We start from the raw sequence: 72089 nt of genomic DNA, 5'->3' as shown, positions 1-72089 counted from the left end.
TAATAGAGACAGGATAGCACTGTGATCCAGAGTGTGGCTTGAATCCTGGCTCCTCCACCTTCTGGCCGTGTTGACATGGGCACTTTGCCTCAGCGATCTGTCCCTCAGGTTCTTAATCAGTAAAGTGGGGACAATGATAGAACCCACATCATAGGATTAGTATAAGGATTGAATCACTTCACATTTGAAAGCATTTAGAAGTATTTCTGGTACTTTAGAAAGCAAAATATGATTTTGGAATTTGGAAGATGTTTGAGCTAGAGATATAAACATGGGAGTCTTTGGCATATTAATAGTATTTGTTTTAGCTTGGGTTCCCCTAGAAGCAGACCCCAACAAGGATGTGAGTGTAAATACTTTGTTTGGGAGGAGATTCCAATAAATACTGATGGAGAAATGGGGAATTGAGACAGGAAAAGGAAGGATGTCAATAAACGGCGCATTATGAAGTAAACTCTTGCAGGTAACAGAAGTTTAGTCCCACTGTGGGACTCTGGGAGAGAGTGTACAAGAGGCCTTAAAGTTATCCTAACTAAGGGACCAGAAAGCTAGGATAATTATCCATCAAATCTCATCCATCTTTGGTCAACGCCTGCTTTGGGAGCTTAACTGTTCAGCAGTTCCAGCTTCTCTGCAAGAGAGTCCAGAGCTCCCTGGGCCAAGAAAAGGCCCCAAGACAGAGAATCAGAAGTGCCCCCAGTAATCAGCCTTCTGTGTGCTGAGGTGAGTCTTGAGGGACTATGAGTGGGGCACCCAAGCATGAGGTATCTGATGTCATCCTAGGAGTGAGTGAAGTTAGAGAGAAGGTGGGGTCTGGTCACCAAGTGCTATAGCACTCCAACATTTGGAGGTCAAGAAGATTAGATGGATCCAGGAAAAGAAACTGAGGAGAGGCCAGTGAAAAAAAAGAGAGAGTAGAGTTCTGGACTCCAAGTTGAGAGGAAGAATCCAAGCAGGAGGAAGAATCAACCATGTCAAATGTTGCAGAAAGGTCAAATAAGGTAAGGATCGAAGATTGACCATTGGATTTAGATACCTGGAGGCCACTGTTGACCTTGACAGGAGCAGTTTTAGAGAGGTGGTTCAGGATAGGGAGTGAGTTCCAAAGAGAAGTAAAATTGGAAGCAGCCTATAGAGACAACTCTTTCAAATAGTTTGTTGTAGGGAAATAAAACAGTAGCTGTAGGAAATGTGCAGGTTGAGAGAGAGAGAGAGAGAGAGAAAGACATTAAATTTTATTGAGACAGTAATCCTGAATTCCAAGAATTTTGAGAATATGTTAAAAGCAAAGTGAGATAAAAGAGATTTATGGGAAAGCAAAGCAGAAGTTGCTTTACTCAATCCATTTTGAAGGTGTTTCTTTGCCAAAACTGAATAGGGGGCTAGCAGAAACTCGTTTACCCTCCATAAATATTGGGAGCTGGGTTTTCTCTTTGAGTCTCTTGATTCTGGTGGACCCTGTAGCCACTGACTAGCTAAGTAATCAGAACCCAACATGACCTTTAACTGTAAGAGTGGTAAATTATCTGTTCCAGTTTAAAAGAGGCTGAGTATGTTACAATCACAGGGAATGGTCTGGAAAAACACAATGACATGTTCATGGGGCTAGGAAGACTGAGACTACTTGTAGTCCCTGAAACGTTGGGGGTAATCTCCTTTAAGTTCCCTTTAGAAAAATATGGCTCCTCTTCCAGAAACCACATATCCTGATAGTCTGAAATATCTGTAGTTATTTTTAGTCCATTGTTCCATTTCCATGAAAGTGTTTACAAAATTAGCCAGGCATTGTGGCGTGCAGTAGTCCCAGCTACTGGGTAGGCTGAGGCAAGAGGATCACTTGTGCCTAGGAGTTCGTGGTTGCAGTGAGTTCTGATTACACCACCACTCTGATTACTCTCACTCTGTCCAGCCTGGGTGACAGAGTGAGACCATGTTCCAGGGGAAAAAAAAGAAAGAAAGAGTTTGCAAATATTTTGTTTCCCAGGAAGCCATAATACCCTTATGATTCGGTCAGCCTGATTCTGCAGTCCTGAAATCTCGACTGCAGCAGGTCTGTGCTGAGAAGGCTATGCTTAAAGAGGGCAGCCTCCCAGATCCCTGTATGCCCTGATTCCTGACTTGTCTCATCTGGAATAAAAAGAAATAACAACCAACACTGCACTTTGATGCTTTTATTCATTTGCTGCTTTTATTCATCTGTTCTCCACCTCAAGTGCCCTCACCCCACTTAGGGAGTCCTGGCTCATCCTTCAAGACTTCCCCAAATGCCTTCTGCCCTGTGAAGTCCTCCTTGAAACTGAAGAAGCAATTATTTTTCCTTCTACGTTGCCACAGAACTCTGCACCTCTATTAAAGGACTTATTAAATTCTATTACAACTTAGTTTTTATGTAACTGTCTTCCCTGAAACACTCCAGAGGAGGCATCATGACTTATTCATGTCTGAATCACCAGCACTTAATCTAGAACCTGGCTCAATAGTTTTCATATAAATTAAGAAAAGCAATACCTTAGAAAATCTCTAGTAGCCAAATTCAAAGTTTCTCTAAAGTGTACAACTGCTATGATTTAACTTCCTCTATTTTGAATTTCAAGCCACTAGAATTTGGAACAGGAACAAAATAGTGCAGAAATTATTGTGTACTATGTGATCAGAGTTCAGTGCAGAATTATGGAGGTATGTAAGTGTTTGTAGCTTTGGCATTGTGGTCAGGGGAAACATCTTTCCTGCAGAGGAAAAGGGCAGTGTCATCCCTGGGACCACAAGCTTCTTGAACATGTGGAAGGTGGGTTCTTCCTATTTTGGATTTGAGCTCAGCAAAGGCTTTCCTGAATTAATCACTGAAGAAGCACACGGCGCCATATTTCCTTCATCTGGTCACTGCAGAAAGCGGAAATGTTTATACCAGATGATGTTCAATATGATGTCATCATTTCATGGTTTATCCAAATTCCTTCTTTCATCATGTTTTGCTTGGAGTTACACCTGGAGTTTTATGTATCTGCGAATACTCAGAATGAATTCTCAGTTGTGGAAGAAAAAATAGACTGTGCTCTAAGCTTATGTGTAAATATGCTTTGCAGAAAGGATGAAACATTTCAATGAATAAAAGCTGAGGGCAAGAAGAAGGCTTGACTAAGTAAGTGGTGTATGTTCCCATGGGAACATGCAGCTGCTGCCAACAAATGCATGGGGAAAGGCTATAGAGTCTTTCTATGATTCAGGCTAAAATTAAACTTGTAAAGGAGTCGAAACACACATGAATCATCCCCTCTTGTTCACTGTGATCATTACTATCTCCAAGTCAAAAGCTAGCCAAGAGTCACAATGAAGACTAGCCTGTTGTGACAACTGAAGTTGTTTGCACTAAATAATATCTCCACCAAGGAATTCCAACAGCTTCTAACATTTACCACGTAACAATTTAGATTCCTTGGCCTATTAAGACGCTCATAATCTGGCACCATGATCTCTATCCCATCTAATTTCTGACCACTTTCCTATATGGGCCACAGTGGTCTCACTATTCCCTAAACATTCTTGTTCATTCTTAACTCCAAAACATTTCTCATACACTTTCTTTGTCTTCTAGCACTGTTTCCATCTTCTTCATCTATTCAAACCAATCTATTCTTAAATTCCAGTCCTAGGATTATCTGATCTGTGAGGTTTGTCATGATTGCAAATCATACTAGTTTCTTCCTGCTCTGGATTTCTGTACTGTCCCTCAAGAGCTGGAGGTGCAAGCTAAAGCTTCTATTGAAATCAGCTATCATTATGGACACTCTGGTTCACACACTGTGCTAGCAGCATAATGGACATTTCCTATTGTTCTGCTCCCTGTTTTCTTTGCTATTCCTTTGTTTTAAACCATTTAAAATAGTTTTTTTTCCTTCCCCCCGATGATCAATATAACTAAGGGCTTTTTGTTCCTCTTCAATCCTATATAAGGAAAACATTTTCCTCCCCTTCTTAGGATAGGAAAGAATTGGTGGATACTAAGCTTGGTAGAATCTGTTGGAATCTTCAACTTTAACCCCTTCCAAATTGAGGGGCCCGAATAAACCTTAGTTAAAGCACAAATTAGTTACTAATTAGGGAAATCCTGTACAGATAAGGGAGTATCAGTTTTGGACCATTTGGCCACTTTTTTGGATATCCAGATTGTAGAATTACCAACAGCCATATTCATTGGTATGTACTGAGTCTCAGCCAGGATTCAGAATGAGAGTAATTCTTTTGGGATCTGAATCTTGCAGGAAAATAAAAACAGATAAAGCTTGATTCAGGTCTCAAAGTCTGGCAATGCCAGTTTAACCATGAACAGATAATGAACTCTTCATAATAGCATTTGATTGATAGCTAAAACCCCAAAATACCTTTATTTCTAGGGCAATACTATTTCTACATTTTTTTTAAAAAGTTTCTGAATGCCAAGACATTTAGCTTGATTTTATTTATTTATTTATTTATTTATTTATTTATTTATTTCAACAGGTTTTTGGAAAACAGGTGGTGTTTGATTACATGGAAAAGTTATTTAGTGATGATTTCTGAGATTTTGGTGCACCCATCACCTGAGCAGTGTACACTGTAAAGTCACTCTTGCTCACTTATGAAGAATGAGAAGAAAAACTTTGAAACAAAAATTTTCCTGCCTTTAATTGAACAAATTACAGCCCACTCTTGAATGACTTTTCTGTAGCTGACTCACTGTGGTAGAGTACTTTCAAAAATACTCACTGCTTCCCCCTTTTACCTCCACAAGGGAAATATCTTTCCCCAAATCCTTGACTTTGGGTTTGGCCGCATTACTTGCCTTGGCAGATGTGACACAAATAGGGGGTTGAAATGTGCTTGAGTGGTTGGGCCTGGCCTCTTTCATCCCTATCATTGCCACGAGAAGAGTATGTCTTGACTAGCCACTGGTCCAAGGCAGGCGAAGAAGATGAAGCAGAGCCACCCAGCTGACCTGCAGCTCTGTGAGATTAAATGATTGCTATTTTAAGATATTGAGTTTTGGGGTGGCTTGTGACACAGAATTTTTGTGGCAATAGCTGGTACACATCCCAATAGTTCCACAAACGGTCATATCTTCCCAAGTTCTGTTTCTGACCCCAGAAAATATCATTCTTGACCCCCAAAAATGCAAATATGGTATTTTCCTATGGGCTTCTAATGCAAATGGCATAGCGTGTTTCAGAAAAATGTTCCTATTTAATTAGCTCCATTGTTTTTATTCCTGACATCACGCTTCCCTCTAAGTACTTCAAGTGCACAGAGGGCAATGTGAGTCTGTGTGCTCAGGTACTTATTTAATTTCAGGCTTAGGGGAGTCTGTGATCCCTAAGTCTGACCTGTCTCATGGACTATGAAGAACTTGAAGGCAGGAGGCTCTATCGGCCAGGGGCTCAGCAGAAGAGACAGCACACTCAGCTTTGTTTGTAGAGGCTTTTTCGTAAAGGAAATATTTAGAGGTGTGGTTGGGTTTAGAGGAACTAGCAAGGCATGTTGAGGTGCCCAGACACTAGGAACAGCAGGGAGTTCTGATGAATCCCAGGCCTGAGCAGCAGGGGGAGAAACTGCTGGTTTTGGAAACTGGCTAAGAGTTAGAGTCAAGATGGGCTGCCCAACGATAGCTGTAGTTTGGGTGATGAGGCCATTGATAGAACCACCGTGAAGCAGATGGTGAGTGGGACTAAATGGTGAGGAGAGAAATATTGAAAATAAATATTCCAACATCTCTCTCCTCCCACTGGCCAGAGGGCAAGGGAACCTGGGTAACACAGTACCTAGGGGCCAGGCTCCCAGGACAAAGAACATAACAGAACACAGAATAAATCTTCAACAAATCAAAGAATAACCAGAACAGATGTTAATGAACACTTGTCCCAGTTTTCTCAGGAAAGAATGCATGGGGAAAGGGATAGCAAGAAATGTGTTATGTTTACAAGGAAATTGGCTACAGAGAGTTTACAAAGTCTTCAATTTTGGATTGGGTAGCAAAAAGATGGAGAATTAGATGACCTGTGGCTGGGCCAGTAGATATCTTTGCATTGCATATGTCGACCTCAAGCATTTCTCTAAAAGTATCATGAGACAAAACTGTAGCACTAGATGGCATCAGTGAAATTAACATTAAAGTACCTGGAAGATAATTATTTTGAGGAGGGCTATGAGATCAAGCTTCTGGCCTTAATCTCTGGGTTTGACAATGGGATTTTAGAAGAAATATTTAAATGGATAGGGAAGTAAAAGGTATATTGGTGCCAGCAGATTCCTGAGCTATAGAATTCTGACACTATTTCAATTTCTTTATAATCTTCTGATTCTTCACCTATGAAAATATTATATGAAACTATTTACCAAATTTATCAACCCATGACACATCCACAAACTCAAACTTGCCTGAATACTTAATTGTTGTGTTAATGTTTTTGAAGGAGAGTAGAGAGGGCAGGGGATACTGGAGACTCCTTGGTCTACATGTCCATACATGCATATCCACATACCAGCATTAGCCATCTCTCTTTCTTCAGCAAAATTACTCTTGCTTTCCATTTCTGTTGCCCAAAATGGGCAAAGGTGAGTGAGTAAAACCAAAACACCAATACATTGAGGATGTCTTTTATTATATACAGAAGTATCCTACTATGTTAGAAAACAATATTATACTAATTTTCTTTGAGAAACCAAGTAGCTGACTATTCATCTGAATTCAAATATAGGTGAGACACACTTTTTTACCCTTTAATACAATTTTCACATCATACTTTCTCTTCAGATTTTATGGTTGGCCCGGTTTCCCTTTGAATGAGAGCCTTATAAGCATTTTGTACCTCTTAGCATCAAACTCAATGAATAATTAAGACTTGGGCTATTTGTATTGCCCAAATAGGAAATGGGGGAGGGTAAAGGAAGAGAACCCACCCCTCTCCATCCGAAGGTTCCAGGGGGCTACAAAGAGGTAATGGTTGATGTTGATTCTAGAAAACTGGTTCTCATGAAGTTTTCAAGCAGATGTCCTTATCTATTAACTTCACTGAAAGGATTCCTTTTGATAAGTGAAGACGAAAAGGCACCATTGAATACCAATTACAAAAAAAAAATCTACAAGCACAATATTTTGCTTCAAATAAAATATATTTGTGTGGTTGCTGTGTTTTTATTGATAGTCAATATATGTAAATATTTAGCTAAATTATGAAAATTCAAGAAAGATCACAGCTATTGGAAGTAGTAGGCTAACTAAAAGCCTCTACCGTATTGCTTGAACAGAAACAGACCAAAGGCAGATTATGTCTGAAGATGTATTGATTATTTATATCTCCTCAAAGGAATAATAAGTTCTTTAACAGGGCAATATGAGCAACATTCATGTACTTATGAGAAACGTGTAACTAAATACTTCATTGCTTAACTAAGCATTTATTGGATGCCTATCAGTGATTAGAATGAATGATTAGAAGTCTTGACCAAGGGGGTTCCAGTTAATTAATTACCTGAATTTGTCTTCCCATATCTCACTTTCTAGGAAGAAAATAATGTGACAAAAAGAAAATGGTTACAAAGTAATGAACATTTTATTTCCCAGTCTAATCTTTTTCATCCTATATTTATACCCAGAGCACTGTGTGGTATGTTGAGCATCAAGTATCTTGGCTTCTGTTGAGATGAATATTTTGTATTGATCAAGGCTTCACACTTTACAAAACACTTTCAAATACTTATTTCCTTTGACTTCTAAGTCTTACTGCACCATTGTGTAGATGGAAAAATTGAGTCTGAAGTGGTGATTTCCCCAGTGTTATACTACTTCATGTCCACTAGAATAGCTAAAATCTAAGACTGACAATATCAAGTATGGGTAAGGATGCAGAACAATTAAAACTCACATATATTGCTGATGGAAGTATAAAATGATATAACCACTTTGACAAAAAGCTTGGCAGTTTCTTATAAAGTTAAACACATCTTCTGATCCAGCAATTGCGGTTGTAGGTAATTATCCAAGATAAGTGAAAATACATGTTCACAGAAAGACTTGTACAAGAATGTTCATAGCAGCTCTATTCACTGTAGTCAAAAATTGAAAACAACCCAAATGTCCATCAACAGGAGGATGGGTAAACAAGTTGTAGTATGTTAGCACTTAGCAATAAAAATGAATGAATTACTGTACTGATACATCCAATAACGTGAATAAAACATAATGCTGAGAAAAGAAGCTGCATACAGGAGAGGATATATTGTATGTTTCCACTTATATGAAGTTCTAGAACAGGTAAAGCTAACCTAAGCTGAAAAAAATCAGTGGTGCCTTTGAAGCTTTGGGGGATTGCTCCCAAGGGAGGACTTTTTTCTTATGAGATGGAAATCTGGTGAGGGTATAGACACACAGCTCAAATTGTTTAATTAATACTTGTGCATCTCAATGTATGTATATTTTACCTTAAAAACTGTAAAAACAATAACAATCAGATGGAGGAATTGGGAGTGGAGGTTAAGATAAAAGAAGCGAGGTAGAACATTGATACTACAAGTTGAGTGATGAGTGATGTCCCTTATACTCTTCTGTTTACCTACACTTGAAATTTTCCACAAAAAAGAAGTTTTAAAAAAGACAATAAGGAAAAACGATCAAAAAGCTTTCAGGGAACTGAAAATAGTTCAGTATGGCTGGAGCAGAGAGTGTGTTTTCCACTCTTTCATTTCACAGGAATCTTCCCAGACAGTGGTAGACTGAAAACACCAAATGTCTTAGTCACATCTGATTCTACAGCATGGATGGGTACAATGACTAGCTAACACAAATGAATAATTGTGGTGGAAAAAAACAGATGTTTGTATCTCAAGTGTAAACATAACTTACCAAATATTATTACTTGAAGTACTTGGCAACAATTGGAAAAAGAATTTAAACATGAGCCATGTAGCTACCACGGAATATGGACATGTTTAATGGTAGGGGCTCAGACCAGTATAATCCCCTTCCACAACTTGGTAATGCTCCTGACATTGCAATAAGTAAACTCCACCACACCCAGTCAGCAACTAATTAAACAACTATAAATGTCTTATAAATAAAAAATTATGTATCTGAAAATACATGGGAAATACACTCAATAAATCATCTGATTCATCACTTCTCATCACTTCTTATTTTAATACAGATTATTGCAATGCTGTGGGTATTTCAATAAGAAATCAACATTAAGTTTTCTTCATCTGAATGCAATGCATGTGTGTGTGTGTGTGTGTGTGTATGTGTGTGTGTGAAGTTCGGGCTCTGTGTAGATTTAGAATGAATTACAGATTTCTATTTTAGGAAGAGAACTTAAAAGTTCCCTTTAATTTTACAAATGAGGGAACTGAAACCAAAAGAAATGAAGTGACTTGTCCAAAGTAAAAAGGTGTAAGACCACAGATCAGATCTGATTTCTTCAAATTGAAATAGACTGTTTACAGTGTGCCTGAATCTGAAATGTTTTCCATGAGCTGCGTCCATATTGAATAAATCAAGAAAAGTTTATCCTGGCAATTCACAGAACACTATTCAAATACAGAATTGTTTAAAAGGCTTCTAGTGCACTAGTGGAAATATTCTTTTGCCCCATGGAGATTATAATACTGAAGCAGATAGATATCTTCAAAAGGTTGTGGAAAACAGCCAATTTACCATTTGTCTATGCTTGCTTACAGAGCATTAGAGTGGATATTGAACTACCAAGACTCTGTCCTCTACTTTCTCTCCTTGCCTAGCTCTTTACTTGGGTGCCACCACATGCTCTTTACACCACTGTGTTTCAGGCTATGGGTTACAATTCACTTATGAGTTATACAATCAACTTAATGGCCACAATTAGCATTTTAAAAATTAAATTAATTAGATTAGAAAATATGAGTAGACAACACTCATAAGGTTAGGGCAAGTTATTTCATGAAATTCCTGTTTCAGTCATATACATATGTGTGTACACAGTGTGGAAATGTAAAACATTTTTTGCTATGAATCAGTCAAGAGTAGTTGAGAGCAGATGGCTTTCATAGGTCCTTAGAGGGACTTGGACATGCTTTAACTCTGATCACCCCTTCCTCAATTTGTGTGTTCATGGTGTTCATGATTTCATTCTCATTTTTAAGTCAACACAAATGAGATGTTATTATAATAATTTATTCTCATGATATACAATGTACAATGTCTGTATTTACCTGCTTATTTGCTAATTTCTTTGCATCTATGAACTTTTTTCATGTGGTAACTTTCATAAAACACAACATTCACCATTTAATCATTTAACCACAACTCAGTGGCATTCGGTACAGTGATGTGCAACCATCACCACTATCTATTTCTAGAACATTTTTATCACCCACAAAGGAAACTTCCTATTCATTAAGCATCACTTTCCATTCCTGCCTCCCCCGCAGCATCTGGAAAGCAGTGACCTGCTATCTATCTCTACGGATTCTGGATATTCCATATAAATGGAATCATACAATATATGGCATTTTGTGTCTGGCTTCTTTAAATTAGCATAATGTTTTTGAGATTCATTCAAGTTGTAGCATGTGTCAGTTCTTCACTCCTTTTTTTGTGGCTGAATATTTCATTGTATGAATATGCCATCTATCCATTGATAGACATTTAGGCTGTTTCCAGCTTTTGGCTACAGTGAGTAGTGCTGTTATGAACATTTGTGTACAAATACTTATTTGGATATCTGTTTTCAGTTCTTTAGGGTTATATATCTAGGAGCAGGATTACTGGTTCATAAGACAATACTATGTTTATTTTTTTGAAGAATCACCAAACTGTTACAATCTATTAGTGGATTATGAAATCAAACTCTTTTCCACCGTGGCTGTACCATTTTAAATACCCAGCAGTAGTGTACAGAGGGGTGGAGCAAGATGGCCGAATAGGAACAGCTCCAGTCTCCAACTCCCAGTGCGAGCGACACAGAAGACCGGTGATTTCTGCATTTTCTACTGAGGTACTGGGGTCATCTCACTAGGGAGTGCTGGACAATCGGTGCTGGTCAGCTGCTGCAGCCTGACCACCGAGAGCTGAAGCAGGGTGAGGCATCGCCTCACCTGGGAAGCGCAAGGGGGAAGGGAATCCGTTTTCCTAGCCAGGGGAACTGAGACACACAGCACCTGGAAAATCGGGTGACTCCCACCCCAATACTGCGCTTTAAGCAAACAGGCACACCAGGAGAATATATCCCACACCTGGCCAGGAGGGTCCCACGCCCACGGATCCTCCCTCATTGCTAACACAGCAGTCTGTGATCTAACCACAAGGCAGCAGCGAGGCTGGGGGAGGGGCGCCCGCCATTGCTGAGGCTTAAGTAGGTAAACAAAGCTGCTGGGAAGCTCGAACTGGGTGGAGCTCACAGCAGCTCAAGGAAACCTGCCTGTCTCTGTAGACTCCACCTCTGGGGACACGGCACAACTAAAAAAACAACAGGGGAAGCAGCAGAGGCCTGTGCAGACGCGAACGACTCTGTCTGACAGCTTTGAAGAGAGCAGTGGATCTCCCAACACTGAGGTTGAGATCTGAGAACGGACAGACTGCCTGCTCAAGTGGGTCCCTGACCCCTGAGTAGCCTAACTGGGAGACATCCCCGACTAGGGGCAGTCTGACACCCCACACCTCACAGGGTGGAGTACACCCCTGAGAAGAAGCTTCCAAAGTAAGAATCAGACAGGTACACTCGCTGTTCAGCAATATTCTATCTTCTGCAACCTCTGCTGCTGATACCCAGGCAAACAGGGTCTGGAGTGGACCTCAAGCAATCTCCAACAGACCTACAGCTGAGGGTCTTGACTGTTAGAAGGAAAACTATCAAACAGGAAGGACACCTATACCAAAACCCCATCAGTACGTCACCATCATCAAAGACCAGAGGCAGATAAAACCACAAAGATGGGGAAAAAGCAGGGCAGAAAAGCTGGAAATTCAAAAAATAAGAGCACATCTCCCCCTGCAAAGGAGCGCAGCCCATTGCCAGCAACGGATCAAAGCTGTTCAGAGAATGACTTTGACAAGATGAGAGAAGAAGGCTTCAGTCCATCAAACTTCTCAGAGCTAAAGGAGGAATTACGTACCCAGCGCAAAGAAACTAAAAATCTTGAAAAGAGAGTGGAAGAATTGACAGCTAGACTAATTAATGCAGAGAAGGTCAAAAATGAAATGACAGAGATGAAAACCATGACACGAGAAATACGTGACAAATCCACAAGCTTCAGTAACTGACTCGATCAACTGGAAGAAAGAGTATCAGTGATTGAGGATCAAATGAATGAAATGAAGCGAGAAGAGAAACCAAAGGATAAAAGAAGAAAAAGAAATGAACAAAGCCTGCGAGAAGTATGGGATTATGTAAAAAGACCAAATCTACGTCTGATTGGGGTGCCTGAAAGTGAGGGGGAAAATGGAACCAAGTTGGAAAACACTCTTCAGGATATCATCCAGGAGAACTTCCCCAACCTAGTAGGGCAGGCCAACATTCAAATTCAGGAAATACAGAGAATGCCACAAAGATACTCCTCGAGAAGAGCAACTCCAAGACACATAATTGCCAGATTCACCAAAGTTGAAATGAAGGAAAGAATCTTAAGGGCAGCCAGAGAGAAAGGTCGGGTTACCCACAAAGGGAAGCCCATCAGACTAACAGCAGATCTCTCGGCAGAAACTCTACAAGCCAGAAGAGAGTGGGGGCCAATATTCAACGTTCTTAAAGAAAATAATTTTAAACCCAGAATTTCATATCCAGCCAAACTAAGTTTCATCAGTGAAGGAGAAATAAAATCCTTTACAGATAAGCAAATGCTTAGAGATTTTGTCACCACCAGGTCTGCCTTACAAGAGACCCTGAAGGAAGCACTAAACATGGAAAGGAACAACCGGTACCAGCCATTGCAAAAACATGCCAAAATGTAAAGACCATCGAGGCTAGGAAGAAACTGCATCAACTAACGAGCAAAATAACCAGTTAATATCATAATGGCAGGATCAAGTTCACACATAACAATATTAACCTTAAATGTAAATGGACTAAATGCTCCAATTAAAAGACACAGACTGGCAAACTGGATAAAGAGTCAAGACCCATCAGTCTGCTGTATTCAGGAGACCCATCTCACTTGCAGAGACATACATAGGCTCAAAATAAAGGGATGGAGGAAGATCTACCAAGCAAATGGAGAACAAAAAAAACAAGGGTTGCAATCCTAGTCTCTGATAAAACAGACTTTAAACCATCAAAGATCAAAAGACACAAAGAAGGCCATTACATAATGGTAAAGGGATCAATTCAACAGGAAGAGCTAACTCTCCTAAATATATATGCACCCAATACAGGAGCACCCAGATTCATAAAGCAAGTCCTTAGAGACTTACAAAGAGACTTAGACTCCCATACAATAATAATGGGAGACTTCAACACTCCACTGTCAACATTACACAGATCACCAAGACAGAAAGTTAACAAGGATATCCAGGAATTGAACTCATCTCTGCACCAAGCAGACCTAATAGACATCTATAGAACTCTCCACCCCAAATCAACAGAATATACATTCTTCTCAGCACCGCATCGCACTTATTCCAAAATTGACCACATAATTGGAAGTAAAGCACTCCTCAGCAAATGTAAAAGAACAGAAATTATAACAAACTGTCTCTCAGACCACAGTGCAATCAAACTAGAACTCAGGACTAAGAAACTCAATCAAAACCACTATACTACATGGAAACTGAACAAGCTGCTCCTGAATGACTACTGGGTACATAACGAAATGAAGGCAGAAATAAAGATGTTCTTTGAAACCAATGAGAACAAAGATACAACATACCAGAATCTCTGGGACACATTTAAAGCAGTGTGTAGAGGGAAATGTATAGCACTAAATGCCCACAAGAGAAAGCAGGAAAGATCTAAAATTGACACTCTAACATCACAATTAAAAGAACTAGAGAGGCAAGAGCAAACACATTCAAAAGCTAGCAGAAGGCAAGAAATAACTAAGATCAGAGCAGAACTGAAGGAGATAGAGACACAAAAAACCCTCCAAAAATCAATGAATCCAGGAGTTGGTTTTTTGAAAAGATCAACAAAATTGACAGACCGCTAGCAAGACTAATAAAGAAGAAAAGAGAGAGGAATCAAATAGATGCAATAAAAAATGATAAAGGGGATATCACCACCGACCCCACAGAAATACAAACTACCATCAGAGAATACTATAAACACCTCTATGCAAATCAACTAGAAAATCTAGAAGAAATGGATAATTTCCTGGACAGTTACACTCTTCCAAGACTAACCAGGAAGAAGTTGAATCCCTGAATAGACCAATAGCAGGCTCTGAAATTGAGGCAATAATAATAGCCTACCAACCAAAAAAAGTCCAGGACTAGATGGATTCACAGCTGAATTCTACCAGAGGTACAAGGAGGAGCTGGTACCGTTCCTTCTGAAACTATTCCAATCAATAGAAAAAGAGGGAATCCTCCCTAACTCATTTTATGAGGCCAACATCATCCTGATACCAAAGCCTGGCAGAGACACAACAAAAAAAGAGAATTTTAGACCAATATCCCTGATGAACATCGATGCAAAAATCCTCAATAAAATACTGGCAAAGCGGATTCAGCAGCACATCAAAAAGCTTATCCACCATGATCAAGTGGGCTTCATCCCTGGGATGCAAGGCTGGTTCAACATTTGCAAATCAATAAACGTAATCCAGCATATAAACAGAACCAAAGACAAGAACCACATGATTATCTCAATAGATGCAGAAAAGGCTTTTGACAAAATTCAACAGCCCTTCATGCTAAAAACGCTCAATAAATTGGTATTGATGGAACGTACCTCAAAATAATAAGAGCTATTTATGACAAACCCACAGCTAATATCATACTGAATGGGCAAAAACTGGAAAAATTCCCTTTGAAAACTGGCACAAGACAGGGATGCCCTCTCTCACCACTCCTATTCAACATAGTCTTGGAAGTTCTGGCTAGGGCAATCAGGCAAGAGAAAGAAATAAAGGGTATTCAGTTAGGAAAAGAAGAAGTCAAATTGTCCCTGTTTGCAGATGACATGATTGTATATTTAGAAAACCCCATCATCTCAGCCCAAAATCTCCTTAAGCTGATAAGCAACTTCAGCAAAGTCTCAGGATACAAAATTCATGTGCAAAAATCACAAGCATTCTTATACACCAGTAACAGACAAACAGAGAGCCAAATCATGAATGAACTTCCATTCACAATTGCTTCAAAGAGAATAAAATACCTAGGAATCCAACTTACAAGGGATGTAAAGGACCTCTTCAAGGAGAACTACAAACCACTGCTCAGTGAAATCAAAGAGGACACAAACAAATGGAAGAACATACCATGCTCATGGATAGGAAGAATCAATATCGTGAAAATGGCCATACTGCCCAAGGTGATTTATAGATTCAATGCCATCCCCATCAAGCTACCAATGAGTTTCTTCACAGAATTGGAAAAAACTGCTTTAAAGTTCATATGGAACCAAAAAAGAGCCCGCATTGCCAAGACAATCCTAAGTCAAAAGGACAAAGCTGGAGGCGTCACGCTACCTGACTTCAAACTATACTACAAGGCTACAGTAACCAAAACAGCATGGTACTGGTACCAAAACAGAGATATAGACCAATGGAACAGAACAGAGTCCTCAGAAATAATACCACACATCTACAGCCATCTGATCTTTGACAAACCTGAGAGAAACAAGAAATGGGGAAAGGATTCCCTATTTAATAAATGGTGCTGGGAAAATTGGCTAGCCATAAGTAGAAAGCTGAAACTGGATCCTTTCCTTACTCCTTATACGAAGATTAATTCAAGATGGATTAGAGACTTAAATGTTAGACCTAATACCATAAAAACCCTAGAAGAAAACCTAGGTAGTACCATTCAGGACATAGGCGTGGGCAAGGACTTCATGTCTAAAACACCAAAAGCAACAGCAGCAAAAGCCAAAATTGACAAATGGGATCTAATTAAACTAAAGAGCTTCTGCACAGCAAAAGAAACTACCATCAGAGTGAACAGGCAACCTACAGAATGGGAGAAAATTTTTGCAATCTACTCATCTGACAAAGGGCTAATATCCAGAATCTACAAAGAACTCAAACAAATATACAAGAAAAAAACAAACAACCCCATTAAAAAGTGGGGAAAGGATATGAACAGACATTTCTCAAAAGAAGACATTCATACAGCCAACAGACACATGAAAAAATGCTCATCATCACTGGCCATCAGAGAAATGCAAATCAAAACCACAATGAGATACCATCTCACACCAGTTAGAATGGCAATCATTAAAAAGTCAGGAAACAACAGGTGTTGGAGAGGATGTGGAGAAATAGGAACACTTTTACACTGTTGGTGGGATTGTAAACTAGTTCAACCATTATGGAAAACAGTATGGCAATTCCTCAAGGATCTAGAACTAGATGTACCATATGACCCAGCCATCCCACTACTGGGTATATACCCAAAGGATTATAAATCATGCTGCTATAAAGACACATGCACACGTATGTTTATTGCAGCACTATTCACAATAGCAAAGACTTGGAATCAACCCAAATGTCCATCTGTAACAGACTGGATTAAGAAAACGTGGCACATATACACCATGGAATACTATGCAGCCATAAAAAAGGATGAGTTTGCGTCCTTTGTAGGGACATGGATGCCGCTGGAAACCATCATTCTTAGCAAACTATCACAAGAACAGAAAACCAAACACCGCATGTTCTCGCTCATAGGTGGGAACTGAACAATGAGATCACTTGGACTCGGGAAGGGGAACATCACACACTGGGGCCTATCATGGGGAGGGGGGAGGGGGGAGGGATTGCATTGGGAGTTATACCTGATATAAATGATGAATTGATGGGTGCTGACGAGTTGATGGGTGCAGCACACCAACATGGCACAAGTATACATATGTAACAAACCTGCACGTTATGCACATGTACCCTAGAACTTAAAGTATAATAATAAAAAAATTAAAAGAAAAACAACAACAACAACAACAACAAAAAAATAAATACCCAGCAGTAGTGTACAAAGACTCCAATTTCTGCACATCCTTGCCAACATGTTATTTTCCATTTTTGAAAGATGATAGCCATTCTAGTGGGTATGAAGTGGCATCTCATTATGGTTTCAATTTGCATTTCCCTAGTCACTAACAATGCTAAACATTTTTTTCATGTGCCTGTTGGCCATTTGTGTGTCTTCTTTGCATAAATGTCCATATAAGTCCTTTGCCCATTTTTAAATCAGGTGTTTGTCTTTTTGTTGTTGAGCTGTGAAAGTTCTTTATATATTCTGGATACTAGATCCTTATCATTTCTATAATTTGCAAATAATTCTATGTTGTCTTTTTACTTCCTTGGTAATGTCCTTTGATGAATAAAAGCTTTTAAATCCAATTTACTTCTTCTTCTTTTGCTTGTGCATTTGGTGTCATATCTAAGAAATCATTGCCAAATTCAAGATTGTGAAGTCTATCCTTATGTTTTTTCCTAAGAATGTTACAATTTTAGCTCTTAAACTTAGGTCTTTGATCCATTTTGAGTTAATTTTTGTATATGGTGTAAGGTTAGAGTCCAACTGTATTCTTCTGCATGTGAATACTCTGAACTTTTTAGAATCATATTTCCTCTTTCTGAAATACATTCTTAAAAGTTTGTTTAGAAAATATTTCTTGGTAATAATTTCTATGTGTTTTTCTGGTAATGTCTTTATTACCACTGTATTCTGGCTTCCGTTGTTGTTACTGAGAAACTTGACATCATTTTTCCTCCTTTGTAAATTTTCTACCCCTTTTCTCTGCCTGCTTTTAAATAGTCTTTGGTTTTTAATAAAATATATTTGAGTGTGGCTTTCTTTTCATCTACTCTACCTTGGACTCTTGTTTCTTCTATCTGTGGATTCATGACCTTTCTTCAGTTCTGGAAAATTCTCAGGCTTTATATCTTCAAATATTGCCTTACCTCTATTGTCTCTATTCTCTCTTTTTGGAACTGCATTTACATATGTTATATTTACTCATTCTATCCTCCATGTAACATAACATTTGTCTTCTTTAATATTTATCTTTTATCTCTCTGTATTATGAGTATTTCCTTCAGATTTAATTCTCTCTTCCTGCATATATTCTGCTGGTTAATTTATTGGGTTAGTGATTTCAATAATGATATTTTTATTTCTAAATATCCTAATTCACTCTTTTTTTCAAATGTTCCTGGTACTTTAAATTAGGTCTATATTTTGATCATTTTTCAGTTTTATTCCATCTTTAATATCTTAAAACATTTGCTGATAATTGCTTTTTACTATAATAATTTCATTATCTTAAATTCTCAAGAACTTAAGTGTGTTTTTGTTTCCTCTTAACTTCTGTTCATGATATATTTGTTAATATCTTATTATACATTATATTTGATTGAATTTAATGTTTCCAAATCAGAAAGCCTTAAATTGGGAATTTGCATTTGCTTTATGGATCCAGGAGGAAGTACTGATCTGGGACTACTCTAGTGTTTTTCAAAGATATTGGCTTAATGAGAGAGTCTCATTTTCTTTGCAGAAAACCTAGTGCTTAATCTTTGAATTCCAGTGCTGGCACTGACATTTTCCCCAAGGTAATCCTAGCCTTTTCGTTTGTTTAAACTGTTCATCATTCCAGTTTTAGTTGTTTTTCATTTTCTATTTTTGGCACATGGGGATATTCCTTATTTCTTGTCAGTCAGTGTGATCTCATAGAAAGATACTTGGCCTTTGTTTCTGGTTTCTGGCACACAGTTCCCGAAACTCTTAGAATTTCCTGAGTGATAAGGGTGATAGGAGTATTTTTTGTTCTCTTGACATGACTTTTGGTGGGCTTCTAGGTAGCTTCAAGAGGGTGGCTGTTCCGGAAAAACCAGCCTTGATTAGAAGCTTGGAACATTCCACCCACCTCCCTCTAATCTCTAGGGCAGGGAAAGGAGCTGGAGAATGAATTGATTGCTGGTGGCCAATGATTTAATCAATTTTGCCTACAGATGAAACTTCCATAAGAAATCTTAAATGATGAGATTTGGAGAACTTCCAGGTTGGTGAACACATCAAGATGCTGGGGGAGTGACATGACCAGAGAAGGCATGGAAGCCTCATACCCCTGATCCCAAACATTGCCCTACAAATCTCTTTCACTTTACTGTTCCAGAGCATAGCTTTGATAATAAACCAGTGAGTTTTGTGAGCTGTTCTCACAAATCATCAAACCTGAGGAGGGGGTCATGAGAACCTCTGATTTATAGCTTGTCAGACAGAAAGATGGGAGGCCTGGGACTTACAGCTGACATTCGAAGGCTGTGTTGAGGGACAGTCCTGTAGAACTGAGCTGAAACCTGTGGGGTCTGCACTAACTCTGGGTTGTTAGTGTCAGAATTGAATTGATCACTGGACACTCAACTGGTGTCCAGAGAGCTGGAGAAGTGATATTGGAAAAGACACCATGTATTTGGCATCAGGAGGATAAATGTCTCAGTCAGCAATGTTTTAAAAATTATATTTGAAATTCGTCCAGGCTTTAGTCATGTTATAGTGGGAGAGTCATTCTATCTAGTCTATCATACTCCTGGCAGTAAATGGAATAGAATGCTTTTCTCTATATCCGCTGAAGGTTTTGACTTTGGAAGAAAAAAGAGGAAGTGAGATGTAAATAATAAACCAGGGAGAGGTCTTGGGTAATAGGGTTTGGTTTCTTGAACCATGATTATACCATGCCTCTTTTTCTGAAGGCTACAAAGATAGCAAAATATATGGAGAAAAGTTAGCTGTAAAAGAGGCTAGAAGGGCTTGACACCTAAAGAGTAAAAGAGAGAAACTGTTCCCTTGTAGTTAACTACTTAAAATAAGTTTTATTTTCATAAAATAATAAACTTCTTGAGAATAAGAACAGTATCTCTTTCATATTGCTTATTCAACAAAGAATAAACACCTATGTACTTTCTGGGATCCAAAGCTACTATGATAAAATGATTGTCAAAGGTCATGTAGACTTATCCTGAGGTCACACAGCCAGTGTAATAGATCATAGGAGCAGACTAAAGTCTCCTGACTCCAGACCATGCTTGTGTATTATACTACACTACACCTCTGAATTGAGTCAATAAAAATTATTTAAGTATATGGCATTGCATGCCACAAAGAAGGAGAAAAAAAATACTCTCTTTGGATTCAATTGTTTTCTTCTTTACTGATTACTTCATACATAACCTTGTTTGTTGAAAGAAGCACATATTCTCTATGAATATACATCCTCAATTGTATGTTTAAAAAATAACTCATACCGCAAGGACACAGTCATTGTGTATGTATACAGCTCAACTTCCTCAGTTGCCAAGGATGAATACTGCTCAGGAGTAAACATGAAACACAGATCTAGCTAGAGGCCATGAAAGAGCTGATTTGTACATCAAAGTCATGGTGTCTAAGAGCTATAAATGGTAAATATGTGATGAAAGAGGTTAAGAGAAAAAAGAGAGGCGTACATGTATGAGGTGAATCAGGCTGGGGTCTGAAATTCTAAAAGGTGGATATGTTTTGCTGATTTAGGGGTAGTTTTAAAGCAGTCAAGACACCTTGCACACTATCTCTGGATTTATCCACCTCCCTTCAGAGTGGGCCTGAGTAGAACTGGATTAGAGTTTCTTTAGTGGTTTGTTTAGTGAAGGTTGTCACATGGTTGAGGGTTTGCTTGTAGCACTGTGGACTCCCATTTGGTCATCAAGTGTCACACCTGTTTTTTACAGGATAACCTGTACAGCACGTCCTCACTTCCTCCAGTAACAGAGGTGAGCTATGGAGGCAGGGTGTATTGGATAGATGCAGCTAGGCTGGGTACAGCAGGGAGCAGTGAAGGGCAGGTGCATAGGTGTGTGTGTGTGTGTGTGTGTGTGAAGAGCTAGAGATGAAAGTGACACAACGATAACTCTGGATACCCAAGAATGGGCACAGGGCTCTGTTCCACAGCTCCCAGCTGTGAACTGTAGTACAGATCTGCTAGCAAGAGACTACAACCACTTTGCTACTTCAATAGCTTTCTCTAATGTGTGGGTTTGCAGTTAAGATCTTATAGCTCTCGGCCGGGCGCGGTGGCTCAAGCCTGTAATCCCAGCACTTTGGGAGGCCGAGACGGGTGGATCACGAGGTCAGGAGATCGAGACCATCCTGGCTAACACGGTGAAACCCCGTCTCTACTAAAAATACAAAAAAACTAGCCGGGCGAGGTGGCGGGCGCCTGTAGTCCCAGCTACTCGGGAGGCTGAGGCAGGAGAATGGCGTAAACCCGGGAGGCGGAGCTTGCAGTGAGCTGAGATCCGGCCACTGCACTCCAGTCCGGGAGACAGAGCCAGACTCCGCCTCAAAAAAAAAAAAAAAAAAAAAAAAGATCTTATAGCTCTCTTTGACTATAGATGGATGCAGCAAGGAATGATAAAAGATGAGGTAGATACATAGAGAAAAGTAGTGGATGTGGGGAGACCAGTCAGGAGGTTACTGCAGTCAATAAGAAAGTATGGCAACCTGAATAGCAAAAGGGTTATAAGTGCAACGAAAACAGATATTTTAAAATTGTGAGAAAATACAACATAAAATTTTGGTGCCATAAACTTGAAAATCTAGATGAAATGGCTGATTATACAGAAAACACAAATTACCAAAATTGATTCAAGAAGAGATAAGAAACAGAAATAGACCAGCTAGGAGCAGAGGTCAGGGAAAGGGTGAGGTGGTGAAAAGCGTATGAAAAAATCTACCCTATAAACATCTCCAAGCTTGAATGACTATGCAAAAAACCCTATCAAACATTCAGAGTGTAGATCATTTCAATATTATCCAAATTATGTCAAAGCATCAAAACCACGGAACTTTGCATTTCATCTCACAAGGTTAGAATAACCTAACAGTCATTGAAAATTTTAACAGTCATTGAAAAAATTACAGACCAGGCTCTCAAATAAAAATAGATTAAAAATCCTAAATAAAATATATAACAATTGAATCTAACAGTATATGTAGAAAATATACTGTGCCCAAGTAGATTTTTATTTCAGAAATTAAAGGATAGCTAAATATTAAATATTCTATAGTTATACTATATAGTGTAAATACTATTCATTTACATACTATAAAAGAATCAATTAATGAATTTAATTAATAGAATAGAAGATAAAGCAAGCAAAAGATAGAGTCAGTAATTAGTTAAGTTGGAGGCTAGAAGTAGCCAGTTTGGGGTCTGGTGAAAATACAGGGAAGATTATTATTCCAAGTGAAGAAGAGGGACGATGAGACAATTGAAGTACCACGAGATGTTAAGATCTCTAAGGAGAGCTCAGTTGTCCAATAGACATTTGGGGTGGATGCTGAGTGTGGGCTTTTGGCCACAGACATCTCTCAGGAGGCAATCTGTCCATCACTCACTTGGTGACCATGGGCCATTTACTTCAAATCTCTGTGACCCTAGATTCTCACCTAAAAATATGAGGCTAATTTAATGATGTAGTATATCTTTCAGGGTTGTCGTGAGGATTAAACGAGATAATGAAAACCAAGTAGTTAGCACAGAACCTAGCACATAATAAAGAATGGTAGCTGCTATCTTCATTATTAATGTATTTTTTAAAACTGAGACCGGATTGACAACCCCTTCATAGGTGCTTTCTTCTCTGACCACCAGAGAGCAGACCAACATTACCCTTCCAGAATGAGAAACTACCTCAGGTTCTGCAGCCTGAGAGTTCAGAATATTTGGGGTAAGCTGCTCTTCTACAAATTTTGTCAGAAGAGCAAACTAACCTTCGTGAAAGGCAGAGCAAAATGTCTGCTTTCTTCTTTATATTTTAGTTGAGAGAGGAGCAGGATGTAAGTTAAATAGTCACTGAATATGAAATTACATGTAAATATTGAGATACACCATATCTGGCATTAGGAATCAAGATGATAACTTGATATCTCACTTTTCTTTTTGCTTTACATTGTAGGACACTTTTTGAAGTGCTATTATATACATATAATAGATATAAATATTCAATTTTATCTTCTCAGTAACAGTGTGAACTATACAGGCCAAAGCACATTGTTCCGATTTAACTGGTGTGAAAACTGAGGCTTATTAGAGTTTAGTGGTTCATCTAAAGACACACATATATTTGGTGTCACAATCTGAACTTCACCGGATCTGAAGACAACAGCACGTACAGGAGTGCTCTTTTGGTTCTCTTTCCCTCCTTCTCTCCCTTCCTGTGTCCTTCCTGCCCTTCTTTTCTTGCTTTCCTCTTTTTATTGTCTTTCCCTTCCCCTAGCTCCCGCCTACTTTTTCTTCACTTCCTTCTTAATTATGCAATATTCCACACATATATGTGATCTAAATAAAATGAATGTGATTAACCCACCATTCAGCTAAGAAATATTACCAGTATCTCTGAAACCCAACTGCATGCCGTACCCAACCTATAACCTGGATTTTGTGATAATTTTCCTTTTCTTTCTAGTTTTATCACCTTATCACGTATGTATCCCTACAAATACATACATTGTTTATTTGCATATTGTTGGACTTAATGTACATGAAATCATTCTCTTTTTTTGCTCAAAATTATGTATCTGAAATTTATCCATGTTGATGTGCATAGCTGTGGTTCATTCATTTTCACAGCTTACAGTACTCCATTTTATTCATCTGTTCTCTTACTATTGGGGCTTTTGGGTGATTTTCAGTTTTGTGCTATCATAAACAAAGCTGTATATGACTCTTGCTGTACATACGCAAAAGTTTCTCCAAGGTATTTGCCTAGGAATGAAATTACTGGTTCATGAAGTGTACTTACCTACAACTTTACTAGCTAATGCCAAATTGTTTTCCAAATTAGTTTTACCAATTCCTATAAGCTCATTACTTTGCATTCTCACCAACATGAAATTGTCAGAAATTTTAGCCAATTTCACACCTAATGCTCAGATTTTGGTTTTCAAACACCATTCTGCAATAAAAGGAACCAGGTTCCTTGGAGAAATAGCTGATTCCAGGGCTAGGGCAAGTAATAAACAAGATGAGCTTGGAATATCTTGTGGTGCCAGAGAGTAAGAAAATGCTCCACGAAACAAAACAAACAAAATCACTGCAGCCAATCACAAAGGAGCTCCTAATTGCCAAACCTGGAACAATCAGAGCAGCAAAATAAATACAGTGTACCTTAGAACAACATGAGTTTGAGCTGTGAGGGTCCACGTATACATGAATTTCCTTTTACCTCTGCCATCCCGAGACGGCAAGACTAACGCCTCCTCTTCCTCATCCTCCTCAGCCTACTCAGTGTGAAGTCGATGATGATGAAGACCTTTATGATGATCCCTTTCCACTTAATCAATAGTAAATATATTTTCTCTTCCTTATAATTTTCTTAATAACATTTTCTTTTCTCTATTTTAAGAATATAGTATATCACACATATACAAAATATGTGTTAATTGACAATGTCTTCTGGAAGGCTTCTGGCCAACAGTAGGCTGGACGTAGTTAAAATTTTTGGGAGCCAAAAGTTATAAGTGGATTTTTTTTTTACTGCATGGGGGTCAGTGGCCCTAATTCCCATGTTTTTCAAGAGTCAACTGTATAGTATTGGATTATAAGCCATAAAATACAATAAGTTTCCATGAATTCATACTGATATAAATAAATAAATAAATTGGGGAAATGGGACAGCTCTTCCTTGTGATAGAATTTGAATAAATGTAAAATGAAAGAAAAACACAAAAAGTCATCACTAAATACCACCATAATAAATCTTGCAGACATCCTCCATCAAGAGATGCTAAAATTAGTGGGTGAAAGTTTGAGGAGAAACAAAGTTTGAATCATTTCAAAATATCTTCCCTAAAACATTGATGACAAAGAGAAAGACAGTAATTTTACCAGGGAGAAACTTGACAGAAAGCAACTTAATCAAGTGATCGAAGTCACTACTCAAGATATCAACATCATGAGCCCTGTGATATGATGCAGTGAGGATATAGCATCATTTCATAGTAGTCTCACACAACATGCATAACTAGAGTTCAATCACAAGAACACATTAGACAAACTCAAAATTGAGGGACATTTGACCAAATAATGTCTATTCTTCATAAATATCAAGGCCATGAAATATAAGAAAAGATAAGGCCAGGCATTGACTTCTGTCTAGCTATGAAAGTCCAAGGTGGCAACTTCTTCCAATAGAAAGCTGTTTCATTTACATTAAAAATGTGTTTAGTGTAGCCACCTTCATCAATGATCTTAGCTAGACCTCCTCGCTAAGTTGCTGAAGCTTCTACATGAGCACTTGCTGTTTCACTTTGCATTTTAAAGACACCTTCTTTCCTTAAACCTCATGAATCAACCTCTGTTAGCTTCCAACTTTTTTCTCTTTAGTTTGAAGCTTCAAACTTTTCTTCTGCAGCTTCCTCACTTTTCTCAGCCTTTATAAAATTGGAGAGAGTTACAGCCTTGCTCTGGATTAGGCTTTGGCTTAAGGGAATGTTGTGGCTGGTTTGATCTTCTATCCAGACCACTAAAACCTCCATTATCAGCAATAACGCTGTTTCACTTTCTTATCATCTGTGTGTTCACCAGAGTTTAATTTCCTTTAAGAGCTTTTGCTTTGCATTCACAACTTGGCTGTTTGGTGCAAAAGCTCTAGCTTTCAGCCTCTCTCGACTTTCAACATACCTTCCTCACTAAGCTTAATCATTTCTAGCTTTCGATTTCAAGTGAGAGACTTGTGATTTCCTTTAACTGGAACACTTACAGGTCACTGTAGGACTATTAATTGGCCTAATTCCAATGTTGCTGTGTCTCAGAGAATAAGAAGGCCTGAGGAAATGCGGAGAGATGGGGGAATGGTTGATCAGTCAAGCAGTCAGAACACACACATTTATCAGTTAACTTTGATGTAGTATATGGGTATAGTTCATTGTACACCAAAGCAATACAATAGTAACATCAAAGATAACTCATCACAGATCGCCATAACATATATAATAATGAAAAAGTTTGAAATATCCTGAGAAGTATCAAAATGTGGAAGAGATACAAAGTGAGCAAATGCTGTTGGAAAAAAAATGGCACCAATGGACTTGTTTGACAAAGGGCTGCTACAAACCTTCAATTTGTGAAAAATGTAGTATCTGCAGCATGAAGTAAAGTGAAGAGTAATGAAATGGGGTATCTGTAGAGATATTAAACTGAATTAAGTATTTCCACTTGGTTCAATGACAGTAACTTACAAGAGTGGTTGATCAGAGTTTGCTGGGAGATAATTGCTGGGCACCAAGTCACTTTTTAATAATAGTTTCAAAATTTACAGTGATTGGAATAGTGAGTTTATATTTGGTGGTGCATGAAAAAACAAGGAGATACATCATAAAAACCTTGAAAATAATAGAATCGTTATCTTTTATAGCTTATAAAATGGTGGGCTGAGCTTCTGAGTCTACAAAATGGAGGGAAATCTTGCACATAGTGAGTTCACCAAGGCTAGTGTCACCTCAGTGGTTTTCCAGTCCTCATTGCCCACATTTTCTTTTAAACTTCTTTGGGTCCTAGGAAGGTGCCCCCTTGGACAACAATTAAGAAGAGTCCAGACCACATTTCTATCATTCAGGCCTGCTTTCACTTCCCTTTCAAGGCTACATTCATTTCTTTTATCTGTATCTGTAGCGATAGACGGTATTTTCTTTTTTTTTTTTTAGATAGAGTCTCGCTCTATGGCCCCAGCTGGAGTGTAGTGATGTGATGTCAGCTCACTGCAACCTCCGCCTCCCGGGTTCAAGCTATTCTCCTGCCTCAGCCTTCCGAATAACTCGGATTACAGGTGAATGTCACCATGCCCGGCTAATTTTTTTTTTTTTCATTAGAGACAGGGTTTCACCATGTTGGCCAGGCTGGTCTTGAACTCCTGACCTCGTGATCAAGCCACCTCAGGCTCCCAAAGTGCTGGGATTACAGGAATGAGCCACCACATCCCGCTGATAGATGGTATGTTTTAAGCAACGAGTGAGGGTATTTGAGTTGAAAAAAAAAAGTGTCTCTCTTCAAAGAAAGAATGGATAGAATATTTCAAAAATTAGCCAGTCTTGGGAAATCAGCAGAGTAGTTACTGTGCTCCAATACCACCTCTTTCTGTAAATGACACATAGAGGGTATAACACAGGATTTAGTCTAGGGGTGGGGCCAGGCAAGGAAGTCTACACTGCTAGTTGGGAGGAATCTTCACCTTAACTAATTCTCCATAGTCACAGAATTCCTTTCATACCACTCCCTCTAATTTCTATTATCAGAGTCTTTATACCTATGTCAACATATTTCTTTAAAAATGTGGTCCCAGCAAGGTCCACTTTAGAAGAATGAACTCAAAGAGGGTGCTTTCCCTGCTCCTCTGACCCCACCAGGTTTCCAGCACTTCGTCTCCTGTATCTTCAGTTGCTCCACTGTTTCTTCCACGCCAGTTTCCAGTGGAAAGACTGTGTCTAATGTCCTTGAGTTCTTCTTCTGTTGCTGGTTGAGATATGCCATTGCCCCAGGCAGCAATGGCAGCAGTTCAGGATCTCCAACCTCTTTCAAAACAGGAAGCCCCATCCCTTAAGCAACCACCTTCTAGTATAGTACATGCTAGACTGTGCTACCTGGGAGGAGTGGAAATAGCATCCTCTACAGCAGCCTCTGGTCTCAGAGCACATCAGGGCTTTGGCTCTGTGTTTCTATTCTGTTTTTGGTTCACAGAAATGTTTATATTGTTTTCGAACCCTAGAATATATTTTAGGCATTTTCTTTTTATGTTATTTAATACTGCTGAACGTTTACTGTGGAAAACCTACTACGCAATTCTGACTGGAATTCTGTGCATATTTAAACATTGCTCAGAATTCACCTCTTCCATCAAGTATCTAAACTTATTACATCCCTGCACTTAAGCACTCCCTTTCCACCCCAAAATACTCTGAGCCCTTAATCATTCTACTTGCGCTTGTATTTGTTGGACTGTAACTCTTGAGTTAGTCTTTCCCCTACTGGACCACGCTCCTTGAGGACAAGGAGGATGTTTAATTTATTTACATATCTCTTGTACTTGGCACTGTGACTTGTTTATAGTAGGCACTAAAAATATTAATTCATTTCCTTCAAAATTCCTAACACAAGTTCTTAAACATTAGGAGGAATTCAATGAATAATTGGTTACTTATTGATTTGCTGGTTGAGACCAGATCCTGTACACTTCTGAAGATTTTACTTATTATTCTTCCTCATCCTTTTTCTCTCCTTTGTCTCCCATTTTTAGAGAGGGCAGAGACACAGCAAAGCATAAGGAAATAGATGAGTTTAGGAAAAGAGAAAAATACGTATATATGCTATATTTACCTTTTTTCAGAAGAAAAGAAATGAAAGCATTTTCCGTAATATTTTGTTAGAGGTTGGTTTATTCTTGTTTTACCTAATATAGCTGGGTTAGGAGCTAAGAACACAGGTCCTTTCCTGCTGTGCATAAAAACAATTATCTACAGAAGGGAAACTCTAGCAATATATCAATGTCAGGCCTTTATATACTTGTTGGTATTCTGATGGTGAAGACATGTATGTCATTTGGCATTGCAGTTCTTTCTTTGTTTCGGCTGTGATAGAGTGATCCAGGACCCTAACAATCTGAACATCATCTTACTTCTAATCATCAAGCTTTGAAGCCTTTGCCATTACTCACTTTATAAATCGTAACTTAGTAAACAGAACATCACATGAGAGTGATTTTTCTTCCCTATCTGATTTTTACAGCCTCTGGTTGCAGACAGCAATTTACCTATTCCTCTTATCTGATACCTCACAGAGTGACAACATCAGAAACTAGTTAGGACACTCACCTGGCAGAGACTGGAATTTAGTGGTTGGTACTGACGATGATATAAACAAGAAATGAATTATTTACTCTCTTTATTCCTCATTTCAAAAGTTACTAATAAAGGAAGCCAGTCAAGCTATTTCTTGCATTGATTTTATAAGGATTCTGTGAGTACTTAAATGGGAAACATAAAGAACTTTATCTCACTCCTGTTGGAATCATAGATCTTTAGGAAAAAAGTTGCCTCTCTCTAGACATAAAATAACAACTAGAAGTTGCTATGGAAACAGCAGCTCTCAAAGCCATTAGAGAACATTTTTAAAAAGGGTGACCCTTAGAATCTCAGGTAGCCTCCAAAATGCTTACACCCAAAGAAAAAGTATTTTACATAGAAGGGCTTAGTTTAGAAGCTTAAGATGATTTCATCTTTAAATAGCTTGCCTTTTATTCTCTGTTGTGATTTTCATATTGTTTTAGATTTCGTAAAAATTTTTTCCCTCTGTATTTTTCAGACCCCTTAGGCTTCATGTCATCTCAGCTGACTAGCATCTGTGGCCTGGCACTTGTTTTGACTAAGTAATCATATGCCTTTCTCTACCTAGTGCAGCCCCTGTAACCTTATCTGCTAGGACCAGCCTTTCACTGCCCTAGGAAGGCCTCCCAGTTGCATGTTACATTTGTTTTTCTCTGGAAGAAAACAAGAGAAAACAATCAAGAAGGTTGATTTTACCCTATACATAAGAAACTTCGATTCTCATTCTGTGCCTTAACTGCTTTTGTACTTAAGCAATTCTTTCGTCTACTTTGAGCCTCTATTTTCTCAACTATAAAATAAGGGAGTTGAGCTATATGATTTCTGTTTCTTTCAGAGCTAACATTTTCAGTCCACACATAAAATTTAACATTATTCTTGTAAGTTTATATATACATATCACATTTTATTGTAAACTCCTAGGGTCTAAAGGCATAAACATTTTTAAAAAGACATGTACTTATTTATTTGTGTGAATCTATACGTAAGTACTATTTAGCCAAAAAAAAAAAAAAAAAAAGACAGGAAATTTAATCTATTCCTTTTCTGATGCATTCATTTATTAATATATATTAATTAAGCACCTAATGCCAGACATTGTGGACAAGTGGTAAACCAAAGCAACAGGGCCCATATGCTTAGGGAGCTTGAAGACCAATGGAGAGACAGATCATATACAGTGTAAGTACATTTGTGTAAAGTTCTATAAAGAAGTGCATGGTGCCTTGAAAACATGTAATTAACCTAGGAGATATAATCCAGGTAGGATCAAGTTTTTCTAGGGAAACGACCACTCAATTGTCAAAGATGAATAGGAATCATTAAACTAAGGGGCAGGGAGTTGGGAGGGGAGGAAGAAGAGAGGGAGGGGAAGGATATAGCATTCTAGGTAGGGAAAACACATGTGTGAAGGCCAAATGATCATAAGGAGAAGGAAGGGTCGCTATAAAGAGCAATGGGAAGCCACTGTTCTAAGCTAGGGAGTGGTAGGGGGTGACCTGTGACACAATCACTAAGGTATTCTACCATATCACCCACCCCTGGCTGCCTAGAAGACAGTAAAAGCAGATTCAGAAAGACTTGTTAGGAGCCTACTGAGAAAATGCTGGCAAGAGGTGATGGTAGCTTGGGTTAAGGTGTTGGTAGGGTGTAGGGGTGTGGTGTGCGTGAATAGGATGAGGAGGATGGAAAAAATATTTAAAACATATACCTTGATTGATACTGATTTTGATTACATTGTGTAAAGAGGCTTTAATGAGACATTCTAGAAATTACACTTTCACGTAAGTGTCACTGCCTTCTATGTGTTATATTATGAGGTTACACACCCATTTCAATGATCCTTCATGGGTGTCAACAATTCTAGAATTTACGTCAGAAGCAGTGTATAAACCATATGAGAAAAATAGGCTTATTGCTATATAGAAAATATTTCATAAATCCCCAAAGCTAAGGAAACAAATGTGTGTGTAATGTTCTTAAGTTGATGCAGGGTTTATAAAGACTTCTTTTTATGAGTTTGACCTTCCAACATATACGGTGAGGTCACTTATTTAAGAAAATAAGCAAGTATGTAGGGGAAAAGCTATGTTATCTGAGTCTTCATCAAAGAATGAGGATATGGTCTTTTACCCAAGAGCTAGCTAACTGGGGAAGCCCATAGGCAGAAGAAACTCCTGGACAGTCAGGAGGGGTTTTTTAATCTTTATTTTTAGGGAGCAGATAAATACATCTTAGATGACTGACAACAAATGCTCCAAAGAAAAGAAGAATGAAGTTATCTCCATAAGTTTTTAGGAGCAGTGCATGGTGGGAAGAGCTTAGAACCAAGGCTAGGTGTCAAACCCCAGTTGTGTAACTAGCTGTGCAGTCTTAGGCAAATTATCTCTCCCAGTCTTACTTTCGTCATCTGAAAGTGGGGACATATATGCCAGGAGTTTTGTGAGGATTTGCTGATGGAGCTCTGATAGTTTGGCTGTGTCCCCACCCAAATCTCATCCTGAATTATATCCCCCATAATTCCCACTGTTGTAGGAGGGACCTGGTGGGAGATCATTGAATTATGGCAGCAGTTTCCCCCATACCGTTCTCATGGTAGTGAATACGTTCATGAGATCTGATAGTTTCATAAGGAGAAACCTCTTTCATTTGATTCTCATTCTCTCTTTGCCTGCCGCCATCCATGTAAGACGTGACTTGCTCCTCCTTGCTTTCCATCATGATTGTGAGGCTTCTCCAGTCACATGGAACTGAAAATCCAATTAAACCTCTTTCTTTTGTAAATTGTCTTTATCAGCAGCGTGAAAATGGACTAATACAAACTCTGATTTCCATCCACCATTCCCTCCATATCACCTCCCCACCTTGGCTCCTCAGCTAAACACCTTTTCTTCAGGTTAAAGAATAGAAAACCCTGTGGAGACAGAGGGTAAGAGGAAACCCTTCAGTAGTTATCAGGCTACTGTCTTCACCTTTCTTAGCTCTGTAATATCAGAGTATAGAGAAAAGAATTCCTGGCCACTTTATCAGTCTCCATGAAGAAAGGCTGGAGCCAGCAGGCATTGCCATTGGTTCAGTAGACATTCCCAGAGCACCATCATTTAGAGAAAGCAGCAGCTCATTTAAATCACTGAATCTTTTTAAGAAACTGAAACAAGTTCAATGCCCAAGAGTAGAAAATTGGTTGGACTGTGAGACATACCACCTGGATGAACATTCATGTAATGGAATTATACACTGAAGAAAAATATTAAATGACAGTGTTTGTATGTTCATAACAAATTAAGTAAAAAAGATTGCCACAAAACAGTATATATATAAGATTCCAGTTTTTTTTAAGTAATTGGTTTATGGGAAGAAATAGGATACACAAAAATGTTAAAAATAAATTCTGGAGGGTAGGATTATAGGCATTTTAAGTTTTTTTCTTTTCTAAACCTTACACGATAAACATTTTAAAACATAAATTTATAATTAATAAATGTAAGCTTTAAGAAAAAACTCTACAGGGCACAATTTGTGTTTACCACAATATAAGCAACGAGCATTTAAAGAAACATGGGTTTTTACTTAGTGGAGTAGAGAATTTGTAAAAGAGGAAAGCACCTCTTGATTCCTCATGTTTCTATGTTTTTCCCCTACCCTTGTCCCAGATCTGAAAGTAGTGGGGAAAAAAATCAACCTGGCTCTTTTCCTATGCCAAGGTGCTTACTCAATGTTTAGTCTTACTGTAAGGGAATTTCACATAGTTCAGGCTTCCCAATACCAGAGGTTCCTGGCTCTGCTACTAGGTCTGTACCCTCTCTGGCATTCACTTCCTGCCCATTACCTCTCTGGGTAGCCACAAGATAGCTGGGGAAATCCCAATCTCATGTCCTCTGCAAGAGTCCAGGTCTCCACTTGAGTGGAGAGTAGGAAAAAGAGGCAAGCGCAATGCCAAGACTTTACTAAGTTATTTGAATAAGAATACTTGTAAGTAGTCAAAATGCTTTACATTTATCATTACCATAATTGCAAAGGATAACAACTACCATTTATGAGATGCTTTCCATGTGCCAGGCACACACCACATTATCCCATTTAATTTTCACATTGGCGATTTGGGTATTATCTCTATTTAACAGATAAAGACACTGAGGCTGAGGTCAAGCAATTTGCCTAGGCTATTCTGCATTTTGCTAGCCTAGCGGAACCATTGGCTCCCTCCTTCCGGCAGACTCTAGAGTTAAATATGATTGTGAGGCTTCCCCAGCCACATGGAACTATAAGTCCAATTAAGCCCCTAAGTTCCCAGCGCTGGAAGGTGGCAGACACAAGGTGCTTCAAAGCTATTCCAAAACTGCCTCCATGATTCTTCACCCTACTCTGTGAGGAAGATGAGGATTCTAAGTTTTAACTTTTGAGAGAAAAGGGCAGACTTTAAGGTCCCTTCTGAGAGGCCTGGATGGCTGATCCATAAGAGCCTTTCCAGTTTTTAGTTTCAGAAAAGGGAGTCTTGTACTTAGGAGGTCAATGATGGGGACCACACATAAGTTTATTATACTAGATTACGAGTGGTAAATTTTAATCTGACCCTGAAGTAAGTAGGGTACAGTTGGAGACTAAATACTGGCAGCAAATAACCAACTCATGGTGTGTCCTGATCATGTGAAGAGAAGGAGACACTCCTGTACATGGGATATAGAACTAGCTAACTCTGGAGTTTGCTGGAAGGAGGGAGCCAATGGTTCTGCTAGGCTAGTAAAAGGGAGAATAGTCTAGGTCCATGGATGATGTTTTGATGCATAGTGGACCAATTCAGCCATATATGGAAAAGGCTACAGGCTCTGTGCACATAACTGTGAAATTATTTTGACCAGGTATGTATGCTATCAATAAAATAATAGTTTATTCAGGTCACAAGGAAGACAATTTTCTACTAAAACTCAAAGTATCATATGGGTTAATATTGACTTTTTGATATACACTTCTAACAGGAAGACAAAGAGACAACATAGCTATAATAATTTATTGCTTTTCATTTCTTGTTTGGATAAAAGTAAGACTACATCAAAAGTTGTTTGATGACACTGAATTATTTTCACAGTATCTATATCACTTGTTATATCAGAATTGAAGTCCTCATGGTTGGTCTTCAATGGAAGTGAATCTTAAAATTAATCTTAATTTAAAAAAATACATTGCTTTTGGGGCAAAGAGGAGGCAGCAGGACGAGGAAGCATTTTCCCAGAATTAAATGAATTAGCACCTTGGGTCCTAGCCCAAGGTTTGTCCCCAATCAAGTAATTCCGAGCATGTCACTTAAGCTTCAGTTTCTTTATCTGTACAACAAGGAGCTAGAGTTTAATTTCCAAAGCCCTGTCAAGTACTAAGTTTGCACAAGTCTAATATTCTTTGGAGTTCATCTTTGCCTTAAATGGATTTATGATCATTTTTGTGAACAACGACCTCATTATTTAAAAATTCATAAGGGAGACAGCTCATCGAATAGAGCAGGACACAGGGTTCAGGATATGATACTGTAACATAATTAAGTATGGAGAACAATACTGCCATAGGGCAAAAGTAACTCCTGAAATTCTGTTAGCCTCTGTGCACATTTGTCTTACAAAGAACATGCTTGCTCCTGATGAAAATTTGCTTTTTAATTCCTTCTAGACAGAATCACTGATACAATTGCTTCCATCTTATATCAAAATGAGTTATTCATAAGCCACATACTCTTGCGAATGATTCTAAAAGGCAAGTGATATTAAGGTTTTATGTGACAAGTTAGCATTCCATGGGTATCCATAACAACAGTAAACTTAAATCCAGTGAGTAGGCGCCCTTAAGTCCAGACTAAGTATCCCTAAATGCCAAATGCTACAAGACTGCCACTTGGGAATGACTGTTTTTAGCCTCCAGAGTATGGATGGTGGGCACTCGAGTAGGAGCTTTATTACACTGTAGAAGAAAAGCTTTCTCCTTACTTTGTCCTCATCTGATATTGAGAAAAGAGCAAGAGGGCAAATGTATAAGATTTGGAAACTGCCTCTTCCAGCTGTTCTGGCCTGAACTCTAGTTAATCTTGTGCAAGTTAAATTCTAACTATCACTAGATGGGACCTATCACCTGCTGGGACCTGTCAAGCCTTGGATTAGTGCCGTCCCGGAAGTAAAGTTCTGTTCTTTGATATCCCAGGAGGAACTGTCACGCTCTAAGATCGGTAAATGAGATACAGAACTGGCTACAATTAGATCTTAATAAGTTCAATACAGAGTGTGTCACAGAATTTCAAATGTTGAAAGATTATCTTTTCAAATGTATGTATAATTATTCTGAGGACTTGCTTGCCTGTCACAAACCTAATGCATTTGTTATGGGGATGAAACAGGAAAAACTCACAGGAGGACACGAACCACTACGCAGGATAGCTTCTAAGTTAAGAAGGGAATCTCCCAAGTGGTCCGGCAAACATAATATTCCTTATCTTTCCCGCCCACCCGAAAGTTCTAACACATATGCTTCAAAACCTCGTTGGTAGTTCAAGCCTGCTTAGAAGCTTTTAAGGCCTCGTGCCAGACTTCCGGTGTTTTCATAGATTTCTCTTGTTCAGTTATTGTCGCCTCCGAATTTGTCATTCTCTCATTCCACTCCAGCCTCCCTTCCTCTGTGCAATAAGCTTTTAGGGAATTCCATTCATGACTTTTCTTCCCCACCTAAAATACTGTCAGCAAACTGCCTAACGGAAATCCCTATAAAAGCGGTAAGAGAAAGTAAGGATACGTTACTGCCTATAAATCGAGCACTTCAAAGGCATTTGTTTTAATCACCACATAAGACTTTCACCTACGAGAATTTGTGCGAAAGGAGATTCTTCTGGGAGGATAGCCCGGCTTCGTCTTCAGGTTTCAATCCCTAAATTTCCCATAAGTAAAAGAAACATCACTTCCTCTCTTCCAAGAGTCCGCTGACACCTGTCTTCACCCGCAGGCGTTTCTCCTAACACTTTAAACGCTTTCTAGAACCTCAAACCGCCAAGTCAATCCCCGGACCCAAGGTTTTGCACCAGCGACGCTGCAGGGTTTGCTGTTCTACTTCCCTAGGCACAAGCCCGCCCGTCGGCGTCGAAGCCAACTCCTTACTGGTTCAGGTATGTGCTCGTCTCTGTAGCGAACCAATCAGAACCCCACTTCTTACTCCTGGGATTTGGTAAACGGAAGAGACCTCTCCGGTCCCGGGAGTAGGCAGGGACCGTGGAAGAGTGACAGTTCGACTTTCCAATAGGCAGAGCCCTAGGACCTGCCCACGTCTGGTTCGGGGGTTAGAAAAGAGCGTCGATGCCGGCGGCAGTGATGAGTCCTAGGAGGCGCTGGCTGTTCGGTGGCTCGGAGGAGCGGCTGCTGCTGCTGCTGGTAGCCCCTTTGCAGGTGAGTGGTTTTGTTTTAGAAAATGTTGCGAATGTTTCCATTTTTTAAGTGATGTGATGTTTTATTTTTGGGTGCAGGGAAGGCCAGTTTCTTTACTTTCTCTGGTTTAGTCGTTGGTGGGAGTCTGGTGCCCACTCCAGCCCTCAAGCTGGGACCCTCACTTATCGCCCTGGTCCCTTTCCCTTGTCCCTTTCTCAGAATGAGCCTCGCAGGCAGTCACAGTTCTGTTAACTGAGAGGAGGAGCCCGCTTTGGTAGTGCTGTCCTTATGGCAAGAATAGATAGAAGTTGGAGGGAAGAAAACCCTATCCTGGACATTTGAGGCACTGTGTGGCAGAGCCCTTTCAATAGGAAGATCCCCTGGAAGGAAGCAGGGTGATGCCGCTGTATTTGGGCTTTGGTAGACCTGGCCCTATCATTTTGTGTGGCAGACAGAAAAACTCGAATGCGGTGAAAAGAGAAGGAGGTGAATATATGCAGTGTTTTCATGTAGGAATCTGGAGCCAAATCACAAGTTCTTAGAACCACTAGAAATAAAAACAAGTGTATTTTCCTCTTTTCTAAGGGACAGGGGCTGGTATTACACTAGAGAAGGTCAATGAAATGCGTAATTGCAGTTAAGTTCACCGTTAAGCTTTAAAGAATAGTTGGTTATTAGCTAACTTATTATAACTCTCATTCCCCTACTGCCTCCCTTCCAAATTACGGAAGATCTTTAGCTTGTGAGTGGTACTATGTTAGCTGACTAAATGCAGACTCCTTCCAAGGAGGGGAAAAAATCAAAAGCTAAGTTTCACCTGTAGGTACTAAAGTTTTTTTTATAGTGAAAGCAGAACTCATGTCAATTTCTCTTTTATTTTGTATTTTTATTTTTTGAAACGGAGTCTCGCTCTGTCGCCCAGGCTGGAGTGACTGCAGTGGCTCGATTTCGGCTCACTGCAACCTCCGCCTCTTGGGTTCAAGCGATTCTCCTGCCTCAGCCTCCCAAGTAGCTGGGATTAACAAGCATAGGCCACCACGCCCGGCTAATTTTTGTATTTTTAGTAGAGACCGGGTTTCACCATGTTGGCCAGGCTGGTCTCGAACTCCTGACCTCAGGTAATCTGCCCGCCTTGGCCTCCCAAAGTGCTGGGATTACAGGCATGAGCCACTGCGCCTGGCTTTGCCTGCCTGCCTGCCTGCCTGCCTTCCTTCCTTCCTTCCTTCCTTCCTTCCTTCCTTCCTTCCCTCCCTCCCTCCCTCTCTCTTTTCTTTCTTTTCTTGCTTTCTTGCTCTCTTGCTTTCTTTCGTTTTGAGACGGAGTTTCGCTCCTGTTGCCCACGCTGGAGTGCAATGGCGCGATCTCGGTTCACCGCAACCTCCGCCTCCCCCATTCAATCCATTCTCCTGCCTCAGCCTCCCGAGTAGCAGGGATTACAGGCATGCGCCAACACGCCGGGCTAATTTTATATTTTTAGTAGAGACAGGGTTTCACCATGTTGGCCAGCCTGGTCTCAAACTCCTGACCTCAGGTAATCTGCCCGCCTCGGCTTCCCAAAGTGTTAGGATTACAGGCGTGAGCCACCACGCCCGGCCTTCTTTTTTTTTTTAAACTGCCTCCCATAAGTCCAGGGAATAGCACTTTCTTAGCCATCTTTGTATTCCGGTAGCACCTCATATACCGCAGATGCTCCGCAGTTGGTGGTGAACTTTAGAGAAGCATGATTCCAACAGTGTCATAGTGGAAGGAGCTCTGAGTTAGAAATCAAGAACATTGGCTTTAGTCCTGAAGCTGTTACTATTTGTATGATCTTAAACAAATCATTTCAACTGTGACTCTTAATTTTTGCATTTTTTTTTTTTTTTTTGAGACAGGGTCTTGCCCTGTTGCCCAGGCTGGAGTACAGTGGCGCGATCTCTGCTCCCTGCAACCTCCACCTCTGCCTCCTGGGCTCAAGCGATCCTACCACCTCGAATTTTGTATCTTTAGAAAGCAGATGTTGCATTAAATTATATCTGAAGTATAAACTCTGTATTAAAAGTCGTTTTAAAGTAAAAATGATTAGTACACAAGCAGAGTCTCATTGTGCCATCTAGTAGCAAGTAAAAGTTCCCAACTTCAAGGATATATTCTTGTTTTTTAATTTTTAATTTGTGTGGGTACCTAGGTGTATATATTTATGGGTTACATGAGATATTTTGACATAGGCATACAGTGCTATTACATCAGAGTAAATAGGGTAGCTGTCACCAAAAGCATTTATCCTTTGTGTTTCTAACAGTACAATTACACTCTTTTAGTTATTTGAAAATTTATAATTAAATTATTTTTTACTATAGTCACCCTGTTGTGCTAGCAAATACTAGGTCTTATTTATCTTCCTATTTTTGTCCCCATTACAAGGATATACTCTTTTGTGTTCATATTTAAACCAAACCAGATTATTGTAGAAAATTTGGAGCATACAGAAGTATAATGTGGCAGAAAAATGTCACTTAGAAGCAACCACTGTTAGTGTTTGGGTAGAGCTTTTAATCTTTCTTCCTCTTTTGCCTTCTATGGTTGGTTGAGATTAAGAGGCGTATTTAAAGTAATGATTGGTGCACCTAAATTCACCAGGCCTTCATCTTTGTGTGTCTAGTGCCTGAAGAACAGAGGTCACAAAAATGTTTGAACCGAATGGTTTCTTGAAAAATCCTTGGAATAAAATCTGATATGAAAGATGTTTATATGGGTGGCAGAACAAAAGAGGACAAGAAGTATTACTTAATAACAAAACCCTTCTGCTGAAATTTGGCCGCAAATATGAGGAAAACATACTGTGTAAAATATAAATTAAATGTTAACCACTTCATTAAAGCATTTGGATGGCAGAATATTAGTACTTGGTAAGCTTCTGAGACTGTATGTTACCATCACCTTCCATCCTACAATATTTGATTGCATTCCTCCTTCCACTACCTAATTTAAGCATTTCCCCTCTAATTCCTCCCTTCATTTTACTTTATTCCCAGTTTTTGCTTCTGCTCATATCATCGGCAAGGTAGGATTGCTTTCACAGGCCTGAGATCTGTGCCATTATTTTGAGTTAGTCAAAGTCTGCTCCATTCTACCTCTCACTTTTTGGTAGAGTGCTTTACCATAATCTCATTTAATCTTCCTAATAGCCCCCTGAGAGCTGTCGTTTCATGATCCTCATCTTTATAGATATGGAACCTGAGGTTCAAAGAATTTAAATAACTTACTTAAGATCACATCGTCAGTAAGTAGCAGAGCTGGGCTCATATCTAGGTTGTTTTTACTTTAGACTTTTAGGATTTGGTGGAAACAATTTGTGTTGATAAAAGCTACTACCCTGGGGAAGACAAAGACCAGAGATAGGAAGGAGGGGTCTGTCATGAGTGGATGTTGTCCACAATGATGATGCCATGAAGGCTGGAACATGCAACATGCCCTGAGCAAATTCACGTCTCCTTACACATGTATATCTCTTTCCTGCGAGTAGGGATCTGCCTGGTATGGCTGGTTATTCTTGTAACAAGCAATCAGTAGGAAATATTAGTAGATGTAAGACTGGTGAATGAGAGGGTTTTAGTGTCTGGAAAACGTGGGTTTAGTGTCTGGAAAAAGTGAGTGGTAACGTTTGCTCCTGGTAAAAAGGTATTCTTATAACTGCAAGTACAGATGAAAAAGTTTCTACAAAGCCTTAGGAAAAGTAATAGACCATGGAACACTTTTAGGTACAGCTGTGTTTGAACATCTAATAGTGAACTTGATATGGGGGAAGGCAGTTTGTTAAGACAGTAAAAGCCTTAAGGAACTGAGCCCCAGATTTCATTTCCCTTGAGAACTGTCCCTTTTTAATTTGTTAGAGACATGGTTCTTTTTCTCTGTCCTCAAATAATAGCCCATCTTACTATAAAGTTAGATTCCTATTGCAGTGGGGATTAAAAGTTGCTCAAAGCCACACAGTAAGGGTTTGGACCAAGGAAAACATCATTTAAGTGTCTAGGATAGCACTTGACTATTTAATATTTAAATGTGAGCTTTGAATCTAAGTGACTCTGGTTCTATTTGTCTTATTTTATATAACTTCAACATTACATTGCTGATAAAATTTCTTGCTCAAACATTGGAAATACAAGAAAAACTAGGTTTTTAAGTTGGACTTTACCCTGTAGTTTGTTCTACTTGTCCGTGAGTTGTACCACTAGGGTCTTAGGCATTATTAATTTTCAAACACGTGAGGAAGGGAGGAAGCAAAGTCCCAGGAGTGTCAGTTTGGAAGACAGGATGAGCCTCAGTTATGGGGAGTACTTATAACAGAGGAGCCTCAGTTATGGGAGAAATATAATGTGAAATTATATTTCACATAATTTCATATGTGGAATTATATAGTTTAAGGAAGGAGTAGGAAGCAGCAGCAGATGATCATGCTACATTTGTTGAAAGTACTTAGGGATCTCGAAAATATTAGAGGGGTAACCTTAGTAAATGCAGTGCCTTGCAAGTACATCATTCCCCTATCTACAGTCCCTGTCTTGCCAAAAAGAATGCTAATCTTGAGTCATAATTTTATGTTTCCATTTTATGGTGGCATTTATGGAAAGAATATTCTTTGCTTTATAGCTAACTTAGATGGAATTCCCATACATTTATAGTGAAAGGTCTTTGAAAGTTATAAGTCACCTGCAAAGTGTGTTCTTTGCATCACCGATTCGTTTATTGTCAAAGCAATTACGTAGCACCTACTCCTGAGCAAGTATACATTCACCTGAAGTGTGAGGCACTATGCGGCAATTTATGAAGATGTCTAATGGGGTCAAGTGTGTCAAAATGACACATGGTATTTTTGAAGGAGATTAACAGGATGAATCCCGTAGTTTTCCCCTATGGTTCTATCTTGAACCCATTCCTAAATAATTTAGTTAAGCAGAAGTCAAGTACTCAGACTGATTTCAATGTCCTCACTATGGCCTTCTATGAGGAATAAAAACAATTATGAATGGGATTCCATTACTCATGGTACTTGCCGTTCTGGCCAAGAATAAAATCTAGTGATTTCATAATGTTGGGATTATTCTATGACGGGATGCTTAAAGGTTAAATATGCTGCTGTCATTAGTAGATCTAAGTGTGGGATCCAGCTAGGGCAAGATCGACATATTGAGGCCTTCTGGCCTATACCTTTTTAAAGAAATTTTACGTTTTTAATTTTAAATTATGGGTGCATAATAGTTGTATATATTTATAGGTATATGTGATATTTTGGTGCAGGTATACAATATGTAATCATCAAATCAAGTTTATTGATTTACCTCATGCATTTGTCTATTACCTCATGGATTTATCTATTTTTTTTTTGTTTTGGGAACGTTCTAATTCCATTATTTTAGTTATTTTTAAAATGCAGTAAATTATTATCACCCTATTGTGCTACAGAATACTAGATCTTATTTGTTCTAACTATAGTTTTGTATCTGTTAACCATCCTCACTTTAATCTCCCTGCTCCTGTTACCGTTCCCTGCCTCTGGCAACCATAATTCTGCTATTGCGATATGTTCAATTTTCAAAATTGTTAGCGCCCACATGTGATTGAAAACATGTGAAATTAATCTTTCCATGCCTGACTTCTTTCACCTAACCTATGCTCTCCAGTTCCATCCATGTTACTGTGAATGACAGGGTTTCATTCTTTTTATGGCTGAATAATATTCCACTGTATACATGTGCCAATTTTTCTTTATCCGTTCATCTGTTGATGGGCACTTAGATTGCTTCCATATCTTGGCTATTGTGAATAGTGGTACAATAAACATAGAGTGCAGATATCTCTTCAGTATACTTATTTTCTTTCTTTTGGATGTATACCCAGTGGTGGGCTTGCTGGATCATATGTCTACTGCCTGTTTTTGAACAGCCCACAAACTGTGCATGGGTTTTACGTGTAAAATGGTTGAAATAAATTAGTATTTCATGTGTATGAAAATTATATGAAATTCTAATTTCAGTGTCCATATGTAAAGTTTTATTGAAACAGATTTATCCACTTATATATTACGTATGGTGGCTTTCAGCTGCAATGGCAGAATGATACGATTGTGCCTAATTATGGCAGAGACCAGTGTAGCCTAGAAAGCCTAAAAAATTTGCTATTTGGTGGTTTACAGAAAAAGTTGCTAATATCTGAGCTAAGCTGTAGTGTCTTTCACATTTACCTCCTTCATCTCACTTAAACAGCCATTGTCCTGGTCCAAGTCTTTATCCTGTGTTACCAGAATTATTGCAAAAACCTCTCAGCTAGTGTTCATACTCCTGGGTTTTCTGGTCTATCTCTGTATGTAAGTGCTGCCTGATCCTGCTAAAATGCATGCTAACTAGACTTTTAATGATGTCCCAATATGTATAGAAAAACAAGGCCTTTTTTGGGTCATTATTTGTTCTTATCTTTCTAGGCTAGTCTCCTCCTGCTTCCTTGTTATATCCTGTACTTAAGAGTGGCCATATAATTTTCCAAATGGGACACTTAAGTGTGAAAGGGGCCCTAGTAGTAATTATGTTGGGGAAACAGGCCTAAGACAATACTGTTCTGTAATAATGATGCATGTGCATCTTTCTCCTAACTACCCTCTCTGTCCTGACCTTGCTGAAAGAATGCTAATCTTGAACCATAACTTCAATTTTATGGAAAGAATATTTTTTGCCTATTAGGCAAATCAGGATGTGTGGTTACTCTAGCTATACTCCAGCCAGTTTGAATGGGCTCACCATTTTCCATATGTGCCTGCTCCTTTGCCTTCACTCACTGTTCCCCTAGATTGTAATTCATTTACTTTTTTCTGTAAATCTAAACCTTGCCTTTCCAAATCCAGCTTAAAAAGTACTGTGTCCACGAAGCCTTACTCAGAAATATTCACTCCCTTCCCACTTTTTACTAATGAAGTGCTTTCTCATGGTGTGAATTACTTTGAGTTTTAGACACACATACACACACACACGTACTGAAGACATAATTCTTGTTGGATTACATATTCCTCATAGGCCTAGCATTGGGCTATCCCTAAATGGAATGTACAAAATGTTTGAAGAATGAATTAATTGGTCAGGCTAGGGAGACTGAGTATTTGGGGCTTTCAATTTATGAGTCATCCATTTTAATGTGATTAAAGCAGTGAGAAAAGGGTTTCCAAGAACTGAAGACTTAGCCTCAGGTTTCAACGTGATAGTGTAGCAAAATGGTTCAGGACATAGATATAGACTTCTTGAGACTAAATTCCAGCTCTGCCATTTACAGCCTCTGTTACGTTGGGCAAGTTAACCTCTCCTCCTGTTTCTTCATCTGTAAAATGGGAGTAAACATAGTAGCCACTCCATAGAATGGCGGTTGAGGATTCACAGTGCCAGGTAACATTGAAGTAACATTCATAGGTGAGCACTCTGTGAATGTTGGCTACTGTGACTAATATGATCATCTTCATAGTACTCTCACAGGTAGGTAAGAAAATGCAGAGACCCAAGACCCAGATGTAATCATAGAAGAGCTGGAGGAAATGCTACACCAAAATCTTAGTGGGTTTTTTTTCTTGATGGAAGTAGTCTGTTTTAGAGAAGTCATGGAGAAGATGATCTCCACTTAGTAAGAAGTAACTAACCTGCAGTCTTTTGAGACACCTTTTCAGTAGAGTGGGCAAGGCACGAGTCAGGTGTCAGGAAACTAAAAAAGGAATGGCTAGAAGGGAAGGTAAATGGCCAAGAGGAAGGGGAGGGAGGATAAGATACAGAGTTGTGTAAAAGATGTTTGCTTAGTCAACTTTTTCTTCAAGCCAGATCACACTTTAAAAAGGAGGACACCCTGGGGGATAATTCAATAACCTATATGTTTTTTTTTTTTTTTTAGCATGATGTAAATTATTGATTAAAATCGGTACTTAATGTAAGTGCCAGTAACTTTTGCTATGGGATAAATGAGAAACCAGGTGCATGTTGGTGAGCTTTTATGAAAAACAAAACAAAACAAAAAAATAAAGCTTGAGGTTGAAAAGGAATCGTTTTTAATTTGGGGTGGGGAGTATATATTCTTAGTAAAGTTCCTCTTTATAAGTTGGGGTGACTATCGCCTGGCTTACTTGAGGTTTTTCTCAAGAGTACTAATAAGCCGAGCCCTCCTTCATGCTCACCTTGTTCGTTTGCATTTTATGAAATGGCTGCCTGGGTTTGGAAGGACAAGTTGGGACTGGAGATGCCCCTGTGAAGTGAAGCCAAGTAAGCTAAGATCCTCAAACCACGACTCTAATATCTCCAGTGGTGGGTTGAAGGCAGAAAACCAGGGTTTCAGTTCCAGTTTGCCATTTACTGGCCATATGTTTTTGGACAAGTCAATCAGACTCTCCATTTTTTTTTCTGTGGAGATTATGGCCATCCATGAGTATACTAAACTTATAGTACAAAAGTACAAGGTACAAAACTATAATGGAGTACAATCCAGTCATTTCTGTCTGACTTAGATTCAGTCAGCACACCTACCGAGTCGAGTGCCCCATATGTACCAAGTGATGTGCTAGGTTCTAGAGATACAGCAGTAAGACCTGCCTTGATGCCACTTACAGTCTTACAGGGTACATAGCCATTGAACAGGTAATATATCGCAAGGGATCCATCGCAGGTGCACCAAATGTGGTCAAGCAGGATGCTCTAGGAGTAGGTCAGCAGGCCTGACCTACTTCCAATGAGTGAAGAGCAAGGGAGAGAAGTCTGTCTAAAGCAGGGGTTCTCAAAACATGGTCCTTGGACCAGCCATGTCACCATCACCTGAGGACTTGCTAGAAATGCATATTCACAGTCCCACCCCAGACCTACTAAATCAGGCTCTGGAAGTGGGCTCAAGCAATCTGTTTAATGTGATTTTGATGCACATTAAAGTTTGAGAACCACTGACCTGGAGGAACTAACATTTAAGCTGAGCTCTAAAGCTGCATGATCTAGTGTGGTAGCCACTGGTCACATGTGGCTATGGAGCACTTGAAATGTGGCTGGCTCACACTGAGATGTGTTTTCATTATAAAATACACACCAGATTCCAAAGACATACTATGAAAAAAAGAATGTAAACTGCCTTATTAATAATTTTTGTGTGGATCATGTGTTAGAATTGTATTAGTTCTCATGCTGCTAATAAAACAGAGACTGGGTAATTTATAAAGGAAAGAGGTTTAATTGATTCACAGTTCAGCATGGCTGGAGAGGCCTCAGGAAGCTTACAATCATGGTGGAATGGGAAGCAAACATGTTCTTCACATGGTGGCAGCAAGGAGAAATATAAGTGAAGTGTGGGCAAAGCTTATAAAACCATCAGATCTCGTGAGAACTCACTTTCTATCATGAGAACAGCATGAAGGTAACTGCCCCCATAAGTCAATTACCTCCCACTGGGTCCCTCTCATGACACATGGGGATTATGGGAACTTCAAGACAAAATTTGGTTGAGGACACAAAGCCAAACCATGTCATTCCACCCTGGCCCCTCCCAAATCTCATGTCCTCACATTTCAAAACATAATCATGCCCTTTCCAACAGTCCCCCACAGTCTTAGCTCATTCCAGCATTAACCCAAAAGTCCAAATCCAAAGTCTCATCTGAGACAAGGCAAGCCCTCTCTGCCTATGAGCCGAGAAAATTGAAAGCAAGTTAGTTACTTCCTAGATACAATGGGGGTACAGGCATTGGGTAAATACACCTGTTACAAATGGGAGAAATTGGCCAAAACAAAGAGGGTACAGCAGGCCCCATACAAGTCCGAAATCCAATAGAGCAGTCATTATACTTTTAAAGTTCCAAAATGATCTCCTTTGACTCCATGTCTGAATGATAACTTTTGGACCTATAGGATTAAATACAAGATTACAATTTATTCCATCTATTTCTTTTTACTTTTTCATGTGGCTTGTAGAAAATTTAAAACTTCATTGTGCCTCGAATTATATCTTGATTGGACACAACTGATCTAAAGGATGACTAGAGCTTAACCTAAAGCAGGGTGGGACTGAAGTGGCAATGGAGAGAAGAGATGAAGGGTGAGTGTTCTGCATGGGGTAGAGTGTGTGCCAAACTACTGAGGCAAGAAAGAACCTGACATGCTCAAGGAAATAAAACCAAAGCCTTGCAGGTCTAACATGAAGGATTCTGAACATTTTCCTAAGACCAATAGGAAGAATTGAAGGTTTAAAATAAGATCAATTTTCAAGGAGTTTAATTGTTAGTTTGCAGTTAATAAATGAGGGCAAGAGAACTTCAACTGAATATAGCAAGACTTTCAACACTGAAGCTCCCCAACTCCCCAGGATGGTGGGGGAGGGGCAGTTTGGTCAGCAGAGGAAGCAGGACGCTGCCCATCACCTGACCCTAACCCTAGGGTATGAGGCATGAGCACCCCCTACTAGAGAGAGAAGCAGTGTCACCTGGGAAGAGGTAGTTTTCAGTTCAGTTCTTTTTCAGCACAATTGATGCTCAAAGCTGAGTGGGAGTTTGAAGATAGAGCTAGGAATTCTGCAGGGCACCAGCAAATGGTTTGGGGAGGGAGGGCTCTAAAGGTGGGTCAGGGAGAAGGAAGCCCAGAGCATTATGGGGATTAGAGGGTCTGTCCGTTGAAAGACTGTGTTGGACAATAACAGGAAAGCTGGTTAAGTGGTCCAGATGCTTGGGTTGTGTCTGCTGGGATATGGTGGCTGCATCATTTATCTGTGGCCTAGGGGAGGTTTCCCTTTAAGTCAGAGGTCATAAGCTAGCAGCTGTGATCTAGCCTGCAGAAGAAATGTTTTGTAGTCCCAGCTACTTGGGAGGCTGAGGCAGGAGAATGGCGTGAACCCGGGAGGCGGAGCTTGCAGTGAGCTGAGATCCGGCCACAGCACTCCAGCCTGGGCGGCGGAGCGAGACTCCCGTCTCAAAAAAAAAAAAAAAAAAAAAAGAAATGTTTTGTTTCACTCACATTTTACAAATGTACATTAGTTGCTAATATTTAAATCAGATATCAGATAAAAATACGTTTTCTTTTTTTTTTTTTTAATTGGAAGATCTAGAAACCTCAATTGCTCAGTATCACAGGGCAGTGGACTGGAGCTAAGTAATAAGTTCTCCTTTTATTTTTTACATGAATTTTTAGGAGGTTTTGAAAGGATTGTTTTAACTTTTTTAAAAAAAGACATATATTTACTTAAAGGTTCTCTGTGGTCTGACTCTGGGTCTTGCATTCACCCTAGTCTTTGGTGTCAGCAATCCCATCTTTTTTTTTTCCAGAAAAGTTCTAAGAACAGTGCTGTTGGTTCAATGAGATGAGGTTATAGGAAAGCTTTTACTGTTTACACAAGAGTTGCCTCCTTCAGAGAAGCATGCATATTCCTTGCAGTTCACGGTGCCCATCACTCCCCATAGTCCAGCTGCACTGTGCTTCACACAGCTGCCTGGCCATTGTAGGAATTTGAGTTTGCAATCCATGCCTTAAACTTTAAATCACACTGGCTACAGCGTTGTGTATTTCTTGGTAAACACTGGGTAAATCAGCTCCAGTGGATGCTGATAGAAGTTTTTATGTTTGCAAGCTAATCCTCAGCAGTTTCTTTGTAAATATGCAGCAGTTAGTTAAGTGGGAAAAGTCTGTTGGTAGTACTAGGGAGGAGAGAGGAAAGTGGCCTTTTGTTTTCCTGAGATACATATACTAATTTAGTACTTTATCATATATTCACCTGTGTAAATGTATTCCTGTGCTTCAGAGTGAGGGAAGGATGTGTATTTGCATAGTTTCTGTGTCTGCAGTACTGTTCCTCTGTTCTGGGGTGTGTGTGTGTATTTTTTCAGTAAAAAGAAAACAGAACTTTTTTTTAATGCAGTAAGCAAATACAGGAGGATAAGAGCACAAAGCTTGGTGGTGGGTGCCTGAGTGTCCATGTTGCTATTGCTACATTGTTTTGTCCCCTTGGTGTAGTTTATAATCAAAAGATGGTGGAAAGGTGCTTCTGTCTACAAAATTTGTCTAACCATGCCCTTCTTTAACTGAAGAGAGAACGGCTTCATTAGCTTATGGAGGCTTCTCACTTGACAAGATAAACTGAGAGTGAAGGTAGAGCAACAGTTGATACCTTCTTTTTTCTCCATCCCCCTCCTCTGCTACCACTAACAAAACAAAATGATAGATGGTTACAAAGGGTAGATACAGTTTTTGATAGAGCTCAGGCTTCTACTACTTGGTGGATTGGGGCTTTGTAAAGAAACAATGCAAAAATATCTTCCATTTGCAAATTAACATATACACACCCCTCCGTGTGTGTGTGTGTGTGTGTGTGTGTGTGTGTATGTGTGTGTGTGGGTGTATGTGTGTATTTATCGTTTGGTTTCTTGCAGGTGAGGGGCTCTGAAGCTTGAACTTTGTTAGACTCATGACTATTCTGCCCCTGGGCACAGGCAGTCATCTGGCAAAATACTCCCTAGATACCTTTTGTTCCCTTCTCTGTTCTGCCACCCCGATGCCCCTTCTGTGCTAAAGACAGAGACATTGGGCTCCCTCCCGGGGAATTCTCAGCTCTGTGGGATGCTCTCACCTGGGTCCTGAGCCTAGGCTCCTCTGGTTCCCCGGCACTTCCCTGCTCCACATGCATAGCAACCTGGTACTTAGCAAGGAAGGAGAATCATCATCCTAACTGCTGTAGCCTTTCAACTTCAGCCATGCACCACCTAATGATGTTTCAGTCAAGCATGGATCACGTGTATGATGGTGACCCTGTAAGATGGCAATGGAGCATATATAGACATCTGATATGTGGCACTTGACATTGGCATTGCAGATCGAGTAGGGGAAATGACTGATATTTATTAATTGTGCTGGGATACTTGGTTTTCCATATGAAAAAATATACATAAGTAAAATTATGTATACCATCTAGGTTTGTGTAAGTACATTCTATGTTGTTTGCCCGATGAAATCACCTAATGATGCATTTGCCAGAACGTATTGCCTTCATTAAGCAATACATGACAGTACTTGCATATCACCTCAATTTGATTTCTTCCCTTAAGTCCTCTGTTTGCCTTCCATTGAAATATAAAGCCTTATTTTAAAGACTGTTTTCTCTTCAGAATCTCTAGGAATTACTAAAGAAAGGTGGAAACTAGATCTAGATTCCAATCAATTTTGCCATTGATTGTTATTTTACTGTGGGTGACTCACAGTTTAAGTGGGACAGAAAATCTCCAGTTAATGGAAGTTGCCAAGAGTGGCAGAAGACCAGGCCCTAGTTCTCGTATAATCTTTACAACCCAGTGTGCAAAAACACTGGAGCAGAGATGGAGACGCCGGGCATGTGAACCAAGCATGTGTCAGTGCAGCTGTGTCCACCACAAGGAGAGAGAGGCAGACCGAGCAGCCATGTCAGCAGATTCTCCGAGGACAGAGTGGGCCCAGCAGATCTTCTGGCCAGCAGCTAAAATGTAAGGAGTTCAGCATAGCTTAAGAGTTGCTGGTCTCCCTTTACTAGATTCTCCTGCTGCTAAGATGTAGCTGGTGTGTGTAGGATATCTGGAGGGCTGGGGAGGAGGAGGCGTGGCCTCTTTATCAGTGTGGTTCCTCTCACTCCTACAGACCAGATCTGTTTGTACAGGCAGCATCCCTCAGCTGCTTGCATTTGATAGCTTATTTTGCATCTGGATTTATTCCTGCTGAAAACTATCTTCAGGCAGATGCAAGATTATTTAGGTGCATACCATATTTGGTGTTAGTGTCTCTTTAAATCATTTTTAATTTGTCTGAATGTTGAACTGATGTGTTTTGCATACCTTAGATTTTCTAGTGTGTGATGTAGCCTGTGGCATTGAAGAGCTAGTTGCCACCAGCCAGTGATACATGCCAGATATATGCAGTGGTGCATTGAAATAACATGTTTAATAACTTCTGTATTATTCTAATAATATAAGAATGTGAGACTGGTAAATACTTCTTTTTCCACCACAGGAAAACAAAGTGAAAAGGACGCCTTCAGTGTAGAGTCAGCTGCTGGGAGCTGGGAGTTCCCAGCTACTAGTCATTCTTTCAGATGTCTGTAACTCATTATATTAAGTCCTTTCTACTGTAAGCACAAATTGCCTTTGTATCTGGCAGAAACACAGCATGCCATTAGAATGAAGTGTTTTGTTATTTTATGTCATACCGTTAACATGCTATCCAAACATCAGAAAAAAGTCAACTAGATTCCCTGTAATGAATTATTAATATCTATAGAATATGCCTGTATGTGTCCCAGTGTATGAGTTATCACATTTCTGACTGTTCCAAGGGATTTCAGTTTCTTTTAGAAATTGGATGTTGTAAAACTGTTTCTATCCCTAGGTGGTCAGTTGAATGAAGAATATAACTTAGCCTTGTTCTTGTCTTTCTAGATGTATTGCTGTCCTTGAATATTAGCCCATTTGAAAACGCCTGGGAAGTTCAGCCCTCAGTATGTCCAAGTACAAACTTATTATGTTAAGACATGGAGAGGGTGCTTGGAATAAGGAGAACCGTTTTTGTAGCTGGGTGGATCAGAAACTCAACAGTGAAGGCATGGAGGAAGCTCGGAACTGTGGGAAGCAACTCAAAGCATTAAACTTTGAGTTTGATCTTGTATTCACATCTGTCCTTAATCGGTCCATTCACACAGCCTGGCTGATCCTGGAAGAGCTAGGGCAGGAATGGGTGCCCGTGGAAAGCTCCTGGCGTCTAAATGAGCGTCACTATGGGGCCTTGATCGGTCTCAACAGGGAGCAAATGGCTTTGAATCATGGTGAAGAACAAGTGAGGCTCTGGAGAAGAAGCTACAATGTAACCCCACCTCCCATTGAGGAGTCTCATCCTTACTACCACGAAATCTACAACGACCGGAGGTATAAAGTATGTGATGTGCCCTTGGATCAACTGCCACGGTCTGAAAGCTTAAAGGATGTTCTGGAAAGACTCCTTCCCTATTGGAATGAAAGGATTGCTCCTGAAGTCTTACGTGGCAAAACCATTCTGATATCTGCTCATGGAAATAGCAGTAGGGCACTCCTAAAACACCTGGAAGGTACCAGCTTTATATACCACTTATTAGAGGTTGCCAAGTGTGCTATCTGGGCCTTAATCTAGAAATTAAGCTAATGATGCCCTAGTTACACAATAGACTCTCCTTCTCCATCCTCCTTTGTCACTTCAGATTTAAGAATCATCTTGTTCTAGAAATCAGATCTCTTGTGCGTTTTCCGTTCCTGTTACCCGAAGCAGCAGTTTTCAGACTTTAGCAAGCATCAGAGTCACCTGGAGAGGTTGGTGTATCACAGACTCTGGGTCCCACCCTCCAAGTTTCGGAAGCAGTAGGTCTGGGGTGCACCCTGAGAATCTGCATTTCTTAGAAGCGTTAGGTGATGCTGATACTGCTGATTGGGGTTCCACACTTTGAGAAACACTGGTCTAAATTGCTGTAGTGAAATGAAAGGAAGCTAGGAAAGGAAGGAATTGTTGAAACGGCCTTGAAAGTAAATTTGAGTTTTTCAAGTTGAGTAAATTATCTAGACTTCAGTTTTGCTCACGTTCTTCCAACTGTAAACAATGATTGCTGTGTTTCCAGACGTAGGTTTCCTGAGCAGTTCTTTCATTTCACTCCTCTTTTCAGAGCAGATTTAGTCATTGACTGGAAGAAAGTTAGGGGGAAGGAAACTAAAAGCATAGTTGGTTTATTTATTTATCTTGACTCTCAATTTTTGGAAATCAGCAGCGCCATAATTTTAACTACTTTATGTCGTGTTCTACATGTATACTAAAACATATTGTATTGTTACCTTCTTTTTAAGTAACATGAACCAAATGAACTCTTTTGAGAATTCAGGTTCACCGGTTTTGAGCATCAGTGATTGCACTGTGACCCCTTCTGGATTTCTGACTGTTCTGCGGATTTCTCGTTTCCCTCTCTGTCTCCACTCATCCCAGATGATTGTGGTTTTTGCCTGATATGCCCTATCTGGTGTTTTCTTGCCTTTCATCACTGTCAGCAGTTAGCTTACTGGTAATAAATAGAAGACATTTCTCCACCATTCCTTTTCATTCCGCTTGAATTTTCTATAAGAGGCTGTGACAAATAAAAAGGCTGACCTTGTATGTGAAATAAGTAGAAATAGATTATTAGTTAAAAATGAAGTAATCTTTAGCATGTGATTATTTTCCCCTGATTTTTATAACATGACCAAGAACTAAATCATTACTTGTATAGCTGACATCCATTAGTCATGCAGAGACCTAAAATCTACAGACTATTAGATACTAAAATTTTATTGGCTAGACGTGGCACTTGATAAGTATGTGTGTGTGTGTGCGCGCACGCGCGTGTTTATGTGCGCGCGCACACGCACATGCGTATCTGATTTACTGAAGTATATAAAAGTTTCTGTTCGGCCGGGCGCGGTGGCTCAAGCCTGTAATCCCAGCACTTTGGGAGGCCGAGACGGGCGGATCACGAGGTCAGGAGATCGAGACCATCCTGGCTAATACGGTGAAACCCCGTCTCTACTAAAAAATACAAAAAACTAGCCGGGCGACGAGGCGGGCGCCTGTAGTCCCAGCTACTCGGGAGGCTGAGACAGGAGAATGGCGTGAACCCGGGAGGCGGAGCTTGCAGTGAGCTGAGAGCCGGCCACTGCACTCCAGCCTGGGTGGCAGAGCAAGACTCCGTCTCAAAAAAAAAAAAAAAAAAAAAAAAAAAAAAAAGTTTCTGTTCTTGTTCAGGATAATTAGATCTTTAACTTCATCATTAATGGACCATAGTATTTTATTGTTTGAAGAAGAGTTGAGGCTCCTACTAGACAACAAACTGAAATTCAGAATTTCAGAATTTCTGCCAGAGGTGTATTCTATTCAACTGTGCCAACTCCTTTTTTAGAACTGGGACTCAGATTTATTGTGGCCAGGCTTCCTTCCCTCAAGAAAATGCCACTATCTCCTTTTCTCCACCTTCTTAGCTTGGAAGTCCCCCTTTTAAAAAGTTTCCTACTGTTTAATACCACTGACTCTTCACCTATCTTCAAATTTGTTATAGATCTCTTTAAACTCATTCTACAGCCCACCCACAGCTGATTGTACACATTCCCTCCTGCTAGTGCATTGATGATTTAACTGTTTGTTACTGTTCTTTTTGAGGGAAATAGGAACGTTTAGAAACGGTGGTAAAGAAGACTATAACCATGCTGGGGGCAAAGAGAAAATTACATGTAGAGGTTGTGTTTAGACATAGCAAAACTTACTTTTCCACATTTGAGGGAGGTTTTGAAACTATTAGCAATTTATGAAATTAATTTAATCAAATGGTGTGCCTGCTTTGGAAAACAATCTGGCAGTTCCTCAGAAGGGCTAAACACGGAGTTACCATAGGATCCAGCAATCCCACACCTCTGCGTATAGCTGTAGTAGCTTCCCAGTGCTGCCGTAAGAAAGCACCTAAACTGGGTAGGTTAAAACAATAGAAATGTGTTTTCTGGGGACTGGAAGTCCCAAATCAAGGTGTGAGCAGGGCTGTGCTCTCTCCGATGAATCTAGGAGACAATTCTTCCTTGCCTCGGCTAGCTTCGGTGTTTGTTGGCAATCTTTGATGTTCTGTGGCTTGCAGCAGCATCGCTCCTTGGCATTCTCCTTGGGTGTGTGTTTCTTATCCACATTTCCCCTTTTATAAGGCCACCAATAATATTAGCCCACCCCCTCCCACCAGTGGCCTCCATTTTAATGGGATTATTCTCTGTTAAACACTGTATTTCCAAATAGGGTCACATTCTAAGGTACTGGAGGTTGGGGCTTCAGCATATCTTTTTGAGGGGATCACAGTTCAAACCATCACAATGCCCAAGAGGAACGAAAGCACATGTCCACACAACAGCTTGTACCTAAACCTGCAGAGCAGCATTATTCGTAGTAGACAAAAAATGGAACAACCCAAGTGTTCATCAACTTATAAATGGGGTCTATCTATACAATGGAATATTACTTGGCAATAAAAGGGGAGGTGATGCTGATACATGCTACCATATGGATGAACGTTGAAATAACTCTGTTATGTGAAAGAAGCCAGCCACAAGGGATCACATAATAGGATTTCATTTATATGAAATACCCAGAATAGGCAAATCTTTAGAAACAGAAGGTCGTGTGGTTGTTGCCTAGAGGGTAGGGAGGATGGAAGATTTTGTAAGTGATTTGCTGATGCGTACAGAGTTATTTGGGGTGATACAAAATACTCTAAAATTGATTGTAGTGAGGGTTGCACAACTCTGAATATGCTAAGAGCCATTGAGTTGTACACTTTGTGTGGGTGAATTGTATGTGAATTATATCTCATTAAAGCTGGAAAAATGGCCGGGCACGGTGGCTCAAGCCTGTAATCCCAGCACTTTGGGAGGCTGAGACGGGCGGATCACGAAGTCAGGAGATCGAGACCATCCTGGCTAACATGGTGAAACCCCATCTCTACTAAAAACTACAAAAAACTAGCCAGGCGTGGTGGCGGGCGCCTGTAGTCCCAGCTACTCGGGAGGGTGAGGCAGAAGAATGTGGTCAACCCGGGAGGCAGAGCTTGCAGTGAGCTGAGATCCGGCCACTGCGCTCCAGCCTGGGCGGCAGAGCGAGACTCCCTCTCAAAAAAAATAAAATAAAAATAAAAAAAATAAAGCTGGAAAAATAATCAATGGAATTGAAAGGTAAAAGGATTTGTCATTGGCCTAGAAAACTGTAGAGGAGGGCAAACATATAGAAGTGAGTACAAAGCTGAAATGCACGGCTGTAGAGTATAGAACACCGGGAAAAATGAAAGTGCAGCTTTGACCGCTGGGGCAGAAGTGGACTTACAGGGCTCACTGGGAAATAAGCAGGCATTGGTCTTCAGGCAGCTTCCAATCCTTCATCTAAAGGTCTTTTTTTATTTTTTTATTTTATTTTATTTTTTTAAGTTGGAAGTATGAAACTGAATGACCTTTAGAGATTAATGACATTTTCTTTTCTTTTCTTTTTTAGACAAAGTCTCACTGTGTTGCCCAGGCTGGAATGCAGTGGTTCGCTCTTGGCTCACTGCAGCCTTCGCCTCCTGGGTTCAAGCGATTCTCATGCCTCAGCTTTCTGAGTAGCTAGGATTATAGGTGTGTACCACCACATCTGGCTAATTTTTGTAGCTTTTTAGTAGAGATGGGGTTTCGCCATGTTGGCCAGGCTGGTCTCGAACTCCTGGCCTCAAGCAATCTACCCACCTGAGCCTCCTAAAGTGCTGGGATTATGGTATGAGCCACCGTGCACCTGGCCATTAATGACATTTTAAAGTAGCCTTACATTGTAACTCCTATCCCTATTACCATAAACAGGCTTTATAGAAAATGTTTTTATTTGGGGAATAATTGATGTAAAACAGTGGGGTTGGTGCAGAAAGAGGTAAATTGTAGGCAGTGACTTCAGTGGGAAGTATGTGAACACAGAAAAGGACATGGGCTGCCGGAGAGGGAGGTATCTATGAGAGAGGTAGAAAATAAAAATGATGGGGTTGGTGACCAAGGAGGATGGCAGATAGTTAGAGGGAAAAAATGGCAGAAAAGCCAGAACATGCAGTTAGGATAAGACCATAGCCAAGAAAACTAATAGAGTGGATGTGAGGATCCAGATTTGTCCGCAGGAAAATAGAAGGATAGTTTGTAAGCTTGACTCTCACCCATCCTGGATATAACGACTTTGTTCCTTTCTGGCCTACAGTACCCCCTGGTGGTACTCCAGTTAATACTAATGGAGTTCTTAGATGTTGCTGTAGTTCCCTACTGTGACTTCACTCCCACACCTAACATGGAAGAAACTATGTCATGTACATGAAATAGGCTGGATTGGATTTCAGGATCATTGCATAAGTTAGTTATTGTCTCTAAATGCCAATCTGCATTAATAAAGTTTCTCTTACAATGTCTATTGAAAAATAAGGTCCCAAGTATTCTATTTCACAACTGTAAAAATTAAGCATAAGTGACTTTCTCAAGATCAGAAGAAATGGTATGTCATCATATTTTTTTCACATCATTTCTGTTAATTTAGTGAATTTTAGCCCTTTCAAAATTGATTATAGATGTATTAACTTGCCAGAATAGGCATATTAGTCTCATGTTAGTCCTCTTGTATTGCATGTCTAACTTTCCAGAGCTCAAATTACAGAAGTTTGTGTGCTTCTTGGTAATTTACCAACCTAAAACAAAATATTTCATTCATTGGATTTAGATGCTAACTTTTCAAGACTCCAAAAATTAAGTGAATCTTCTCAACTGTTTAGGGAGAAATAAAGATTTTCTTTTATAGGAAGGACTACTTTGCCAGTTCATGTGTATGTGTTTATGGTGGTAAAAAACAAAAGTTACCATCTTAATCGCCAGTTTATGCTTACTATCAAGTTACATGATCATACATGCCCATTTTGTGATTAATACCTCTTGTCCGAATGTAATTATTAATAGCATCTCCTTTTACTTTCAAAAGTGCCCCAACCTGGATGATAAATTATGTGATTACCTCACTATGAAGATGTTGAGCTGGGTGTGGTGTCACGCACCTGTAGTCTCAGCTACTAGGGAAGTGGAGGCAGGAGGATTGCTTGTACCTAGGTTTAAGATCAGCCTGGACAACATAGTGAGACCCACTTTTAGAAAATAAAAACATGAAAATGAAGATGTTAGCTTTCACTACTGTTAAGAATTGAATCTAGAAATGGGCATAACCAGGGTTTATATTTCCTGTAAGCACAAAAGTTGCTAAATTTCTTTTCATTTATTATGAAAGTAAAAACACTTGTGGCTGCAGATTCATCTGATTCCAAGCCATGCTTTCTAGAGATGGTTATGTAAACTTCACCCATACAATATGGGCTCTTGCAAGGGACTGGAGTAAATTTTCCCTATTTTGTCTTTAAATTGCTTGACAAGCTAAAAATGTTTTACCTACTGGGAAGGAGTGTGGTAACTGATAGCATCAATGACAGCATACTGTCCTATCAGAAAAATACTTTCTTATTGTTTGAAAACTGTAACTATGGGGTGGGAAGAATTATGACCCCAGTTAAATAACTAATTAGAATATTGGTCTATGCTGAAATATCAAATTGCTTTAAGATCTTTCTACCAAGAGTATGCTAATATTACTCATCTCCTCTTAGGTCTGCTCTTACAGGTATCATCCGTGTACCTCAATAGTAAAGAGTGTTGGTTCTGAAGATGTTAGCTGTTTCTCAGATATTTGCTATTATGACACTATAGGCAGTCATATCCTGACTGATGCTTTCTCCATTTGTGGGAAAGAAGACAGGTGCTGTTGGAAGAAACTGAAGTCTAAAGAGACTCCAGATTCCTTGGCCACGATCATGGTAATTAGTTGGCGTCAAGAACTCTACTCAAAACTCAGTTCACTGAGGCTCCACACACAGTTATCACCTGGGCTTTACAATTTTTTTCTAAAAGGTAGCCTTTCCCTTGACCTATTCTTTGTTTGGAATACTGTGTTTTAAGAAGCTGAATCAAGAACATCCGTGGCAGGTAAACTATAAAAAGGTAATTTAATGCAACTAATCGAGTCTTACATTATTACTGCTGTTATAATATTGTGGTCTGAATGGCACACTCTGGCATAGCTATACAAGATGACCTTTCTTGAGTGCATACCGCGTGCCAAGCACAGTTTTAGACATTTTACATACACATGTTGTTTTAAATAGGAACTAGAACATGGCTCTGAACTCACTGGAAAGCTATGGTTCAATACTGCGTTTTACTTTGCTGTTTAGTATATCCAGGTCATATTTTTTATTTCGTTTGATCAGTCATTGATCACTAAGCTGTTTTGCTAAAAGAAACTGCTTTAATAAAAAGAAGCAAACTATTGATACACCCATTATCATGGCTGAACCTCAGCTGCATTGTGCTAAGTGAAAGAAATTGGGCTAAAACAGCTGTGTATTGTAGGATTCCATTTATGTGCCATTTTGGAAAATGTTTTATCGGGAAATAAAACAGATTGGTGGGGAAAGGGTAGGCTGCCAAGGGGCACAAGGCAATTTTAAGGATTTGATAGAGCTGTTTTAGATCCTGACTGTTTATTACACTATTGTATGCAGTTGTCAAAACTCATAGAACTTACAGGCTAAAAAGGGTGACTTTTGCTGTATGTAAATTGTACCTCAAAAAGCCTTGCTTTGTCCAGTGAACTCACCATTGCCTTAATTGGGACCTTATCTTTTGTTCACAAAGTAATAGACTACATTAGTCAATTAGGAGAATTCAGTGAAGGTTGCTGCATGCACCTATCTTTGCCTTTGAAAACTAACCTGGAGGGCATTTGTTATGCTTTCTCAAGGCTTCAGGAGCCACCTGGTTCTGACTTTATTTAGCACCTAAATCATGGTCATTATAGGGAACTGCCTTTTAAAGTCCTTCTTCATGAGAAGTTATGTTTAAGTTGCTGGACCATGAAGTTTTGTTTGAGAATCTTGCTAATGTTACAGGTTGAAAACTCCTCTAATAAAGTTTTTTAGTTTTTTTATCCCAGAGCTATCTCTGCTTATTATCTTCAATTTCATTAGCCTTAATTGGGCCTTCCATCGCCTCCTTTTTCTTCTTGTAACAACCTAGTCTAGGAGCGGGTCAACAAGGACCTCCTGGAGTCAACACAGATGAATGGTACACTGAGAGGCAAGTGATACTGATTCGGAACTAGATAACACTCTTCTATGAGAATTGCAAACACGGAAACCACATGTCAGTACCTAAGACAGGCTTCTTGGCTGATGGGGATGACCCTTCCCCTGTCAAATGACTTATTTATATAATATCTCTGCTCATAAATCGTATATGCTTTTGAGATTGCTTTACTTTTAATCTGATGGTAGTTAATGCTTTCAGAAGAAAGAAGTCAAAACAAGACATACAGAATATTATATAGTAAAAAAATGCCTACTTAAGGGACTGCTTTACTGGCTTTTAGAAATATAATTACCTATGATTGTGCTAATAAGTCCAGGTTAAAAAGCAGGGCCCACCTCTGACTGGTTCAGACACACTTCTCACAAAGCGCCACCATGAAAACATCTAATGTCGACCTAAGTATCTGAAAGCATCCTGTACTGTAGCGTTCCAGACAGGCGTGTGTTTCATTCTCTGTGGTTGGCATAGTCACTTCCTGTTTGTTTCCTGCTGGCAAGCATCAAAGGAAAAGCCAGGTACCAAAATGAACCACTGGATGTAGTCTGCATCTTGCCAGAGGAAATGGATTGTTTAGTCTGGGTTCAAGCACAGGACGAGGCCGTTTCGAGTTTGGAGTAAGAGTGACACACAAGACACTCATGCAAGACAGACTTGATCCCTGAAGACCTGTGTGCAGCTGCATATATAGCAAGACACAGAAGTGGTGAGATAAAATTAGACACTCAGGGAGGAACGGTCAGCTGGGACTAGCTGTGGGGACAGGGACTGATGAGTTGGTCACCTTTGGCATTTTAGTGGGATATTTTCAGAAGCAGCCAATTCAGGCCTCTCTTCTATGAGGCAAGTAGTTGCCTATTGGTGTGACTAAGCTTTCTTTTATAATAATTGATTATAGAACCCTTTATTTTTTAAACATTATAGGCTATTTTAAGTATAAAATTAAACGTAGAATGGAGTCTTCTCTCTGCCTTATTCTAAATTAGTCTGTTATTTTATTGTGTTATAATATTCAAATCACCCTAGCCCATCTTTACATATATAGTATTCAGATCTTAAATAATTAAAATTAAAAATAGGTAGATCATCTGTGAGATTCAGAATCTCTTGTTTCAGCTCGTATTGGCCATAAAGGAATACAGAACTCTTATCACAGATTGTTTGTTGGTAGGGTTTGAATTGTGACTTACCTGACCAGGAGAGGGAAGTGAGGAATGAGTGGGTCGCACCTTATTTAATGAATGAGTTGACTGGAGTTGTTTCCCCTTTTTTTTTCTAATTCCAAAGCGTATGCACTACAGAATTGGGGTTTCTTCTTTCCTTTTTGTCCTGTAGCAAATCTTTCTGTCTCTCTGACCATCTCTTCTGTTTTCTAAAATTCAAAGATTTTGAACACTTTGGAGAAAACCAAAGAACATATAAAGCCATTTAATTTGAATTGTTTATTTTATTGGCACTAGATTTCAACAGCTTTTTCTTCGAGGCTAAGATTCTTTGAATTCTCCTTTTTTTTCTTGGTAAGGTCCTGGGGAGCACAACGTTTAATCAAGGCTTCAACAGTACAAGACTAGATTTAATTTGAAAACCCAGAGAGTTAGAACTTATTCAGTTCAGGTATGCACCTAGGGTTCACTAAATCAGGTCTTGTTCTTGGTTCAAGGGTACTGTCCCTATATGGAATGAGACACAGGGTCCTTTTGTGGAGCTTTTAACCTCTTTCTGAAATTTGTCTATACTGCACCTCTGACAAAGTCCTTAGGGTGTTTTCATATATAGGCTTTATGTATTAGGATTTTTAATTAACATTTTGTTCTTTTTTTTTTTTTTTTTTGAGATGGAGTCTGTTTCTGTCACCCAGGCTGGAGTGCAGTGGCGCGATCTCGGCTCACTGGAAGCTCCGCCTCCCGGGTTCATGCCATTTTCCCACCTCAGCCTCCCAAGTAGCTGGGACTACAGGCGCCCGCCACCACGCCCAGCTAATTTTGTTTTTGTATTTTTAGTAGAGACGGCGTTTCACTGTGTTAGCCAGGATGGTCTCGATCTCATGACCTCGTGATCGCCTGCCTCTGCCTCCCAAAGTGCTGGGATTACAGACGTGAGCCACCACACCCAGCCTAACATTTTGTTCCTTATAGCCTTTCGTTACATGTAAAAAGTAGATTCACAGAATAAATACAGTTGTAGTTACTTAGTGGATCATATTACTAAATAATTTCTGGACCCTAGCAGCCAAACCATAACAGTGTTACTTATAGTTGAACAAACATTTCCTAAATCTTGCAGTGGGCAAGGCACTGTGTTCTAACAACATAGGTGATACAGAAATGGATCAAACATTGTTCCTGTTCTCAAGGAATTTATAATCCTGGTGGGGAAAGTGAGCATTTGCACAAGCGCCTCTCCCAGGAGGTGCTTTCGTAGATGTACAGTGTACATAACAGTTTGTCTTTGGTTCCTGTTCCTGCCACGGTGACTTAGGGGAGAGGGTTGGTAGGTGCAAATTGGACTTCCTGAAGTTAGTCCTCTATGCAGAAAATAAAGTTGTTGGACTTTCTCCCCAGTTTTGACCTTGAGTTACTTCCTGGACTTATTACCCCAAACTTTCATTATTTCTTCCTTAAAATATCCCATTATTTAAATTGACCGCAGTTAGCTCCGAGGTGCTTCTACATGAAGATTCAAGACTTAAAGGCAATGGCGGCCCCTTAAAGACAGGGGTAGCTGTAAAGGGAAACACCACTGAGTTCTCGCCCTGCACCTGCTCCTCCACACATTACTGTAGAATACAGTGCCTTGCCCACTGCAAGAATTTAGTAAATGTTTGTTCAACTGTAAGTAACACTGTTATGGTTTGGCTGCTAGGGTCCAGAAATTATTTAGCAATATGGTCCACTAAGTAATGACAACTGTATTTAACTCCACACCACTGCGGAGAGGGGTCGGTACAGGGTGAGAACTCAGTGGTGGTTCCCTTTACAGCCGACCCTGGAACAACACGGATTTGAAGTGCATAGGTTCACTTATACATGGGTTTTCTTCCAACAAAACTTGGATCAAAAATACCACACTTGCTAGATGTGAAACCTGTGTAGACGTAGGGCTGACTCCCAGCCTTGAGTGTGAGTGGATTTTGGTACACGTGCAGTCCTGGAACAAATCCCCTGCTTGAAATGAGACGACCATGCAACTGTAGAAAAATCTGAGCCAGTTATCAAGGGATGTGATATCTAGCCACTCATTTTTAACTTTCCTATAATGTTCCAGTGAATGAGTTTATAATAGGATATTATATAATATAGTACTAATTCAGTTTGGTTTAATATAGTTCAGATGCATTATTCTGGCCTTAGGAGCTCTGCCTGCTTAACTTTCTTAGGATGTTGAATGTAACTTATGCCAAAATTGAGTAATGAGTAATGGCTTCACTGTGGTTTTACCTAATCTGCTGTTTTAAAATTTTAGTCACTTAAGTCTCATTGACTGATTATTAACCAGTCTGAGTGTTTTAAATATTTGTAAGTAATTAGTCTGCTGTGTGAATGGCTTGAGTAGTCATTAAAGTGGAATGTTGACTTTATTTATTTATTGGAAACATTACTATTTTTGTTGAACTCTCCTTCCTTTGTAGTTGAAATATTATAGTTTCGGTGGCCTTTGTTTATTTGGCTGTTTAATTTGGTCCCACATAAAAGGGACCAAACTTGAGAGTGCCGCTGTTAATGAGGGGATCTGTTGGATCTGGTTAGAGCTGAGGCCATGGTCAAACAAGTGAATCCCATGTATGCCCCAGCCCCTTGCTGAAAACCCGGAGCTTGTTTCTAAAGTCACAGACAACAACTCCTAAACATGGCCCATCATGATCGCAGTGTGTTAGCTGGGGATCAGACAAACTTATTCATTCTCTTTACCAGTCGTGGGAACACGGGATGCGTCAGCAGATGTCCAGTTAGGACCAGCCTTTCACAAGGGTAGAGCATTCATAGAAACATTCTTCTGTCTCCTCCTTGGTAGTCATGGAAATAACCATGGATAAGTCACCTAACCAGGGTTTAAATCCTGGGGATTTGGTAGTTTAAAAAGGTCCATTTTTACTGCCTTAATAGTCTTGTGACTGGAGCAGGTTTATTTAACCTCTCTGGATCTGTTTACTTTTTTTTTTTTAAGACAGAGTCTTGCTCTGTCACCCAGACTGGAGTGCAATCTCGGTTCACTGCAACCTCCTCCTCCCAGGATCAAGCAATTCTCCTGCCTCAGCCTCCCGAGTAGCTGGGATTACAGGCGTGCACCACTATGCCTGGCTAGTTTTTGTATTTTTAGTAGAGACGGGGTTTCGCCATGTTGGCCAGGCTGGTCTTGAACTCCTGACCTCAGGTGATCCACCCACCTTGGCCTCCCAAAGTGCTGGAATTAGAGGCGTGAGCCATCACACTGTGCCCTGTTTACTATTTTTTAACATCTTTATTGCATTATAATTCACATACCATGCAATTTGCCATTTAAAGTATGCAGTTAAATGACTTTTAGTGTATTCACAAAATTGTAACTCCATTACCACAATCAATATTGGAACATTTTCACTACCCTAAAAAGAAACCCAGCACTCCTTAGCTGTTACCGTCCCCTCAGTCCCTCCCCTATTCCACCCAGCCCTGGGCAACCACTAATCTACTTTCTGTCACTATAGATTCACCTGTTGTGGACATTTCATATAAATGAACTCATGCAATAAGTGGTCCTTTGTGACTGGCTTCTTTTATTTAGTAGCATCATGCTTTCAAGGTTCTTCCAAGAACCTTATTGTGGTTTGCATCAGTACTTCATTCCTTTTCATTGCCAAATAATATTCTATTGTATGGATATACCACATTTAATTTATCTGTTCATTAGTTAATGAACATTTGTGTTGTGTTCACTTTTTGGCTATTATGAATAATGCTGCTATGAAGGTTTGTGTACAAGTTTCATATAGACTCATGTTTCATTTCTCTTGGGTATATGCTTAGTAGTGGAATTGCTGGGTCATATGGTAGATGTGTGTGTAACAAAAGGAATTGTCAGACTGTTTTCCAAAGAAGCTATAGCCTTTTGCATACCTGATTTTACAGTGTATTATGACTCCAGTTTCTCCACATGCTTTCTCACACTTGTTTATAATCTGACTTTTTATTGTTGCCATCCTAGTGGGTACAAAGTAGTATCTCATTGTGGTTTTGATTTGCATTTTCTTGATAGCTAGTAATATTAAGCCTATTTTTATGTGCTTATTGACCATTTGTATATCTTTGGAGAAATGGTTGTTCAAACCTTTAGCCCATTTTTAAATTTGATCATTTGTCTTTTTATTATTGGAGACAGTTCTTATATCTGATAAGGAACTTGTATCTAGAATATATATGCTATGCAAATTTTTCTCCCATTCTCTGGGTTGCCTTTTTATGTTCTTAATAGTGTCCTTTGAAGCACAAACATTTTTAGTTTTTATGTACCCAGTTTATTTTTTTTTCTTGTATATGCTTTTGGTGTCATATCTAAGAAACCATTAATTAACTCAAGGTCATGAAGACTTTACTCCTATGGCTGTTTTTCTAAAAAATTTTTACCATTTTAGCTTTTGACTCTAAGTCTTTCATTCATTTTGAGTTAATTTTTATATAAAGTATGAGTTAGGGGTGCAACTTCATTCTTTTACATGTGGATATACAGTTATCCCAATACTATTTGTGGAAAAGATTATTCTTTATGCATTTCATCGCCTTGGCACACTTGTTGGAAATCAATTGGTAAAAGATATGAGGGTTTTTTTTTGGGTTCCCAATTCTACTTCATTGATCTGTGTCTATCTTGATTGCTATAGCTTTGTAGTAAGTTTTGAAATCAGGAACTATGAGTCCTTTGGTTTTTTCTTCTTTTTCAATATTGTTTTGGCTATTCTGAGTACCTTAGATTTCCACATGAACTTTAAGTTCAGTTTGTAAATTTATACAAAAAAGTCCACTGAGATTCTTGATAGGATTGTATTGAATCTGTACGTTAATTTAGGGAATGTTGTCCTCTTGATAGTGTTACATCTTCTAATCCATAAATACATATTTAGGTTTTCTTTAATTTGAACACTGTGTTGTAGTAGTCAGAGTATAGTTTTGTACTTTTTGGGTTAAATTTATTTTTAGCATTTTATTCTTTTTGATGTTACTATAAATGGAATTGTTTACTTAATCTTTCATGTTGCTTATTGCTACCATATCAAAAACCCAATTTCCTTTTCTGTATTGTTCTTGTATCCTGCAGCCTTGCTGAATTTATTAGTTCTAACAGGTTATTGGTGGTATCATACCTTCAGCAAATAGAGATAGTTTTACTTTGTTCTTTCCAATCTGGGTGCCTTTAATTTCATTGTCTTGCCTAGTTGCCCTGGCTAGAATCTTAAATACAATGTTGAATAGAAGTAGAATGTTCAGTCATTCTACAATGAAGTCCTGGGTTCAAGAGCTTAAGATTAATAGTTGTTGACATTGCAAAGGCACACATCTATGAGTGGTGAATCCGAGATGCTGATAGATATGTACACTCGTAGTTTCTGCTTCTCCTGGTAAACTTTAGTCACACATGGTCACTTTTGTCACTTTTGTTATCTTTTAACAAATTAATTTTTAGAATTTAGATTATTTGGAGAAATCTATAAAATCCATTTTTCTCTCCAATTTAGTGAGCAATATGCTTACAGACTCTGGAAACAGATAAAGCATGGTCCTTGCACAGTAGATGAATATAAACGGTACTCAGTGTCCTCATGCTCTTGTGTCTCCAAGGTGCCTCTGCTTTTCTTAACCATTAAGAATAAAGTAAAGGAATGTTGGTGCTAGAGAGACTGTCCTCTCTCATTTTATAAATGAAGAAATAGTTCATTGGAGGTAAAATCTTGGCCAAGGTCACTCACACATGTTCTGCAACAGAGTACTAGGAACATAAAGGGTCCTCAGTTACTAGTTAGTGAATGAGTTAGGTTTGGAGACCTCCAGAGCTTCCCCTGGATTTGGCAGTGAGTACTGTTGGATTTGAAAGGCTCAGTGGTCACCTGACTCCAAACGACAGGCTGTTGACTTCCCCTCCTGCTCTTTCCAAGGGATATATGTGGTGGCTGTTGTGCAACTAGCTGACATTTCTGACCTGATGGAGCCGGAAGGTGCTTAGAATCTAGAGCAGTCATCTCCCTGCTAAACAGCTAGCGGTCTGGTCCAAACAGATTTGTTCTCAGCAGCTGTAGTTTGTGATGGTAATCTTCTGTAAGGTTGCAGTGTGAAGGTGGGGGCTTAGCAGGGCAAAGGAGTATCTTAGTAACCTTCCCTTTAAATCTTCTACCTAGAAGGGAATTCCTAATAGAGAAAGAAGAGAGACTTATTGTGCTACCCTTTTTTCATGTATGTTCTCTTTCAAGCCACCCCTTTTATCCCACAACCCTTTAAAATGCTGGCAAAGGAAGAGTGTGTGTTTTTCATTCTTTCTTTCTTTTAATTGACAGGAGAATTGGAGGTCCAGAGAAGTTACTTGCCTAAAATTGCATAGTACATTGAAGGGGGACTGGCGGGGGAGGTGATGGGACAATACGCTTACTTGGAAGAGACTGTGTCTTCCAAGTTAAGATCCTTTCCATTTTCGTAGTTGTTTGAGTATGGATAGTCTGTGTATACGAGTTATTAGGTAGCTCTTCTAGGCCTTGACATGAAATTCTAATAGAGAGCCAGCCCAGCAGTGAGGATCCAGTGCTACGATTCTGTGACTCTGGCTGGTGCTCACAGTTAGGACCAATGGCTAATTAAAATGAAAAGGTGCATTGATTGCTAACTGATAACAACTTATTCTGCCCCACCCTCAAATAAAAACAAACCCTTGGACTCCCCTGAACTTGTTCTAGCTGGGTCCTTTCTGTTAAGATAGAACGGGATGCATATGGTTAGCATTTAGAAGTCTATGTAAGTAATAAAGGAGTATTTTTCAAGTAGATAATTTGAATACTTTCAGTTGTCTTTTAGTTTGTTGAACTTCATCTCTTTCTCATGCCTTCCCTTTGCTCACTTTGAAATCAGAGAAACTTGAGAGGAGTTACATTACACAGTAGGTACAGACCCCTAGGTTTGAATCCAGGCTGTGCCATTTACTATCTGTGTGATCATTGTTTACTTAACCTCTCTGTGCCAGAACTTGTTACATGGAGAAATAATATGTCGTCATAGGATTGCAGTGATGATTAAATGAGTTAATACATACAAAATGCTTAAAAGAGTACCTGGCATGAAATATGTACTCAGGATATATTTGCTATTTCTTGTTAAAAGTACTTGTAATAATAAAAAATATTATTACTACCACTTCTACTACAACTACCGCTCTTCTGGTCCAAGTTGAATTACCTGTAATTCAGTTGTACTTTAAAAAGGACTAAAGGTGGCTTGTGTATTATATATACCTTCCTTTTTTAGCAGCTGGAATGTTCAGGGACCACAGGAGAGCGAGCCGTGTTCACAGGCATGCTGTAAAATCCCTTCCTGATTCCCCTTGACTGTGCTTTCTAAGCACCTAGGAAAGCATGCCTGCTGGACGGGATCTAGCTCTGGATATTGCAAGCTCACTTAGTGTGGGAAAACCAAACACATTCTAATCAAATGAACTAGATTTAGAGATTAGCGGAAAATCCTAATTTTAGTACCAGCCTGGGTACAACACATAAAAGGAGAAACACAGAAAACGCTCCTGGTTCACTTTCTGATTTTTTGAGATTGCCTGATTCTTTGGAAAACTAGTAACACAAATGTGGGCATAGAGAAAATAATTTTCCTTCCTTTCAGGTTTAGATAAGAAACAGGAACAGATAGTCCCAAAAGGTATCTACTGTCCTAATGTAGCACTTGCTGTGAATCTCTAAGCCTTTTTTCTTATAATTTCTGGAAAGTTTCTGGCTTCCAGGAATTATAGCTGGAATCCCTCAGTACCTGCATGTTTCAGGCACACAGTTAAATGGGATTAAAGTGCAGTTACGTAATTAAACAGAACTTCCTCCTGAGTTGTCTTTTAACACCTGGTCTCTTCCTGTCCTGATCAACAGGTATCTCAGATGAAGACATCATCAACATTACTCTTCCTACTGGAGTCCCCATTCTTCTGGAACTGGATGAAAACCTGCGTGCTGTTGGGCCTCATCAGTTCCTGGGTGACCAAGAGGCGATCCAAGCAGCCATTAAGAAAGTAGAAGATCAAGGAAAAGTGAAACAAGCTAAAAAATAGTCTTTCCCAACCATTGGCTAAGAAGAAATGCAAAAGAAGTGGCATAGGAGTGTGTTATGGGTGCTGAAGTCTCTCTCTTTTTCCCCGGTTTTCCAGAACTAGGCTGTGGAGTAGAGTTTGTATAGGTAACTAGGTAACTTATCGTGACCCAGATGAGGCTTTAGGATGCCTCAGTGCTTATGTCACAGCCTTATGAGTTAGCTTTCCTGCTAGCCCCCTAGGCGGTCACTAAACTAGTAACTAATGGGGTTAAATGAAGGTCATAAGTTTCTGAGATGGGAGAGCAACAAGTAGAGATGAAGTTAAAGATATTTATTATCCAAGAAATCATTTTTGAGTCACCATTGACAGTCACTATTCCAATTAGTAGTTCACTTTTATATTTAGTAAGATTTTCTGGGATGACAATAAGAGATATTAGATAATATACCATATGTATTTATTACTAGTCTTTTCCTCTAGGAAAAGGGATGCTTTGATAATTAAGGCCAGCGGCCCATTAAATTAGAAAGTCACAGATATATTTCTCCAAGAAAGCCAACAACCACCACCACAATGACAAATGACAACAAGGCCCTTTAACTTGTCTTCTAGTTTAGCGACATCCTTCATTTGACATTTAGTAGAATTCCTCTTTGGCCACAAGCATAAGCAGCAGATAGACAACTATGGCTGTTGAGGTTCTCATTTTGGTTTGTTTTAATTTTTTGAACGTCAATGTTTGGGTACCTGTAATTAGTTTAAAAATAAAGTTCCTGATAATAAAGTGACTGAAAATGGCATCCCCAAAGTGTCTCCATGTGTTTGGTGAATTTTAGGTAGTCTTCTAAATGAGTCTGACTCATGCCTTCCTGTAACACTCAGTTACACTTATTTCAACACAACAGACACTCGCGATTTTCTATATGCTGAAGCATGAAGCAGGGAAGGTAGACTACAGTGCATGGAACTTTATTCACATGAGCAGAAGGAATGGTATATTGGGGCTTGTGACATAAATTTGTTGTTCATTGAGGGCAAAAGATTATGGTATGTAGCGCAGAGCAGTCAGGGTAGGCCATGGACACGATTGCTTATCTGTCTTAATGATACTCTTCCACACTATGTTTTTAGATGCTGTGGGTATGTAAGTCATCATTTATTTAAGCCATTGACTCTGTTTCAAAGCAGGTCACATATATTTCAATGATAAAGTCATGTAAAACATTTGTAGCTATAATACCTGTTATAGATATTTACCATTTTTTTCATGGTTTTTCATTGGTAGATTAGTTTATTTGTATCTACTTTATAGTACAATTGGCATTTGAAGAATACTAATTTGAAAGTATTTTTGCTACTGCTTTGTCTCCATTTGATTATTAATGCAAGACTTTTAAAGATTAACCAAAGAAGATGGCTGAAAAGATGAACCTGCTTTGCCTACAGCTGGCCACATCTGTGATGTATAAGGACAGAGAATGTGGATGCTTTACATTTATTACCTACTATTGGTTTCTCTAGTGTAGCCCCTTCATTTTAGTGGTGTTCATTAACCAAGTAATACTCTAGAATTCAAATATCAGGGTCAAGAATGCAACTACCAGATGTTCCTAGAATTCCAAACCTATGGCTAGGCTGCAACTGGTACCATTTTTGAATAGCATCATCTCTGGAACTGGCCTCTGAGTTTTCCAGCCCAAGTGGTGACCATGTCTTAATGTACCTCAAGATCCTAGAGTTGGATTCTTCCATTGTCCTGCATCTAGGTATCTTCTTCCAGGGAACTTTCCCTTCTGGCAGCATGATGTGCTTCTGCACACAAAGCAACTCTCATATCCAGTCACTTTAGAATCTCGCAGGCTTCCCAAGAAAAGGATGATTTTTGCTGATATTCTATGATACAACTTGGTCTTACTATTTTTGAGATCTTGGCTGAAAAATAAATGTGAACAGGGTAGACTTTTTTTTGTTTTTTTGGTTTTTTTTTTTGAGACAGTCTCACACTTTTGCCCAGGCGGGAGTACAGTGATGCGATCTCGGCTCACTGCAAGCTCCGCCTCCCATGTTTACTCCATTCTCCTGCCTCAGCCTCCCGAGTAGCTGGGATTTACAGGCACCCGCCACCACACGTGGCTAATTTTTTGTATTTTTAGTAGAGACGGGGTTTCACCGTGTTAGCCAGGATGGTCTCTATCTCCTGACCTCATGATCCGCCCACCTCGGCCTCTCAAAGTGCTGGGATTACAGGTGCGAGCCACCGCTCCCGGCCAAGACATTTTTTTAAAAGTCACTTAAAATTAGTTAACAACTCCAGTACTCCAGCCTTAGGACTGCCTAGCAAACCTCTTTCCTTTGCATTGTTAACAGTGTGTCCAGAATTTCTGATGCAGGAATCTTGAAGGCTGCTTATTCTCTATTGTAATCTTGGCATCCTTCTGAGGCTGGGACAGAAATTAGGGATTTATTTTCTCCTAAAAAAAAAAGAGGGATGACAATGATCAGCCCAGCTGTGGTGGTTCATGCCTGTAATCCCAGCACTTTGGGAGACAGAGGCAGGAGGATTGCTCGAGCTGAGAAATTCGAGACGAGCCTAGGCAACATAGCAAGACCTTGTCTCTACTAAAAAAAAAAAAAAAGACAGCCTATCTAGGAATTAGGTCCTTAGAAGGGGCAGCCTATCCTGCTTCCGGTTTAGGCTTTCCCTGGAGCCAACTCTGCATGTCTCCTCTGCCCGGGCTGAGATGCTTGTCCCGTGTGCGTCAGAGTGGCAGGATGAAAGCAGTAGCGGCATCAGCTGCTCCCAAAGAGTTTTAACTTTTAAAAAGCCTCCCAGACTAGTACCGTATCCCAGTACACCGAGGATGGTTTTTCTGAAAGAGCAGTTCTGCCTCAGAAGAGAGGATTTTGCATTGTTTGGTACCAATATGGGCACCAAATTAACAAAATACCCTTGGTGAGAATACATTATGTCTAAGATATTTTTCCTTGCTAAGGTGTGCAAGGAAGATAAATGTGACGATCTATTTCCAAGCTCAACCAGACTCTTCTGCTCAACATTTGCAAGTTATTTCTCATTCCAGGTTGTGACCACTTCTATTAAAATGCGGTTCCCAATGTGCACATTAGTAACAGTGGTTATTTGTCTCCTGGCCTGGGACAAGCCTCGCCTTGCCCTATAGCTTTGGAGAGTATGCTTGTTTTTTTTTTTTTTTTTTTTTTTTTTTTTTTTTTTTTTGGTGAGAGTGTGAGTCTGTTAGAGCCAATTTCTGTTGGATTGTAATTGGCCACCTTGGTGGCAGAAAGCAAAAATTCTCCCTCTGGCCATGTTACCACCCATCCAGTCCCCCAGGAAAGAAAGAGGTCAGAGGTCAAGTACTCTTTCCCTGCTCTCTACTGTGTAGCTGGAGTTACTTTCCCAGCACCTTACTATCTTTGACAAAATGGAGTTGGGGGAAACAGCTTTACTAGCCAGAAGATTCATCACGCTCCCAGTGTCATTTCAAATTTATTTTGATGCTTTCACAAGTAACATGTAGGAATCTCTTCAAAGTTCACCTTCCCTGTCACCTGGAAAGCTTTTCACACATTCTCATTCCCTCAGAAAGACACCCAGATTGCCTCAGCTTGGGAAATCCTGGTCATGTTTCCTGGTTTTGTCTTTTGTATCACTGGGATCTGCAAGT

General features: G+C 39.6%; 1 protein-coding gene and 1 long non-coding RNA gene across 3 annotated transcripts; one reads left to right on the top strand and one right to left on the bottom strand.

Moving 5' to 3' along the window:
• Nucleotides 1-34007: 34007 nt before the first annotated feature.
• LOC117073600 lies at nucleotides 34008-36270 on the bottom strand. The gene is made up of 2 exons (XR_004433289.1): nucleotides 35847-36270; nucleotides 34008-35748 (listed from the first exon to the last, which is right to left on the bottom strand). It is a non-coding gene; the product is annotated as an uncharacterized LOC117073600 (long non-coding RNA).
• A 5-nt stretch (nucleotides 36271-36275) lies between these two features.
• On the top strand, nucleotides 36276-69214 carry BPGM (bisphosphoglycerate mutase). 2 transcript variants are annotated; one of them, XM_033194691.1, is made up of 4 exons: nucleotides 36286-36423; nucleotides 36854-36963; nucleotides 50824-51485; nucleotides 68246-69214. In XM_033194691.1, the coding sequence occupies exons 3-4, from the start codon at nucleotides 50885-50887 to the stop codon at nucleotides 68422-68424; spliced, it is 780 nt and encodes a 259-aa protein (XP_033050582.1). In that variant the 5' UTR covers nucleotides 36286-36423; nucleotides 36854-36963; nucleotides 50824-50884; the 3' UTR covers nucleotides 68425-69214. The 2 variants fall into 2 exon arrangements, with proteins under 2 accessions (XP_033050581.1, XP_033050582.1); XM_033194690.1 differs by lacking the exon at nucleotides 36854-36963 and having other exon boundaries at nucleotides 36276-36423.
• Nucleotides 69215-72089: the final 2875 nt, after the last annotated feature.

This window comes from Trachypithecus francoisi, unplaced genomic scaffold (genome assembly GCF_009764315.1).
Source record: "Trachypithecus francoisi isolate TF-2019V2 unplaced genomic scaffold, Tfra_2.0 Lachesis_group4, whole genome shotgun sequence".
Classification (NCBI taxonomy): domain Eukaryota; kingdom Metazoa; phylum Chordata; class Mammalia; order Primates; family Cercopithecidae; genus Trachypithecus; species Trachypithecus francoisi.
Note: the sequence above shows the minus strand (reverse complement) of the source record. Positions and strands in the feature narration are given on the sequence as shown.

Coding starts and splice junctions, on each gene's coding strand:
- BPGM (XM_033194690.1), top strand. CDS start 50,885: ATGTCCAAGTACAAACTTATTATGTTAAGACATGGAGAGGGTGCTTGG. Junction 51,486..68,245: donor ACTCCTAAAACACCTGGAAG/GTACCAGCTTTA, acceptor CCTGATCAACAG/GTATCTCAGATGAAGACATC.